The sequence below is a fragment of the Leucopleurus acutus genome, assembly GCF_964270905.1.
Source record: "Leucopleurus acutus genome assembly, chromosome: 15".
In the NCBI taxonomy this organism is placed as follows: Eukaryota; Metazoa; Chordata; class Mammalia; order Artiodactyla; family Delphinidae; genus Leucopleurus; species Leucopleurus acutus.
In genome coordinates this window covers 16,177,750-16,230,276 of record NC_139157.1, presented here as the reverse complement: position 1 = coordinate 16,230,276, position 52,527 = coordinate 16,177,750, and the positions used below count along the sequence as shown (strand labels likewise).

At 49.5% G+C, this 52,527-nt stretch overlaps 1 protein-coding gene across 1 annotated transcript; it reads right to left on the bottom strand.

The window, feature by feature from the left end:
• Positions 1–23,699: 23,699 nt before the first annotated feature.
• On the bottom strand, positions 23,700–48,319 carry ZC3H12D (zinc finger CCCH-type containing 12D; the record flags this gene model as incomplete). The annotated part of the gene is made up of 5 exons (XM_082856127.1): positions 23,700–24,400; positions 25,589–25,695; positions 28,693–28,927; positions 33,653–33,792; positions 48,015–48,319. The coding sequence occupies 5 exons, from the start codon at positions 48,317–48,319 to the stop codon at positions 23,700–23,702; spliced, it is 1,488 nt and encodes a 495-aa protein (XP_082712253.1).
• Between the last annotated feature and the right edge of the window lie 4,208 nt (positions 48,320–52,527).

Here is a 52,527-nt window from a genome sequence, read left to right as displayed (position 1 = left end):
TTCCTGTATACAGTCACCTGAGTAACCAGCCACAGGTCCCTCCAGGGAGAGGCTGGGGGATCATCACAGTACGCACTTGCCACGGTGTCACAGGGTCCTTCTTCCTAAGGACGTGGCCACTCATCAGTTAATGGGTTCTAGTCCTGAAAATAGACTCTGGTCCAGAAACTGAGGAAAGGATCATGACTTTATTTGGGTGAGTTCCCTTGGCTTTCCGCTCTTCCAGTCTTGCCTTTCTCTGGCTGTAGATGTTAAGCAGTGCCCCTGCTGGCTCCCCAACTACTTGACCTCAAGGGTCACCATGCTCTAATGACCATCCCCATGATCCTTGCTGGCCAAGCCCCCTCTCATCTTGCTGTAAAATCATTGTAGCCTCCAGTTCCTCGTAGCTGAGCATTGCCACCCAGCTTTGCTACTTCATGGGGGTGGGAAAGGGATATTAACGAGCCCTGCTCTGTGCCATCCCTTTTACCACCAACCCTGGCTGCAGCAGAAAGCCACAGCCGAGCTTCCTGGTGACGCTGGGTCCCTCTCTCCCATGTGCTCCTGATGGCCCCGTCTGGAACCTCTTTGGGGGTCTTTGGCCTCACATAGAATGAGCTTTCGAGTGTGGCCATTCCCCTCAGTCTCCGTTCCTTCCTTCACCATCTGTTAGGGCAGCTCAGGCCTTTTCACCTCACCCAGTGTTGGCTGCCACACTTCAGGCTTCTAACGGCCACCTCAGCAGGAGTCTGCCCCTCCTCTGGAGGCCTTGCCAGGGTGTTAAACCCCACGTCTGATAAAGTGCCACAAATCGATGCACTCTTGCTTATCCAATCTTATATTCTAGTCTCTTTGAGGGGGCCCCTCAAAATCCAGTCCCAGACAGACTCCCCTGGCTCCTGCCCACACATGCTTGCTGATTCTCCCAACATCTTTGGAATAGAATCATTTTCCTCCCTGATCAGGAACAGTCTATGTCCAGCCAAATTATGCTGGAACTGACCCCTAGTTGTCAGCCTGGCGGCCAGGAGAGGAGATGAGGGCAGCTCCAGAGGGGACTCCTGCCACCCTGCAGGACTGTGGCCTCTGCTGTGTCTTTCCAGCACGGGGAAGGGCCATCTTACTGGGGAGGGGCCGCTTCCACAAGCCCTGAGGGCTTGGGAGAGGGGGGAGCAGGGGGGTCTGCAGAGCCGACATCCTCAGAGGCATCCCTCCAGATGCCCCCATCACATGCTCATGGGTCATGTTTTCCCAGCCAAGGCAAAGACTTAGCAGCCTGACAGACCTGCCCTGACGGAGTATCTAAACATCTCTGAAGTTCTGAGTCCATCAGGTCCTCAGTCCACTCTTCAGCTGTGTCAGTTCTTCTACTGCAGGAGATAAAAGCCTCTTTACCAAGAGGCCTCACGCCCAGGCTTTAACTGCTCATTAAGGGCATAATAATAGTAATAAGTATTTATTATCCCTCTGCGGGGCCTTACGGCAGCTTAGCAGTTACCAAAAGCTCCACTCCTGTAGACATTGTTTTCCCATCTTCACGTTGGAAGGATAATTTCCACCAACGGGACCTTTTTCTTGGACCACCGCTGATGAAATCTTTAGTGACGGGGCTGCCACGGAGTGTCAGGGGCCCACATACCACTCAGCACGGTGCCCTCCTCGCCCTGGGCAGTGAGCCAGGCAGTCCCCAGCCCCATCTCGTTTCCTGGGACCCCTCCCGCCACCACTTGTGTTGCTTCAGCTTCCCACTGAAGTGGGTACCAAGATAGGTTAGATGTGTGAGCTGTGCTGGGGGAAACACCAGGGTAGAGGAGAAAGGAGCGATGCAGCCCTCACCCTGTGTGTGTGTGTGTGTGTGTGTGTGTGTGTGTGTGTGTGTGTGTGTGTGTGTGTGAGAGAGAGAGAGAGAGAGAGAGAGAGAGAGAGAGAGAGTAGGAAGGAGGTTGGAGTGGGGAAGGTGGAGAGCTCGGGCTGCAGGTGACCCTACGGCAGCTGTACCAGGCCAAGAGAGTGCTTGAAGGAATTTGTCCACCAAGGAGCTCAGATCCCTCAGCAAGGCGTCTGAGCGAGCGCTCCTGCCCTGTGCCCCGCCCTGTGTCATTCGCTGGGGCAGCTCGTGGGAAAAGTGGCCTCAGCACAGACGCAGAGGGGGATCCAGAGAGAAAAGCTGGGTCTGTCCGTCAGCCCAGCTGTCAGCCCGCAGAGAGAGCTCGGAGGGCTGCGTCCCCGGGGCTGTCACAGCAAAAGCCCCTCCCCCCACCGTAAGCGCCCAGGATGACAACTCCCAGGGAAGTTCCCACGGCTCCGGGATGGGACCTCCTCCCGGCCAGCGGGGAGCATGGCCATTCCCAAAGGAGCCGGCCGACTGCGGTAAGTCAGAGAAAGACAAGTGCCAGACGATCCCACTTAACGGGTGGAATCTGAAAAAGCCGAACTCAGAAACAGGGTAGAATGTGGTTGCCCAGCCGCGCAGGTGGGAAATGGGGAGATGTCGGTCGAAGGGCGCAAACTTCTAGCTAATAAGACGGATACGTTCTGGGGCTCTGTGCACAGCATGGTGACCGAAGCTTACAATACTGTGTTATATACCTGAAAGGTGCCAAAGGAGAAGAGCCTAAATGTTCTCACCACACACACACACACACACACACACACACACACACACACACACACAGCAAACAGGTGAGATGAGGAGGTGTTAATTAACCCTATTGTGATGCTCACTTCGCAATACACTCAGATCGAATCATCACCTCGTGCACCTTAAACTTACACAATGTTATAGTATCTCAGTAAACCTGGTCGGGGGGGAAACCTGAGCAGGTCAGCAAAGCCACACTTTTCAGGCTCTCTTGGTCCAGTATTAATAATGCAGTACCACGCTTTGGGTTTTCTCTCTTATGAAGGCTCAAGCGCACATGAGATTTAATTACACTCTGAGAAAGGCCTTCGTTAGGCGGAAGGAAGGGAGTCCGGAGATGTTTAACCACACACAGTAGTGGGGGCTCAGACAGCTCTGGTGCGAGCGTTCGTCGTTGTCTGCGTTTTTCTTTTTCTTTTCTTTTTTTTGTTTTTGGCTGCGCCTCCTGGCTTGTGGGATCTTAGTTCCCCAACCAGGGATCAAACCCGGGCCCTTGGCAGTGAAAAGTGCAGAGTCCTAATCACTGGACCGCCAGGGAATTCCCTATATGCATTTTTAAATCTCATGACAGCTTACAGCCTTGATATATATAGAAACTGTATCTTATCCTCCCAAGTCTTGCCCGTTTTTATCCAACAGGGGCTTGAGGAGATGGGGCAGACGTGGCAGGGGTTGAATGAGGGAAGGGAGAGTGGAAAGCACCTGTGCACCCAGCATCTTGTCTTCACGACAATGAGACCACTGGGCTCCCGGGACCCAAGAGGCTGCTGGGAGCACGTTGATCAGGCTCACGGGGCTTCCCTGAAGGGACCCTGAAGCCCTACCTTCTTTTGGGCTTGGAGAGTTTCAGGAGTTGGGAGAGGAGGTCAGCCACGAGTGGAGAAAACTGTGCCTCAGATGCCCTGAGGCAGGAAAGAGCCTGGCACATCTGAGGGACTAAGAAAATTCCAGGCAGCTGGTGTCCAGAGAGATGAAAGGGCATGGCCAGAACGGAGGCCGCAGTGGGTGGTGCAGGTCTGAGGCCACCTTATGAGTCTTCGGCTTTGAGAAGCAGCGGGTTGTTAAGCAGAGCGGATGCCTGATCAGGGCTGCCTTTTCTAGAAGCTTTCGCTCTGGCAGCAAGGGCAGAGAATAGACTGGAGAGGGCAGGAGGCTCCTGTGGGGGCAAAGGTCATGAGCAGGCAACTCACAGAGGAGGAAATGCACAAGGGGAGTGACACTAAGCCTCCCTTGTAAACAGGAAAGTGCAAATCAAAACCGCAGTACAATGTGATTCACACCCATCAAGTCAGCAGCAGTGGAAAAGCTGTCAGTACATTTTTGGTGAGAATGTGGGAAAACAAGCCCTCAAACCTTGCAAGAGGACAATTTAGCAGCATCTAACGAGGTTGCAGATGTGTTCTGTCAGCAATTCTACTTGTAGGGAGGTGTCCTGTGGACACCATCTGCATGTGAGAGAAGGTGAGTGTAAGAACATTGATTAAAACATGGTTTGTAATGCAAAAAGGGCGGGGGGCGGTAACTTAATGTCCACCAATACGGGAACAGATGTGTAAGTTCATACCGTGGAATCCATACAGCAATTAGAATGAACTGCAGCCACACATGCTAACAGAGCTGCATCTCAAAATATAATGTTAAGTGAAAAAACCAAGCTGCAGGCAGAAGGATTATGTGGCATTTGGTATCACTTATATAACACTTTAAATGCATCATACCCTGTATTTGCAGACTTATATGTATGTTGGAAGTATAAAAATAGAAGGGAGGCCACCAGCTGTAGAACACTGGTTACCCCTGGGGAGAGAAGACGGGTGACAGGATTTAGAGTCATAAAGAGAGTTTCAACTATATCTCGTATTCTCATTCTTTTAAAAATGTGATGCATTTAATGGCTAATGTTAGCATTTATCAAGTCTGAGTAGTAGGTTGCATAGTTGTATAACATAACTTTTTTTTTTTTTATTCATTTATTTTTGGCTGCGTTGGGTCTTCATTGCTGCACGCCAGCTTTCTCTAGTTGCAGCCAGCGTGGGCTTCTCTTGTTGCAGAGCATGGGCTCTAGGCCCATGCTTCAGTAGTTGTGGAGTGAGGGCTCAGTAGCTCCGCAGCATGTGGGATCTTGCCGGACCAGGTCTTGAGCCCGTGTTCCCCTGCATTGGCAGGCGGATTCTCAACCACTGCGCCACCAGGGAAGTCCCAACATAACATTTTATATGTTGAAAATTCTTTATTAGGAAAGTTGGGGCGGGGGGAATGATTCAAGTAATCCAGGAGACAATTCACAGGAACAATCACAGTGGAGATGAAGAGAGGGCAGGCAGGAAGCAGAATGGACTGGCTATGTGATAGTATAAAGTGGAGAAGGAAGTTGGCCAAGGATGTCCCCCAGCCTCTGGCAGGGGCAGCCAGGGAGACAGTGGAGAGCACGGAAAGAGGCGGGTGTGCAGGGAGAGCAGATGGCTGAGCAGGGAACACAGATAAAGGGGATTTGGGGGGAGAGTCATGACATCAGATGTGAGCGTGCTGAGTCCCAGGCACCAGTGAGTCTTCCAAACAGAGCCGTCAGGGGGCGGTTGAAGCCCAAGGTGTGTTCTAGGCTGGAAAGGCAGCTACGTGTCAGTGACGATCAAGCCCGGAGTAAGATTGCCAACAGAAGGGCTGTCGAGTGAGAAAAGGACAGTCTGACCAGTACGCCTGCCCATCACGGTCAGGCAGAGCAGGAGAAGGGGGGGTGGTGGTGGTAATGAAGTGCAGGGTCCCCTGCATTACTGATGACGGGGTAGATCTGCACGCCTTCTTGGAAAGCAGTTGGGCAATAGGCGTCAGAGACCTTAAACCATATGTTACTTTGCTGTGCCTAGTAATTCTACTTGGTGTAAATTCTGGAACGGTGAAAGAGCTTCATGCCAAACATATTTATATGCATAATAGCAAAAGAGAGGAGTAAATAATGTGCAATAAATTAAGTAAATTATAGTCTTTCCACTGCAAAAAAATACGTAGTTCTAACAGATGATGTTTACAAAGTTTATAATAAGAGGAAGAAATGCTCATGTTACAATATTATAGGAAAGAACCAGGATTTTAAATTATATCTGGAGAATGATCTCAACTGTACATCTGCAAACAAACAACAGCAACAGAAACTTATATATTAAAAGCATATGAGAAGGAAATACATCAAAATGTTACGTGGTTGATTTGATTTTTTTTTCCTCGTCATTTTTCTGTATCTCCTGTGTCTTCTCTAATGAATACGTATCTCCTTAACGGTGGAATACACATACACATTATTTTCCCAAGAAGAGCTGGTGTTAAGGAGTTGCCCTCAACGTGTGGATGTCTGCATTGTCTGGTAAAGCGGGGTGGAGCACAATCCCCCTGCTTGTGAGAAGGAACACGAAACAGAAGAACCTGCGGTGGTGGCTGCTCTGGCTGTCATGTGACTTTTCACTGCATCATGGTGTGGGTTCAGCTGCCTTTTTATATTTCCCCAGGAAAAGCAATAGTCTTTATCGCATTTCCCAAAGAGCCCATTCAAGGGAATAGAACACAGGAGATAAACCCCGAGCAGCATCACAGGTTGGCCAGCACCGGGCACGCAGCTGGACTTTGTGCAGGACAGCAGCCATGAGCCACGTGTGGCGATTTAAATTTATAATTAAATTAAGCAAATTAAGTAAAATTTAAAGGTCACCTCCTCAGTCACACTAGCCACATTTCAAATGCTCAGTAGCCACACATGGGTGGTAACTACTCTCTTAGAGCAGAACATTTCCATCACTGCAGAAACTTCTACTGGTCCGCACTAATGGAGAAAATGAACGGGCTTTTCCCATATGCAAAGACGGCTCAACATCAATAAATTATCAAAGAAATGCACATTAACAGATGAAAGGGGAAAACTGAATCATCTCAGTAGATGCAAACAAAGTATTCGGGGAATTCAAGATTTATTCATACAAAAATAAATACACCAAGAAGAGACTATGGGAAAATGGAAAGAAAAAAGAATTCATTTATAATAATAATAAAGACTACAAGGTGTCCAGGAATAATTTCAATAACATATGCACCCACACCTTTGCAGAGAAAATTGCAAATTATTACTAAAGGAAATAAAGGACAACTAAATAAATCTAGATATATGCCATGTTCCTAAATGGAAAGACTCAGTATTATAAAGATGTCAATCCTCCATGAACTGATCTATAAATCTATAAATTCAAAGCAATTCTAATAAAATTTCCAGTAAGGATTTTTGTGGGACTTGACAACCTGATCTGAACATTTATCCAGAACAATTAAGGACCAGAGATAGCTAAGACAGTCCTGAAGAAAAAAGAAAAAATGAGAAAAGAGACTTGCCCTACCATTTATTCATTCATTCATTCAACAAATACTTATTGAACACCTACTATGTGCTATAGCTTTAGATGCTGGGAATATGATAGTTAACAAAAAGGTCACTGATCCCTGCCCTTGTAGAGCTTAATAACATTCCAAATGTCAAGACTTGCTCTAAAGCTCTAATGATGGAGATGGTGTGTACGGGCACAGGCGCAGACAAACAGAACAGAGAGCCCAGAAACAGAAACTTGACATGGAATGTGGTTTGATAGAGGAAAAGGACATCCACATGGAGAAGAAAATTCCTCACCACATACAAAAACCAATTATAGGTGGATTAAAGACCTAAAGTGAAATGTAAATTTTTTTAAATTTTAGAAGAAAATGTAGAAAGATATTTTGGTGACCTCAGGGTAGGGAAATATTTCTTATAAGATGTGGAAATGTTGATAAATTTGACTACATAAAAATTTACAACTTTTGTCCGACAGAAGTCCCTAGAGTTGAAATAAGCCACAGATTGGGAGAAGATATTTCCAAAGCATGTAACTGAAAAAGAATAATTATCCAGTATATATAAGAGACTACTACACATTAATAGGAAAAGACAGTACTTTAGAAGATGAGCAAAGAATATGAATAGGCAATTTACAGAAGAGGAAATGCAAAAAGCCAATAAACGCCGAAAGATAGAAGTTAGGAAAATGCAAATTAAAACAACAAAATAACTACACAAATCAGATTGGCAAAGAAAGGAACAAAATTAAAGAAAATAATATGGCCAAAGAAGAAGTCTAGGGCTTCCCTGGTGATGCAGTGGTTAAAACTCTGCCTGCCAATTCAGGGGACATGGGTTCAAGCCCTGGTCCAGGAAGATCCCACATGCCGCGGAGCAACTGAGCCCGTGCGCCACAACTACTGAGCCTGCACTCTAGAGCCCACAAGCCACAACTACTGAGCCCACGCGCTGCAACTACTGAAGCCTGTGCACCTAGATCCCGTGCTCTGCAACAAGAGATGCCACCGCAATGAGAAGCCCATGCACTGCAATGAAGAGTAGCCCCGCTCACCGCAACTAGAGAAAGCTTGCGTGCAGCAACGAAGACCCAATGCAGCCAAAAAGTAATTAATTAATTAAAAAAAAAAAACATGGTTTCATTTAAAAAAAAAAAGTCTACACACCTCTGGTAAGAGTGTAAATTGATTCAACCACACAAGGCACGATAAAGCAAAAGTTGAGAATTGAAATACACGTGCCCACGGCCTTTGCAATTCCACTCTTCGAGGGAGAAGCTGTCTTGCACGTGAGCACAAAGAGACCTGTGTAAGAATAATCATTGCACAGAAAGTAGTTAGTAGTTGCCTGGCTGGCCTGGGACTGGAAATTAATGGTAAATGGGCATGGGGCCTTATTGGGATGATAGTGAAATGTTTTAAACCTGGATTGTGGAAATAGTTGCACAACTTGGTAAATTTACTAGCAGTCATTAAATTGTATACTTAAAGTGGATCAACTATATGGTATGCAAGTTACACTCGAATAAAGTTGTTTTAAAATTGTCCTTGCAGCCTTATCTGCAATGAGTAAAAAATTGAAAACAGCCAATAATTTTACAAATTGATTGCTGTAGAGATTCACTTGAATACAATCAAATGATCCAAGTAAATAAGCCAGAGCTACTTATATCAACATGAATAAACCTACAAAATGAAAAATAATGGCTGAGGTACTAAAAGCAACTTGCAAAACAATACACATAGTGCGAATGGTAACATTTACCTAAAAATTGAAAACACCCAGAACGATACTATATAATCTTTATGAGTACATATAAATACAGTGATGGCATAGAAATACACAGGAATGAAAAACACCAAATTCAAGATAGTATTGTCTCTGGAGAGCCAGCAATGGAGATTCAACTGTATCAGCAATGTTTCATTTCTTTAAAACAAACACTGAAACAAACATGGCAAGCTGTTACAGTTCAATTCAAGTGTTTCTCATAATAGTCTCTGCAATTTTCTGTATATTCAAACTAGTTTACTATGAATTTAAAATTACAATGTAAAAATATATTTTATTTGCCTTTCCTGATGTTCGTGATACCCACAGCTCTTACATCTTCCACTAACAAGGAACTGTAACTGCCAGTGCGCAAGTGTAGTGAGCTTTACCTATATTCTGTAAACACTGTCCACTGTTTACTGGTTACTGGCTTCAGGCCGGGCACTGCTAGATGGTTAAAGCTGGAGCACTGTCAAGCGCCTGGAGTCCAGGTCAATACAAGTTGTGTGCAACAGGGACACCTAATGGTCAGAGAAGGTACTTACCTGCGCTCTTGGGTCTGAAGGACTCGGTAGCAACAGGCCAACGCTACCAGCTGTATTTGGAGGCCTGTTCTTTCGGCAGCTAAGTAAAACAGAACGAAGGATTCCGGGTTGGAGTGGATTACAGTTGGTCAGCTCCCTTCTCAGCCGAAGCAGATGAACATAAACTAATTCGGAGAATTTCGATTGTGCTTTTCCTCTCCTTCCAAGAGCTGAGCCAAGTCATAAGTCCTGAAGAAGCTTTCTACTGGCATCCTTGACAACACCAAGGCAGCGTCTGGAGCCCTTAGAAGATAATGTCTCAAACCCACATGTGAAGTGAGCTTTGAGGGGAAGAAATGTTTCTGTAGTTGGGTAGGAAAGACTGCGTGGGGTAGGGACATGTACTTTTATCCATTTCAAAGCAAGCTGGTTAGTGATGCTGCATAAATGGGAAGTAGTTTTCAAAAATCATGGGAGTGTCAGGGCCAGACAAGACCTTGGAGCTCATGTTACCAACTCCCCACAGACACTGGATGTCTTGAAATGTCTGGGAACGTACATGTGACCAAGAACAGAAGTAACTCAATAACACCAGTATTTCTAGCACTACAAGGAGGACCAGTGACGTGTGTGTTCCCCCAGACAATACACTCGGATGCGCCAGCCTTTCTCCTTCCACAGCCACTTATAAATCCTCTAAGTCTGCACAGTAACAGGCCACAAACAAAACTGACGGCTTATTTGCTTTGACGTTGAAATCATCACCAGCCTGAGCCTTTCAAAATTACTAAAAATCAACATCTTCATTTGAAGGTCATTAAGTAATTAGTGCAGGGAGAGAGCTAAATTCATCAGTATAATAAAGGTTCTCCAGAGAAATAGGACCAGTAAGAGGGAGAGAAAGGGAGAGAGATTTATTATACAGAATCAGCTCCCACGATTATGGAGGTGGACAAGCCCCAAGATCTGTAGGGTGAGGCGGCAAGCTGGAGACACAAAACAGCTGATGAGTTAGTCCCAGTCTGAGTCCACAGGCCTGAGGGGAGTAGTTCCTGTCCAGAGGCCGGTAAGCTTGAAACCCAGGAAGAGCCGATGTTTCAGTCAGAAGGCTGTCCAGCAGGAAGAACTAGGGGGAGGGTCAGCCTTTTCATGCTTTCTAGGCTTTCGCCTGATTAGATGAAACCCACCCTTACCGGGGAGGGCAATCTGCTTTACTCAGCCTCCCATTCAAATATTACTCTCAGCCAGAAGCATCCTCACAGACCCACCCAGAATACTATCTGACCAAACATCTGGGCACCCTGTGGCCCAGTCAAGTTGATACATAAATTAACCATCACAGTCAGTAAGAGTTAATCCCCTGGAGGATGAGGGTAGGAGCTGAGAGAGGCAAGTGCCCACTGCCCCACAGGTGCCCTGGCCAAGGGCCTGATTCCCTACAGCCCAGCTTCTTGTTGTTTTCTGTTCCTGGAAAATGGGTTGCCGGGCTTGTATCAAAACCCTCCTCTTGGGCTTCCCTGGTGGCGCAGTGGTTGAGAGTCCGCCTGCCGATGTGGGGGACACAGGTTCGTGCTCCGGTCCGGGAGGATCCCACATGCCGCGAAGCGGCTGGGCCCGTGAGCCATGGCCGCTGAGCCTGCGCGTCCGGAGCCTGTACTCCGCAACGGGAGAGGCCACAACAGTGAGAGGCCTGCGTACCGCAAAAACAAAACAAAAACAAAAAACCCTCCTCTTTCCCTTCTCCAGGACACATTCCAGTCATTGTGGATATTGGAGCAGAGGAGGGTGAAAGCCAATTCTTGTAGCATTTCTGGAGTCTTTTTACCTGGAAGTTTGCCTCAGGGGTCATGGATTTGTGAGGAGCTGGGGTGACCAGCTGTCTGGTTTGCCCAGGACTGAGGTGTTTCCTGGGGATGTGGGGCTTTCAGTGCTAAAACTGGAGCAGTCCTGGGCAACCTGGATGACTATCACCCAAGGAGCCCTGCCTTGCCTGAGGGGTTTCAAGTGGCTCCAGGTTCTTTGTCTCCTTTGGTTTAGGTACCTTGTCAACCCTGGACCCATAGAAGTGTCCAATGGTCTCGTGGTCAAGCGACTCAGAGCGGGGTCAGCTGCAACTTTGGACCCCAGATGTTTTCTTGGTGGTGCAATAGTGATGGATGTTTTGTGGCGGCTTCAAGTCACTGCTTGATGTGAAGCCCTTGATACTGTGATGGGGCAAAGCCCTGCCCACAGCCCACAGCCAGGCTCAGGTTCTTGCCAGCGGAGTGCCCACTCCCGTATGGGACCGGGCTGTGCCTGTCTCAGCTCCCAGACAGGCTGCCACCACTTGCTTATCTGGGAAGCATGGGGCAGTCGGTTCCTTGCAGATGCAACTTTAACAGAAGCCCTGAGATGTTAGAAGCAGAAGGGACCCAGGATCTCTTATAGCCAAATATTTCTATGTGGTCCCTCCCCCACTGAGAGATGCAGGAAGATTCGGGATGTTACTCAGACCAGCTTTCTTTCTTTTCCTTTTCTTTTCACTTTGTAACAGCTTTAATGAGGTATAATACACAGGCCATACAATTCACCCATTTAAAGTATACAACTCAAGCTTTTTAGTACATTCACAGAGCTGTACAACCAACACCATGATCTAATTTAGAACATTCTCATCATCCTAAAAAGAAAGCCCATACCCTTTAGTTATTATCCCCTTACTTCTCCCAACAGCACCCGTTCCCCAGCCCTAGGCAACCACTAATCTACTTTCCATCTCTATAGAAATATCTTTAGTTACATAACACTTTCATGTGTACTGGAAAAAATGTAGCTAACATATCAACCCAGGACCTCACAGATACTGCTGCTTGGAAAATGCTAGATAAAAATGGGTACATGTACAGACACAAAAATAAACTCCAAATGGATTAAAGACCTAAATGTAAGACCGGATACTATAAAACTCTTACAGGAAAACATAGGCAGAACACTCTTTGACATAAATCGCAGCAAGATCTTTTTCAATCCATCTCCCAGAGTAATGAAAATAAAAACAAAAATAATGGGGCTTCCCTGCTGACTCAGTGGTTAAGAGTCCGCCTGCCAACGCAGGGGACATGGGTTCAAGCCCTGGTCCAGGAAGATCCCACATGCCGCGGAGCAACTGAGCCCGTGCGCCACAACTACTGAGCCTGTGCTCTAGAACCCGCGAGCCACAACTACTGAACCCATGTGCCACAACTACTGAAGTCCAGGAGCCTAGAATTCATGCTCTACAACAAGAGAAGCCACCGCGATGAGAAGCCCGCTCACCGCAACAAAGAGTAGCCCCTGCTCACCACAACTAGAGAAAGCCTGTGCGGCAATGAAGACCCAATGCAGCCAAAAATAAATAAACAAACAAACAAACAAAAATAAACCACTGGGACCGAATTAAACTCAAAAGCTTTTGCACAGCAAAGGAAACTGTAAACACAACGAAAAGACAACCCACAGAATGGGAGAAAATATTTGCAAACAACGCGACTGACAAGGGATTAATCTCCAAAATTTACAGACAGCTCATGCAGCTCAATATCAAAAAAAAAAAAAAATCAAAAAAATGGGCAGAAGACCTAAACAAACATTTCTCCAAAGAAGACATACAGATGGCCAAGAGGCACATGAAAAGATGCTCAACATCACTAATTATCAGAGAAATGCAAATCAAAGCTGCAATGAGATATCACCGCACACCAGTCAGAATGGCCATCATCAAAAAATCCACAAACAGTAAATGCTAGAGAGGGTGTGGAGAAACTGGAACCATCCTCCACTGTTGGTGGGAATGTAAATTGGTACAACCACTGTGAAGAACAGTATGGAAGTTCCTTAAAAAAACAAAAAATGAGCTAACCTATGATCCAGCAATTCCACTCTTGGCATATATCCAGAGAAAAACATTGTTCGAAAGGAGACATGCACCCCAATGTTCATTGCAGCTCTATTTGCAATAGCCAGGACATGGAAGCAACATAAATGTCCATTGACAGAGAAATGGATAAAGAAGATGTGGCACATATATACAATGGAATGTTAGCCATAGAAAGAATGAAGTAATGCCCCTTGCAGCGACATGGATGGACCTGGAGATTATCATACTAAGTGAAGTAAGTCAGACAGGGAAAGACAAATATCATATGATATCTCTTATATTCAGAATCTAAAAAAAAAAGAGAAAAGAAAAAACCAATACAAATGAACTTATTTACAAAACAGAAACAGACTCAGACTTAGAGAATGAACTTGCAGTTACCAGGAGGGAAGCGGCAGGGGGTGGAGAGGGTATAGTATAGATTGGGAGGTCTGGATTGACATATCCACACTGCTATATTTAAAATAAAATGCCTTTCCATGAAAAAGAAAGTATGAGAATAAAAAATAAGAGATTAAAAAATGGGTAGGCAAATGTAAAATAGATAGCTAGTGGGAAGCAGCTGCACAGCACAGGGAGATCAGCTCGGTGCTTTGTGACCACCTAGAGGGGTGGGATAGGGAGGGTGGGAGGGAGGGAGACGCAGAGGGAGGGAATATGGGGCTATATGTGTACATATAGCTGATTCACTTTGTTATACAGCAGAAACTAACACAGCATTGTAAAGCAATTATACTCCAATAAGGATGTTAAAAAAAACAAATGGGTAGGTGTAAAACCAAGTAAGGAGAAATGCCAAGTAAACACTAGTACTGGTGCTCTGGTGAACGGACAGAACTGGGAAGCTGGAATTTTCTCGTGCTTTCTCCTTTGCTGCTGTCACTTTCTCCCTTCCCTGCTCCTCCCATTTTCCAGCTGTTCCTGGAGCACTTATTTAAGAAGCTGCCTGTGCCCCACGTTCCTTGTGTTTCCACCAAATCTCCAGGGCATTTCAGTGCCGGGCCTGAAATGAGAAGGTCTGCCACCTTCAGGAACTTCCCCTCCCCCCCACCAAGGTGTCCACGAAGGGCCAGAGAAAAAGGCCCTGGACAGCAGAGCAGGGACTGGACGGGGGTCAGGAGAGCGGTCCAGCTGCCCAGCCACAAGGGGACCTACCTGGAGGAGTGGGCCCTGGGAACAGCCAGGACAGGGCCCTGTGCTCCACGGAAGGCCCGGCAGCCCTGCAGTCTCTCCACAGACCAGCCCCCACATGCCCCTGAGCCTTAGATGGACCTACCTCATTCAGTGGGGACACACAGGGCAGGGGACCCTCCTGCTGGACTCTGTGCGGGACAGAGAGGCGACGGGGTGAGGCTGGGACCCAGCTCACAAGACTCACAGTGAAGGCCGGTCCGCATCAGACCCTCCAGAATTAGTTCTTTTGGGAACATGTTTCTATGCAGTTTTTGTTTTTCTTCTAAAGAGTTTTACTAAAATATAATTAACATACTACGAACCGCACATATTTAAAGTGTACAATTGATGAATGTTGACATCTGTATACACCCACGAAACCACCACTGCAATCAGGATGATGTATCCACGGCCCCCAGGTTTCCTTGTGCCCCCGGGTAACCCCTTCCTCCTCCTCCTCCCCACTCCCTTATCTCCAGGTAAAGTTGCATCTGCTTTCTGGCACTAGAAATCAGACTACATTTTCTAGCGTTCTACATAAATGCTATCATACATTATGTGCTCTTGTGTGATGGGCTTCTGTCACAGCCTCATCTGAGATCCATTCATGTTGCACGTACCAGGAGTTCATTCCTTTCCCCTGCTTAGTGGCGTTCCATCACACGGTTATGCTACAAATTGTTTATTCAGTCACCTGGTGATGGGCATTCAGGTTGTTTCCAGTGTTTGTCTATGACAAATAGAAGCTGGTATAAAAATGTATGTGGAAGTCTTCATACGGATATACACTTTCATGTCTCTGGGGTAAATACCTAGGAGTGAAGCGGCTGGATCACATAGCAGGTGAGTGTTTAACTTTTTTAAAAACTGCCAAACTGTTTTCCAAAGTGGTTGTACCATTTTATTGATGGTACATTCCACCAACAGTGACGCAGTTCCAGTTCCTCCACTTCCTTGCCAACACTCGACATGGTCTATCTTTTTTATTTTAGTCATTCTAATAGGTGTGTAGCGGTATCCCATTGTGGTTTTAATTTGCATTTTCCTAACGACTAATTATGTTGAGCATATTTTCATGTGCTTATTAGCCATCTATACATCTTCTTTGGTGAAGTGTCTTATTCAGTATCTTTATTGGTCTGTTTGTTTTATTATTGAGTTTCAAGAGTTCTTTATATTGTCTGGACACAAGTTATTTAGCAGGTACATGTTTGGCAAATGTTTCCTCTCAGTCTATGGTTTATCTTTTCATTCTCTTAATAGCATCTTTCGAAGAGCAGTCCAATTTACCAATATTTTCTTTTATGGATCATGCTTTTGTACCTACGAAATCTTTGTCTTAAAGGTCAAAAAGATGTCTATGTGTTTTTGTAGACATGAAACTAGAAGTTTTATAGTCTTAGGTTTTACATGAAGGTCTGCGGCCCATTTTGACTTAATTTTTATATATGGCACGAGTTCAGAAAACGATCTGAGTTTGAGTTTTTGTTTTGATTTGGCTTGTACACGGACATTCAATTGCTCTAACACCATTTGTTTTTTGTTTTTGTTTTTTTTTTGCGGTACACGGGCCTCTCACCGCTGTGGCCTCTCCCACTGCAGGGCACAGGCTCCGGACGCACAGGCTCAGCAAGCCCGCTCCGCGGCACGTGGGATCCTCCCGGACCGGGGCACGAACCCACGTCCCCTGCATCGGCAAGCATACTCCCAACCACTGCGCCACCAGGGAAGCCCCACCATTTGTTTAAAAAACTATCCTTTCTCCACTGAATTGCCTTTGCACCTTTGTCAACAATCAGCTGTCCTAAACAGGGTTTCGTTTTGTTTTGTTTTCCGTTCTGTTCTCTGGAGCTGTTTGGAGCCTCCCTTAAATCGCAGGGGACGGCAGCCCCTGCACCAGGAGCAATTTGGTCTTTGCTACCTGCTGTCCAGCCCTCGTCAAGGCACCCTCCGACCCCAGCTCTCCTCACTCCTTCAGTGAGAACAGCGCAGTTTTCCACATGACCGTCCGTCCCCGTGATGAAAGTGGTCACTGACTTAAGCAAACTGCTGCAGCCATACGGTGGACCCCTAAGAAGCTCCCTCCCGCCTTCCCGAAGCTTCTGTCCACTCCTTATGGCCTCCAGGTCCCCAGAGGTCCCAGCAGACAGCCATGCTTTCTCCTTCGCAAAGAAGAGAACTATGGGTCCCTGCCCGGAAGGGTCCTGGGGCCGAAAGCTCCCCTGGGCCTTGAGCGAGCCTCCCAGGAAGGGAGTCCCTGGGAGTTTCCTTCCAGCTCCATCCTGATGGGAAAGCACCACATCTGGTCCACCAGCCGCAATGGCTCCAGCACAGCCCTCACCTACAGCCCCCAAGAAGGAGGCCCAAGCCACCGGAGTCCATGGGCACCACAGGCCCTGGCTGTGCTCCCAGACTCTGTAATGAGCTGACCCATCAGAATCAATACAAAGTCGTGTGGCTCAGCTCCCAGCGAGGAAAGAGCAGGTGTGGAAGACACGGGGGACGAAGCGGGGCTGCAGGCGGCAGCCGTCCGGTGAGATGCACGCTGGGAATCTCCTCGGGGGCTTCTGGAAAGGGGTTAAAAGCCGGAGACTATGAGTGACGTGGTCCAGCGAGTCCAAAGGACAACTGCCTCTCCATATGAGATATGAGGCTGAGCTCCGACCAGGGTGTGAGCCCTGAGGGCAGGGGCCACGCGGTCAGGTCCCGGGGCGGAAGCACTAGGGAACCCTTCTTGGCACTGCAGCTCCTAAACCACTCTTGGTAAACAAGCAAAGGGAGATTTCCCCAGGGCCCCAGGCAGGGACTTGCCAACAAATCAAAGGTCAGCAGAGCCACAAATCAACTGTATTTGCACCAAATAGTTTGTGAAGAGTTATTTGAAAAATGCCTTGGCCAGAAAAATTCCCTGGAGCTGAATCAACTCAAAGAACAGAAACAGAGAATGGGAAATGTGCATCTTCCTCCTCTCCCAGGCGAGCAGCTGAGCAGTGAGAGCTGCCCCCTCTCCCCCGCAATAGCACGATCCCAGATATAAGTGTTCGTGGCCCAGGGTGCCGAAAGGTCTTCATGCGACCGCCACTGCGGCCGGCAGACATAGAGCTTGGGCGGGGCCTGCCCAGATCCTTCAACCTTCCCGGGATCCAGGGCCTGCACGAGACGCTCTGGCAGTGGAACCAGCATGAGGCTCTGCTCACCTGGACTGTGATGTCACTGACATCAGCCAGGTGTGACCCGGGCCCTAGCCCATGAGGACCCTCTTTCAGTTAAATATGCACGCGTGTATGGAAAGAGATCGGGAAGGATCTACACCTTGGTGTTATCAGATGTCAATTCAAGATGTCTGAATTTCCTGAATCTTTGATAATGAATGTGTACTTTTATTATTTTTTTAAAGGCAGCATTGTTTAGCAAGAAATTGTTTTCTTGTTACCACAGTTATTAGCTATAGAAGATTTAGAAACCTACAGAGACCATAAAGGGGAGAGGGCCACCTGTGATCGTAATCCCCCCACCCGGATATATTCTCTTGAACTTCTAGTAAATTTCCTTTGGTTCTTTCCTATAAATATGCATTTTTTACACAAAAAAGAGAGATCATATGGTACATTCTTTTTATAATCTACTTTTCTACTTCATAATGTATGCTCAACATTTTCTATGTCATCAACATCCTCCTCCGATACCATTTCAGTGGCTTACAGTATTCTATTAAGTGGATGTCCCATGCTTCATTTAATTCGTTCCTTCCACTGAGGTTTTCAATCAACAGACACATCTCTCTAAGCCACTGCAGGCAAATTGTCATAGTGCTGTTCTACAAATAGGCCTACCATATGCAGACATTAGGTAGAATTGCATTTTCCTGCCCCTGGGGAGTTAGGTGTCGTCATATCACTTGTTTTGGCCAATGAAACGAGAGCAGTGATGAGCCTGGGAGGAGCTTTAAGCGTCTGTGCCCATCTGAGAGAGGTCTGTACACGCACAGCCCCAGCCAACCTACAACGGACACAGAGCACAGTGGGGAAACGAGCTCTGGGGTCTTGGCCATTGGGATTAGGGACCGTTTTGTTTCTGTAACGTAACCTCTCTGGCCTCGACTGCCTGGCCTCAGGGCTGATGGAGAGACAAGGTTAAAGACAGAGTCCCAACCCTCCAAGTGCGTGTGGTCTTGTTGGGGACGTCCAGCCTGAATACAAGGAAAAAGTTCAATGATGAGCCGCCAATCACCATTCAGAGCCAGGACGCCGTGGAGCAGACGGGAAACGTCCAGCCCCTGGAAGGACAGCAGGACGCCATCTGAGCAGAAGGTGCTGGGATGGCCGGACAGGCTTTGTGGAGGAAGCATGAAGGCTGGGGAGGTTTGAGGGCAGGGGTGGGGGGCAGGAGGTCAAGGGCGGTGGGAGAGCAAAGGCGTCGTGATCGAGCACAACACAGCGCCCAGAGCACTGCTGAGCAGGTGATTTTGTGTGAAGCAGAGGTTCTGAGCAAATGGGGGCTAAAAACAGAGAAAGAGAAAAGGGCCTGTTTGGGAGAAATCACTGCTGCAAGGAGAGACGTTCCCATTTTTCCTTTGGAGAAAAAATGCCTCCATAACCTGCCTCATCAAGAATGGCATGGGTGAATCTGAACTTCGGAGGTTTAATAGAGCTTGTTGAAGTCAAGCATGCCCTTGATTTGAAGACAAGAGTAAGGTGACTTCAGATAGAGTCAAAACTATTGTGGTTTTCAAATCCTATTTGAGTGATCTCTCCCCACAGCTACAGGTGCTGACCACACTTTCCATCTTATCAGTCAGCCAGTGTCAGTCAGTCAGTCAGCCTGTCAGTGTCTCTCAGTATCAGTCAATCCACCAATCACTGTCTGTCAGTCAGCCAGTCCGCGTCTGTCAGTCAGTCAGCTAGTCAGTAAGTACAGCATTCAGCTGGTTTCTGAGCGCCGTGCCCATTTGCCTCTATCTACCCAGCACCTTTCCTGTTTCTGTCATGGGGATAGGTATGTCATTCCTCCACGAGGACACACAGGTGATGTTGTTTCCCCAGGAATTCAGAACAAAGTAATTCCCCAGCTGGGTCAGGCCCTCAGCCCCTCATTTTCAGCCTGGCTGCCAGCTGCTAGGCTGAGCGGCAGTGATCCCAAGGCTTCCTGAGGGCATCAGCTCAGAAGTGACTGAAAGGGACCCAGGTCACCTTAGACTCTGGGGAGGCACTTCCTCCCCTGCAGGGGTTCTGGAGGCTTCCCACCTAAGTGCTCATGTGGCCGCAGTCCCAGGACTGGCAAGATGAACACAATGATACCTCGGGTGCCGTAGCAGCAGGGCCTCCCAACTTCCTCCCACAGAAAGCTCTGCCGTCTGCTGTCTGTGGATGTGACTAAGGGGAAAGTGAATAAACACAGCAGCTCCTTTCTCGGGTGCAGCCAGTGTTGGGGGTGGAGGAGGGTGGGGACGTCCTAAGTCCTGGTGCACAGGGACCTTCCCCAGTGACAGACCCCCTGTGTTCCCCATTTCTTGCTTGTAGAAAAAGCTTTAGTCTCCTAGGCCTTCCCTGAGTTCCAAAGAACAGGCCCAAGCAGTTAATGATTAGAGAAATAAAAAAGTAGAAACAAAGGAAAAGCAGTGAAGCAAAAAAGTAATAATAACCTAAATAATAGTCCAGCCATAAAAGAATCACAAGACTCCGAGTTTCTCCTTGAGGGAGATAGATAAACTTCTGACTCACATTTTTAGTTGTTTTTACAGAAGCCAGGACCCCACCAAGTGAAAACTGCTGACCACAAACACGTAGACCCTAGACTGGTTGGACCAGAAGGTTGATGATTGAGATTACTGAAACATCACACTGTTACCTCACCACTAACCAATCAAAAAACTGTCCATGTACTGTGCAACCCTCAGCCTTGATGTTGACTTTTAAAACCCTTGCCTGAAAGCCACTGGGGAGTTCAGGTCTTTTGAGCACCAGCTGCCCATTCTTCTTGCCTGGCTCCATGCAATAAATGCTGTACTTTCCTTCCCCACAGCCCAGTGTCAGTAGATTGGCTTTGCTGTGCATGGGGCATTTGTTTTGTCTGCCTGGACACTGTACCTGCTTCTTTGAGGGAACCACTCACCATCCCCAACTCCCCACAAACTACCTGGGTTCAGGTGTGAGCTGATAATCAGTGTGCACCTAAGACCCAGTGAACCAATGGTAGAACCTCACAGCAACTGGTTGGGATGGTCACGTGATCCAAGCCAGGCCAATCAGAATTCTTCCCAGGATTTTTCTGAGGCTGTCTCCTGAGTCCTTTAGCCAGAAGGCTATGTGCCTGTCTGCCAACAGCATGGCTTTCACAGTGCAGGGAAAATCTTAAGGGAGAGAATGATCGCACATATAGAAGAAAACAGATGAGAGAGTCCTGACAGGGTTCGAGCCCCTAAATTCAGTCAACCCCACAGCTGCCCCCATCCTGGCCTTCCGCCATTTGGTTTGTGAGCCTTGCTTGTAAAAAACCACCCTGCCCGACACAAATGAGCATGCCTGCTGCCCTGTTAGACCCCCCCTGCGTACATCCGGTACTCACTTGGAAGTGGCCAATGCAGTGTGCAGTCTGCCAATCCCCCCGACTTCCCCTCTTCAGTCTCCTGCATCAGAGGGGGCACGTAGAGGGCACTCGTTTCAATGCTCAGTTGCCAATGTCGTGAAATTCTTTATCACTTTTGAACAAGGAGCCCTGCTATTTGACTTTACATAGGGCCCCACGAGTTAACTTTGCACAGGGTCCTGGCTCCGTGCGTTCCCTCATGGTGGGATTTGCGATTCCACTTCGTTGCTCCAGTTCCCAGGGCCCCCTCCCCCATCACCCACTCCTTAATAACCCTTCCACTCACCCCCTCCCCTATGCTCTTCTCTCCCACCGGAGGCTTTTTTCCCAGAGGCAGCGAGCCATACCCGTGCCAGCTGGGAGTTGTCTATTTGCTCCCCATCTGAGCTCTGTAAAATCCTGAGAGCAGGGATTCACTTGACCTGGAACAATGCCAACAACAGGAGTGGCTTCTCTTGCTTCTAGCCCTCAACCCCCAACATTCTGCAACTGTGTCTCAAACCACCTTCCAGAGGCCTCTGAGAAAGCTACACCACATAGCAAACAACAGTCCAGCACGGGGAGCCTCAGATCTGAGTGACGGAGGATCTGCCTGTGTCCTCGGGTACAGCCTGCTGAACGTCCAGCAAAGGCACGTCCTTGCCTCGGGCTTCGCTCCTTCTCCTGGAAAAGGTGAATTCCAGCCCTCTCCCCGCCTCTCCCAAGGGGGGAATAACACTGAATAAAGCAGCTATAACCTCAGCCTTCACACCCACAATATTTAACATGAGAAAACCGCCCTGGGGGGGAGAAGCCGACACAAGGGAAACTGACATACAGTTTGACAATGGAGAGTCCAGGTGTGGGTAAAAGTGATTTATTTCTGGAGCACAGTAATAGTTATGCAACTAGGAACATTTCATTCACCCCCATCCCATTCATGTTTTGTGTCACAAAGACATACCAAGACTTTGGAAAGAATTCCAAAGGGGATTACATTGAAATGTGCTGTTTCTTCACTTGTTCTTGTGCTCGTCTTAATCACAGTGCACCAAATAAAATAGCTTTACAGCTTACTCAAACTCAGACTTGTCCTCGAAGGAAGCAGTTTAAACATTTCTAACTGTAAATCAGCAATGCAACGATTCCAAGTCAGGACACAGACCCAAGAGACAAAAGCAGCTCTAACATAAAGCTTGTCTTGTCGAAAGAAAAAAAAGAAACCACACCACCATGAGGGGAATCCAATTTGCCTAGAAAGAGTGGGTCTTCTTCAGGACTGCAGTCCCAAAATATTAAGATACAATTGTGGGTGTTGTCTTTGGGAAAAAAAGAGGTGAGGAAGAGATCTGACCTAAGCCGCACTAAGAATCCGGTTTAAAAAGATGAAAGGGCTCACAGGGGACACAAGGTCTCTGTATCTCCAAAGGAAACATTTACCCCACTGAAGGGGGCAGGAGCAGATTCTCCGGGGGGGCGCACTGGGCTGTGCCAGCCATGCCCATAGGGAGGGCTCGCCAGTCTGCAGGAGGCTTGCCTGGGTTGGGAGCTGGTTTTCCACTGGGAGGTACCTCACACTCTCCTCATGAACAAACCAGCCAAGATCTGTGAGCTGGACTCATAACCCTGAGTGAATGGGTGGACGCCACCCAGAGATGCCACGGCCCCGGAGGACTCAGGGCCCGCGTCCTGGCAGCACTGTCTCATCTCTTGTCCTTTGCAAATGAGTGGGCCCCTTCCCCCCAAAATTCAAAGCAGTAGTTAGCTAGGAGAAACAGCCATGGTTGAAGGTGGCGAGAAACCTCCATGACTGAGGCTCACCCCAGCTCTGACCAACCCCCCAGAGGTTTCTGAGCAAAAGTCCTGACTCACAGGGCTTGGGCTCAGCTGTGAGGGGTAGCTCAGAAGGCTTGGCCAGTATAGGGCCTGGGCTGGAAACTGCCGTGATGGACGGCTGAAAAACAGGGACGCTTAGCCCTGAGGCAAGGGGCGTGTGTGTGTGTGCCGTGTGCCTGTGTGTGTGGTGTGCGTGTGTGAAGGGTGTGAGGGCCCCGGCCAGATGCCCCTGCCACACCCCCACAGACCAGCACAGCCACGTAATCTCAGAGTGACAAGTGGAGCCCACATGTGGAGGCTAGAACTGGGTTCCCCTCAAGAGGTTAGACAGAGCTCATGTGAAAACCTCCTGATGCCAACATCTGCACCAGCCAACTGACTACCTATTTCAAATGTGATCTGATGTAATGAAATTCAAGGCCATTCACCAGTTTTCCACATTTTGCCATGGCTGCCAAGGCCATACAGGCACACCCGTGGCTAACAAAGGAGAGTTTCCCACTTAGCCTGATTATGTGGGGTGTGTCTCTCTTCCGCTCTATTTCGGGTGTCACCCACTAAATTGATCTGGGGACCCACTTGTGGCTCCCAGTTGCAGCTGGACCAAAACAGCCCTGGAGTGTTCTGGACAAACCCTTGGAGCCCTAGTGGGCCTTTGCAGTCTTCAGGCACGAGAAACCACTCCCTCTATGGAAGGCAACCTTATTCTGCAGAACACGGACCTCCAGCAGCAGCCCCTGTGTGGTCAGGGAAGGTCACCAAGTGCCACCGTGGGCACCGCAGAGGGTGAGGAAGCTGGCCTCCTCCAGGGAACGGACCATCTTTAAAGGAAAGGGGGCTCCACAGGGTGGGCCAGCCCAGATGCAGGCTGACCACGGCCACCAGCCCGGTGGGGTCGCAAGGCAAGACTGGGACAGCACATGTGGTGGTCTCGATGAGCTCTCAGGGCTTCCCCACGGGCGCACCGGACCTCTGGAATCTCTGGATAAGGAGGATGAGCCTGGCGATGTCGGAGAGCTCGGGGAACAGGGCCATGACGCTGTCCACCTGGTGGGGCGGGAAGGTGCTGCAGAGCACGGTGCGTGCCCTGGCACGCGAGTCCACCTCGGGGGCGGCAGCCTGGGGCACGGACCCCGAAGCCCCCCCGAGGGCGTCTTCATCCCAGCGCGATCCCGCCCAGGCCGAGCGGCCCGGGAGCCAGCCGGCCCCTGGAGGAAGGGCCCACGGGTCGGCGGGCTGCCGGCGCGCGGGGCGCCGGTCACTCTGCGGGGCGCCGGGGCGGTATCCGCCCCGTAGGCCCGGCGGGCTCCGGGGGCTCTGGAGGCCGGGCGGCACTGGCGGGGACGGTGCGGGCCCGGAGGCCCCCCGGTCGGGACAGGGCGGCCTGGGCGCGCGGCCGCTGCCGGGGCCCCGAGGGGGCGCGCAGAGGGGCCCCGGGTCGTAGCTGAGGACGAGCCGCGAGAAAACGCCTCCGAGAGTCGCCACGTCGGCCGCCCGCGCGCTCCCCCGCTGCGCCTCCTCGCCGCCCGCGCCCCGCCAGGCCAGCGTTTGCGCGCGGAGCTCATCGGCCACAGCCAGCTGCGCGTGGTGCGGCCTCTCCGGGTGGTAGAACTTGCACTTGATGCCGTAGGTGCATTTCTTGCCTGGAAGGGGCGGGGCAGGGGGAGAGGGCTCCTGGTTAGAGACCTTGGGTGGGGAGGCCCGGTGTGGTCCGGGCAGTGCCCGCCCTGTGCGGCCTTTCTCGTTGGAGATTCCTCCGGGAAGGCCCCCGGGCCTGCTGCAGACTTGTCAGGTTTAGGGCGGGAGGAGGTGGGGAGAAGTGCCCTGGGGCGCAGACAGGACGAATGAGGGTGCAGCACCTACTCCTCGTGGTATTTTCCACTGGACACGGTACCCCAGTGTTACCCACCCAGCGCAGGGGGACTGTTGTCTGGAAGTTCCCATGACCAGGGACTGAGACCAAATCTCTGGATCCAATGACCTTCAGCCTCCACTTCCCCAGAGACACTGTGGATCCGGCCAACCTAGTGGCGGGGAGGTTGGGAGTGGGTGCTCATGACATAGGATTGTGCCTCCAGTGCTGACTCAGTTTACCCTATTGTCCACATCCCGTGTGCTAATCATTGCCCTTCCCTTACAGACTGTTTTAACAGAGGTGATCAAATAATTTATCATCCAAACCAGGGCCCTTCTGAGAGTGGAAGGGAACAGGATGGGCCACCTCAACGTGTGTGTGTGTGTGTGTGTGTGTGTGTGTGTGTGTGTGTGTGTGATCACCTTAATTCTAACAAGAAATGACTCTGAGTATCACTTACGGCATCTTAAACTTCTATAGGCACAAAAAACGAGGCGTGGGGACATTAAATAACTTGCCCAAAGCAAGCTAATGAAAGAGCTGGCTAGAAAGCTAGCGTCCCTGGACGGTTCTGGGAGAGAATCCTTAATTCTTAATGGATCGCACCAACCAACGTCCCTAAGGGTAGGTAGGGGTTTAGGTGAGACTGTGGGGCAGGATGTGGGCACAAGGTGCCAGGGGAGGGACTGAGAAAGGAGAGCGTGGGGCGCACACAATCCCTGCTCCCTGGATATGACTTTGCTCTGTGTGTGGCCCCTGCATCCAGCCCTCACAAACCGCATGCAACAGGGGTCCAGGATGGCAGTTCACCATTACAATAACCCTGTCCGGAACCTGCTGTCCAGAGAGGGTAAGTTACCTCCCCAGCATCACACAGCTGATTAAGGGCAGAAGCCGGGCTAGAACCCAGGCAGTGGACCACCCAGCCAGCGCTTCTGACCTGAACAGGGCCCACGAGGCGTGGGGCGCTACCCACCATAGGGGCAGTGTTGCCAGGACGGCTCTGGGGGCTTTGGCTTCCTGCTCAGGAAGTTGCTCAGGGTGGGTCCCCGACGGCCCAGGGGGTCATCAGGAGGCATGAACCTGGAAGACAAGCACAGGGGAGTGACTGCGAGGCCCACAGAGACCCGCCGCGGGCAGCACCAGGGCTCCTGCCGTCCAGGACTCTTTCTCCCACCCAGGGGTTGTCACAGCGTGTTAGAGCAGCACAGCCTTCCTCCACACTGACCCGCACGGAGCACAGCACTGACAGATCCCAGGACAGCAGCCCCTGGGCCTTGTCCAAGTTTTTCTCCTGCTGAGTCAGCAATGCCAGAATCACTTAGCAACTCCTGGAAACATGCAGGCTCCGGGCTTCACACCAGACCTGCTTAATCAGAACCTCAAGTTGTTCAGGAATCTGCATTTTAACAACTTCCCAGATCATTTTTATCCACTAAAGTTGAAGCATAATTGCACTAGGGCCTAGTCTGAAAGCGACTCTAAGCTGCATTCCAATGTCCTCAGCAGAAGGCTGGAGACCTCCGGGGGGCCCGGGGGACTCTCTGGTCCTGGGAGCTCCATTTCTCCCGTGTTGCCCCCACAGCTCTGGGCCTCTCAGGTTGGGGATGAAAATTAACAGAGTTCAAAACGCCAGCTGGTGGGTCAGCGAAGAAACGGATCCGGGGGCCGCCTGCACACCGGTGCGGCGGCACACACAGTCCCAGGGCTCAGCGCAGGCTACCCCCTCCTCTGCAAACCATGGGCGGGGGTCACTTTGTCACTCTGACACCACCCTGCCCCCCGCCTGCCCCTTCCCTTCCCTGGCTTTGGTCTGAGGAGGAAGGGAATGCATCCTCGATGCCCGCAGCTCAAAAGGGAAAACAACTTTCCTCAGAAGGGAAACTCCCTGGTCAGCACGATCCACTTTTCGTACGAACATACTGTCGTTCCCAGGAGGCGCTTCCAGGTCGTGCAGAGGTTCCACTCGAGAGGGAGTGGATTCTGATCGGGGGCTTGTATTTACGGGCTGCTTTCCCCCTTAATGTCAAGGGTCACGCTGGGGTCCCACCGTGCAGACCACATCCCCCAGGCCGGCCCCGAGCTGGGTGATCCCTGGTCCCGGGTAGCCTCCGTGGCTCAGATCCCAGCTACACAGCCGGCTTCTCAGAGTTGGGCCCTGACCAAGAATCCAGGGAGCCACCCAGTGCAGTTATTAAAAGTTCCCAAAGGCGTCACCTCCTGCTCTTTCCCGGGCCTCACAGCCGGGAGCTGGGCCAGGAGGGCCCTATGGACGTGCCCTGGGCACGGGGCGAGCGTCCTTGCCCACAGACAGGCGGCAGGCTCTGCCCTCTGGCAGTCGGGGGACCTTCGGGCAGGCCCTGAGCAGAGGCCAGTGTGTCAAGAGGACTTGGCCTGGACCCCAGGCTGTCACCAGGTCAGAGACGGCCATGATCCATCAGAACTCAGTGAGGATTTTCGGGATCCGATGGTGCCAGCCTTGCCAGCTTCCTCCGGGCCTGAGCCAGAGAGAGGAAGCCTCCAGCCTCCTGAATGTGGAAATGACCGTGGGGGATACTGCGGAGTAGCTGCTGTGACCATCCGCCCTTGGGCGTAGGAGGGTACCTCTGCCTCCTTGGCTGTGGGTACGCCCTGGAGGCACATGTCCTGGCCTGGCCTGAGAATAACCGCTACCACCAGGGGTACATACAGTCCTCTCTGGTCCTCACGACCATCTCAGAGGTAAGTGTGATTAATCCAAGGGCAGATGATTCAAGGTGAAGAACGTTCAGCCCAGGGAGGTTGAGAGCTTTCCTCACCACACACAGCCAGTAAGTGGCAGAACCTCAGTTTGAAACCTCATCTGCTGCTTCCAGAGCCCTAGCCCTTTCCACCACACACACAGCCCTGCAGCTCCAGGTCAGGAGCTGGTCTGCCGTGTGCAGGTGGCCTGATATAGCGGCCACGTGGCCTCTGTCTCCCCATCTTCCCTACCCAAGGGCTACAGCCATTTACACTCACTCACTCAGTAATCTACAACTAGTCACTGGGTGCCTATGATGCACCAGGCTGGCTGGAGCTGTGGCACATAAGACACATACAGTCCCTGCCCTCACGGAGTTGGGGAGCTTGTCCCAAACCACATTCCTACAAGCCAGTGAGACAGCCCAGAATGAGGACCGAGCTACCATGCCTGGAACAGAAATCAGAATGGGAGTGACGTCCCAGCCTGCTGTGCCCTCCCATCTTGTCCCACCCTGTGACCACGCCCACCTTGCCAGGCTCTTCAGCATGCCCCAGGACACCTGCAGTGGACCAGCCATCACATCCTGCCCACCTCAGCCCGGTCTAGGGGCTCACCCAGCACCTGCTAACTGGTCTGTGCTTTGTGGACCAGCCATCACACCCTGCCCACCTCAGCCCCATCTAGGGACTCACCCAGCGCCTGCTAACTGGTCACCCAGCACCTGCTAACTGGTCTGTGCTTTGTGACCCTGACTTCGTCCTCCCTTCACTGTAGCTGGTTGGTCCAGGGGGGACCTGACCCAGGAGAAACACCCTAGGGGACAGATGAACCAACCAGATTCTCTTGAAAGTGTCAACCAAGACGTATTAAGACAGAGACGGTTCCAAGATCTTTACAGCCCCAAAGAAAAGGTGATCGTGCCCACTCCCATCCGTAATTCAAAACTTTGAAAAACAACAGACAGAAGCATAAAAGAAGTGAAAGGGAGTGCAACAAAGTTCAGATTCACCCCATGATGACAGTTCCAGTGCTCTTATTTGAAATGTTAAATTCTTCAAAAATAAAAAAAAAAGAAAGGTCCCCCCAAGGCCATGCGTCAGGCGACTGGGTGCTGGCTCAGCTGGATGTGGGCGTGGGAACAGAAAGGTCACAGGACAGTTGGGACAAGACAGCCCCGTGGGGGAAATCTGGTCACGAAAGAGAGGAGGCAGAGAGGGCCAAAAGAGAGATGTGCGGCGGGGAAGGGGCGCGGGCGGCCCGGGGCAGGGGGTTCTGAGCCCGTGACTAAGCCCCGCGGGGGCCCTTGTCACCGCCCCGCCCCCTACCCGCCCCGGGACCCCACGGGCCACACGCACCGGTCGTTGACGAAGGAGAACATGAGCAGCCTCTGCTCGATGAACCACTTCCACTCGGGGTTCTCGCTCTGCAGGTCGCGGTAGTTGTCGTTGGAGACGATGACCCCGTCCTGCTCGTAGGCCACCTTCACGATGTAGCGGTCGTCGTAGCAGACCACGCGCTTGCCGCTCACCTTGCGGGACGGCGTGTACACCAGCACCGCCTGCCTCTCCAGCTCCTCCAGCACGTGCTGCTCTGGGGGCCGCAGGGCGGGGACCGCATGAGGCGCTTTCTCGGAGGGGCTCTCCACCCCCAGAGCCGTCCTAAACTCCGGAGCGGCTCCGGCAGCTCAGGGCTCCTCTCTGATCAGCTCGCCCCTCCCACCCGTCCCCGCCTCCCTCCCCCTACTCCCCCTTCCCCTAGACCCCTCCCCCTCTCCCCTATGGCCCAGCCTAGCAGGCGAAGAGCAGGGAGGTCTCGAGAGGAATTTGCCAGCAGCCTGAGGTCAAGTGGGCTCTTGGCTTCTGTCCTGCCTGCGTCATGACGGGAGCCCTGAGGATGGTGCCCAGCCAGGGAGACACACTTTGGAAGGAACAGTGAAGCCACAGCTCTTGTCGTTGTGATGGTTACCTGCCCCGTGCCCCTCCCACGGTAGACACAGAGGCCTTCTTCTGGAGAAAGACATCCCTATTTTAACTAGAATCCCGGCACTTAGGAATTACCAGGAGCCCTGCATCCACCTGGAGGAGTGCTGCCGAGGCCCTTAGCGGAGAACCACTGCCCCCTCTCCCATGACACAGGAGTCTGCTGGGACACCTTCAGGACGGAGCAGCCCACAACTGACAGCTCTGAGGGACACAAGAATGTCACGCAGAGAGGCCGGGATTAGGAATCTGCAGCCTACATTCCGCTCTTAGCTCCAGCTCTCGGGTTTTTCACCCCTCTCTGAACATCAGGTTTTGCACTTATGAGGAAGATGACTCCTGCACCTGCCTCACAGCATCTGTGGGGCGACTGGACCAGTGCATGTGGGGCGAGCCCCCAAGAAGCCAGGGAGGAGGGAGTGTGTCCCGGGAGCTGCAGACGTTACAAGGTCTCTTAGCAGGAGCTAAAATCTGCATCTCTGGACGGCCTACTCTTCGATCTTAGTTTTGCCTTCTTGCCTTCGGAGACAAAAGAAATCCCTTCCACACGAAACAGTTACTCCGCATGTGGAAGATTATTAGCATATTCGTCCCCCATGTCTCAGTCCTTTCCTATATGACATGGTTCCCAGACTTTTCAAAAGTGCATAATGCATGTATGGTACAAAGAATAATTTTTTTTCAATGCTGTGTGTGTGGTGATCTTTTTTTTTTTTTTTGCGGTACGCGGGCCTCTCACTGTTGTGGCCTTTCCCGTTGCGGAGCACAGGCTCCGGACGCGCAGGCTCAGCGACCATGGCTCACCGGCCCAGCTGCTCCGCGGCACGTGGGATCCTCCCAGACCGGGGCACGAACCCGCGTCCCCTGCATCGGCAGGCGGACTCTCAACCACTGCACCACCAGGGAAGCCCTGATCATTTTGTAATGTATAAAAATATCGAATTGAGACAGGAAGGAAGGCGGAAGGACACAACTATTGAAAGAATGACACAACCATTAAGAAGAACGGGATGCGACAAAAATTGGTTAGAACCTACTAGGCGCAACATGGCAGAAGATTAGACTTCCCTAGACCTTGAGCCTCATTATACCCTTATTGTAATGCGTTAACTAAATGACACTATGACAGGCACCACGACAGTTTCAAGGCTAGCCATAAAAGGCCAAAAAGTAGGGGTGCCCCACTTCCTAGAAACCCCTGCCCCTTCTCCAAGACAGTTAGAACACTCCTCCCACGCGTTAGCCCAGCCCATAAAAACTAACCACTCCATATCGCAGGGCCGGCTCTCACCCTCTGAGATGGCCCACACTCTGTCTATGGAGTGTGTAGCTCTCTAAATAAACCTGCTTTCACTTTACTATGGTTCACTCTAGAATTCTTTCCTGCCCAAAGCCAAGGACCCTCACTTGGTCGTCTGTCCCAAGGACTCACTCAAGACCTCAGACATGACTATCCTCTTGTGCCCCATTTTTCCTGCAACAGAATCACTATGTTGTACATCTGAAATTAATACAATACTGTAAGTCAATTATACTTCAATTTAAAACTACAATTCATTAGTTAAATGCCATGTGTGCGGTACTCCCTTTGAGAAATAGAACACGGCCTGTGCTTTGAAGTCCCCATTGCCCCTCGAAGTTTGCATCTCCCTCCACTCCCTTTAAGATAACCCAATTTTGAGAACTTTGTGTTTATAATTCCCTTGCTTTTATTTTTTTAAATGCATATATATGTAACCTTCAGAAGGACAATTTCCAATGTGATTATGAGCCTCCAGACTTTACACAAATGGAATCACCTTGCACATATTCTTGGGCGACTTCTTTCCTCATTGAACATTGTGTGCCTGAGGTTTGGCCATGTCATGACTGTCAGTTTTGCACAGAAGTCTCCTGGTACAGAAGGACAAGGGTTCCTCTAGGGTCTGTCTTAAGGAGTGATATTGCTGAGTTGTAGGGAAAGGCACTTTACAAGGTAACACTGCGTTATTTTCCAAAGTAGTTATATCAAGTTACTACCCAACACAGCGTCTAAGGCAACCTTGCCAGCACTTGGCATTTGCAGGTTTTTTAAATTTTTCCCAGTCTGGTGGATGAAACGTAGCCTCTTGCTGTGATTTTATTTTGCATTTCTCTGGTTACTAATACAACTAAGCATCGCTTCATATGTTTATTGGCCGTTTGTGTTTTCTCTTCTGTCAAAGGCCTATTCATGCCTTAGCACATTTTTCTATATATTTGTCCTTTGTCCTGGTCTTATTAGTTTGGATAAGTTCCCTATAGATTCCAACAGGAATCCTTCATCAGGGATATGTGATATATGGCCTCTCCCAGGTTGAGGCTTGTCTTTTCGTTTTCTTGTTTTTGTGGTATTCGCTAATGAACGGAAGCTTTTATTGTAATGTAGGCAAATTTATGACTCTTTCCGCTGTCTCTCTGCATTTGTTGTGGCTTGTTTAAAAATTCTTCCCTACCCCAAAGTGAATTCCCTACTCTTTATCCATTATGTATCGCACAATATATATTTCACAATATTGCACAGCTGTTGAAAGATACCATTCTCCATGTTCAGACCATAAAGAATAATCTGGGACAAGTGGTCCATGATGAACACAAGTGTTCATCCCCCCTCCTTCTCATAATCCCATTGAAAGAGAAGGGAAGCAGTACAGAAGGGGTAGGGAATCCATAAGCACATTAAAAATAGGCTTGGGGACAGCAGTAAACCCAGGATTTTGACAAATTTTAGGAAGACAGAAAGCAGGTAGGATCAGAGACTTCCCTGGCGGTCCAGTGGTTAAGACTCCATGCTTCCAATGCAGGGGGTTTGGGTTTGATCCCTGGTCAGTGAACTAAGATCCCACATGCCACGCGGCAAAAAAAAAAAAAAAAGAAAGAAAGAAAGCAGGTAGGATCATATTGATCCTACAGTACAAAGGGAACCACAGCCCAAATGTGCTTGGAGGCTGAAGAGGAGGTAGAGCCCGTTCCCTGCAAAGTCCCAGCGCTCTCCAGCAGGAGTGGCGAGTCAGCAGAAGTCGGATTATTAACTGAAAGGCTACCATGGGGCAGCTGCATCCACCCTTTCTGGTCCCTATCACTGTATGGAAAGTGAAGATATAAGTAGGAAGGAGGAGGTTCCCATGTGGCCTTTGACCTCCTAAAGTATAACCATCATCCTCGTGGCACTGGAATGTGTGGTGGGCAGAGGCGTCCAGCTGCCTGCCTGCTCTGCGCAGGGTGTGCTGAAGTGAACTCTCCTGCTCAGCACACTCAATGGTCAGTCCTACCTTTTAGGGAAAGATCCAAATACCGGGAGAGGAAGCCCACGGCAACTGCACAGGTATGTATTTAACCAATCTGGTTCTTTTTTCACAAGTAAACACTGACAAGCAAAGGATCACCAGACTTTTGAGAAGAAGATTTAACAGCACAAAGAGAGAGAAAGAGAGAGATGAACAAACAGAACTGACCCCAGAAAAAATAAATAAGATTCATGGAACTTCAGAGAACTTTTTTAAAGTCTGTATTAGTATAGAAATAGTCAAGAAGATACCGTATCTGTAAAACAAGAATAGCGTTTTACTTAAAAAACAGAATCCGAAAGAGAAGAAGCAACTGGTAACCACTGACAGAACTGAAAACAAAACCAGCAACTTTTGGTTAAAAGGCTGGAAGAAGAAGTCAATGAAACCTGCCAGGATCACGAAGAGGTCGGTCCCAACATTGCAGACTTGGCTGACATGATACCAGCAGTGGCTCAGCATGTGACTTCTTATAAGAAAGTCAAACAAACAAAAAACCCTGTTTATTTAAACCACCTGGTCTATTATTTGTAGCTGAAAATATTCCTAGCTGATATAAGAATTAAAAATAAAGAATTCCCTGGGTCTCGTTTTCCTTTGTTTTTTTTTTTAAATGAAGAGATTGAACTAGATATTCAGTTAATAAATATCACTGGACCAAATGGATGCCTCTTTCAGTTCCTGTATTCTACTAGGGGTGGGATGCAGACCCAATCTTTCTGCAGAGTGTTAAAAGTTATAAGATTCTATTATTTTTGGAACTTAATCTTTCACACTAAAAGAGTAAATACTTTGTTCATTTATCTATCAACAACTATTTATTGGGCACCTGCTATATGCCAGCTGTTATGCTAGGTGACAGGGCTCCGGCAGGGCACACTCATGGTCAGTGCTTTCATGGAGCTTATAGTCCAGTGAGGAAGACAGACATCATCAAACAAGCGGTAAGCAGATAACTGACTGTGATTTTCAGGAGTACTGTGGAGGAAAGGTGTATAGTCCCTCTTGAGAATGTACCTGCTCCAGCATACCTCTAATCGGGGTATCAGATCTTGGTGGTTCTTTCCTCCAGGAGGGGACAAAAACTTTGATGTAGGTGTGTCCTCTGTCCCTGAACCAGTCCACAGCCAGCTGGATTCCCCGGCAAGAGAAGGCTTCTTTATTTCCATGACTACAATGAGAAAACAAAGACATCTGCAGAGAAACAGGAAGGGTTCCTCAAGAGTGACTTTTCCTGGGAATAGCCTGGATCATAGTCTCATAATCAAAGAGAATCAGGCAAATCTACATTTTGAAAATAGGTCATTCTTTGCACAAAATATGTCCCTTAATTGGACCCAATTAGCTTGTGATAATATGTAGAGGGTCTCCGGCTCCAAGGGGAGTGCATTCCAAGGATTAATAGACAAGATCCTCTTATTAACTGAAGCTAATATGGATCAAGAGAGGGTTGTCAGGGCTTCCCTGGTGGCGCAGTGGTTGAGAGTCCACCTGCCGATGCAGGGGACACAGGTTCGTGCCCCGGTCCGGGAAGATCCCACATGCCGTGGAGCGGCTGGGTCCGTGAGCCATGGCCGCTGAGCCTGCGGTCTGGAGCCTGTGTTCCACAACAGGGGAGGCCACAACAGTGAGAGGCCCACGTACCGCAAAAAAAAAAAAAAAAAAAAAAAGAGAGGGTTGTCCGTGTGATATTGGTCTTCCCAAGTCCAAGTAAGGATGCCAATGTGCCCCACAAATTCCACTGTAACCATCCATCAATGGAGACAGGAAGGAGAGAGTAGTGTGAGAGGAGACTCAAGACCAGGCAGGGGGACCTCCCTGGTGGTCCAGAGGCTAAGACTCCGTGCTCCCAATGCAGGGGGCCCAGGTTCGATCCCTAGTCAGGGAACTGGATCCCACATGCTGCAACTAAAGATCCCGCATGTCGCAACGAAGATCTCGCGTGCCGCAACTAAGAGCCAGAGCAGCCAAGTACATAAATAGAATAAATTAAAAAAGAAAAAGACCAGGCAGGGTCTTAGGAGCTAGAAGATCTGTCTACTCCTAAGAAGCATGAGAAGCTGTAGAAAGATTTTAGGATTTTAAGACTGGGGGCATATGTGATGTGATGAGATGTGATCTGATGTATGTTTCAAAGAGTTCAACCTGGCAGCACAGAGGACAATAAGTTGGAAGGATCCAGAGTAGGGGGGATACCAGTTAAGAAGCAGTTGTAGTCATCAAAGCAAAACCTAATGGTGACCTGGACCCAGCTGGTGGTGGTGAAGAGTAGGTGAACCTGAGAGACAGTTAGAAGGTAGTATCTCCAGAATGTGGTGATTGACTGGGTACAGGGGTGATAGGGAAAAAGGCACTGAGGAGACCTCTGACTTGTATAAGGGGATGGAGGGCTCCCTGAGACAGATCCTGTTTGGGAGGAAGACAGGATTTAGAGAAAACAATCCTGAGTTTGGTCGTGGACACATGGAGAGTTGGGAGGAGCCTTGGTGACCTCTAAGTGGAAATATTAAATAAACAGCTAGGGTTCAGAAGAGAGGTCTGGGTGATAAAACATGTGAGTCATCTGTTTAAGCACCAGTTGGAGCCACCGCGTGGAGAGAATTTCCTGGACAGAGAGTGAGCATCAGGGGCTGGACCTGGAGGAGCCCTGGAGCCGAGCAGCTGGTTGCAGGTAGAGCAGGACAACCAAGGGAAGAAACAAAGGCATCTCTCAGAAGAGAAGGGGGGTGCTTCCCTGGTGGTGCAGTGGTTGAGAGTCTGCCTGCCGATGCAGGGGACATGGGTTCGTGCCCCGGTCCGGGAGGATCCTGCATGCCGCAGAGCGGCTGGGCCCGTGAGCCATGGCCGCTGAGCCTGCGCATCCAGAGCCTGTGCTCCGCAACGGGAGAGGCCACAACAATGAGATGCCCGCGTACCACAAAAAAAAAAAAAAAAAAGAAGAGAAGGGGGTAAAGCAGAAGAGGCTGCACCGTGGAAGCCTCGGGAGGAAGGCAGCCAAATGCTGCTCTGAGGGGCCAGTGAAGCCTGAAAACACCCCTCAGACTTCATGAGTGGAGGTCAGCGGCATTTTGCTGGAGAGGGAGACAGGTACATAGATTTGAGATACTGAGAATGCAGACTCATTGGGACTCGGCCATGGCCTGGCCTCAAGACTAGCTCACCCCCTGCTCACAACTTCCACCCAGCCACCGGCACTCCCTCAGCCCTTTGTCCTGACCATGCATCTCCCTTCACTCCCATCACAGGGCCTTTGCACCAACTATTTCCACTCCTCTCAGCCCAGCCCATTCCTCCTTCGGCTTCATCGTCACTTCCTCAGGAAAAGCATCCCCTCGCCTCTAAATTCCGTCAGATTCCCCTGTTAGGAGTCCTCACAGCACCATCCTTGTCCTTCCTGGCACCTATCACAGTTGGACATGCACACTCCCCCACAGGATGAATTGTGCCTCCCCCTTTCTAGAGCATAGGTTCCTGTTGCTGCCCGTCGTTCCCAGCACCTAGCATGGTGGTGCCTGATAATTGGTAAGGGCTCAACAAAAACATGCTGAAGAAATGAATGACTGAGAAGAAACAGGTCTTATGAGCAGCGGGAAGAGAAGCAGCCCAGGCACAGGGAAGGGTTGGCTGGAAGGACCCTGGTGCAGGAAAGGCTTGCGTGTCTAGGGACTGAAAAGAGGACAGTGCAGCTGCAACCCGTGGAGCAGGCGAAGGGGAGGTGGGAGGGGCAGGGCTGGGTGCTTAGAGAGCCAAGGGTCCCCATGGCCCTCGCATCCTCTCCACGTCCAGGCAAGGCCAACACATCAGATCTTCACATTTGTGCTTTCTCTTGTGCGTGGCTTCTTCCACTACGTTCTCAGAGAGGATTAGGATAGGTCCAGGTTTATAAAGTAAAAAAGGGAGTCTTAGAAATGCTAATCAGGGGCTTCCCTGGTGGCGCAGTGGCTGAGAGTCCGCCTGCCAATGCAGGGGACACGGGTTCGAGCCCTGGTCTGGGAGGATCCCACATGCCGCGGAGCAACTGGGCCCGTGAGCCATGGCCGCTGAGCCTGCGCGTCCGGAGCCTGTGCTCCGCAACGGGAGAGGCCGCGACAGTGAGAGGCCCGCGCACTGCGATGAAGAGTGGCCCCCGCTTGCCACAACTAGAGAAAGCCTGTGCACAGAAACGAAGACCAACACAGCCATAAATAAATAAAATTAAAAGAAAACATCATGAAGTCTTAGTATATGACACCATATGGTAAGAAGTCATTAATTCTTTAAAAAAAAAAAAAAGAAATGCTAATCAATGGTGTTAGAAGTTGGGCTTTGTGGAGATTCAAGAGAACTCTAGATTCCTGTAGCTCCAGTGACGTATCAGGAACCAGGCCTCACCCCCCTAGATCTGTAGGGTCTTCCAGCTTAGAGAAAATAGCCCTTTGGCCGTTGTCGCTGAGCTGTGAGGCTTATGCAAACAGTAAGGAGAAAATATCAACAGGGGGACTTCCCTGGTGGCACGGTGGTTAAGAATCCGCCTGCCAGGACAGGAATAAAGACACAGTTGTAGAGAATGGATTTGAGGACATGGGGAGGGGGAAGGGAAGCTGGGACAAAGTGAGAGAGTGGCATGGACATATATACACTACCAAATGTAAAACAGATGGCTAGTGGGAAGCAGCTGCACAGCACAGGGAGATCAGCTCAGTGCTTCGTGACCACCTAGAGGGGTGGGATAGAGGGTGGGAGGGAGACGCAAGAGGGAGGAGATATGGGGATATATGTATATGTATAGCTGATTCACTTTGTTATACAGCAGAACCTAACACACCATTGTAAAGCAATTATACTCCAATAAAGATGTTTAAAAAAAAGAGTTTGTAGTAAATGTAATTTCATCATGTAGAATTACATTATCTACTTAATCCATTATTACTGAACATTTACGTTATTCCCAGTCTTTTGCCATCATAAATAATGACATAGTTAACATCTTTGTGCATAAAAGTCTACTTGTATTTCAAAATTATGTCGTGAGGATAGATTCCCTCAAATTAGAATTACTAGGTCAAAGAACATGAGTGCTTTTATTAAGGGTGTTGATACATATTGCTAAATTATCTTACGGAGAGATTGTACCAATTCACATTCCCACCAGAGGTGTATTAGAGTACTGCGTCATTTCAACAGTTTGCTAATTTTATTGGCAAATAATGAAATCTTGCTTTAATTTGCATTTTTTGATTACTGATGAGATTGAACGTTAAAAAAAATATGTTCATTAGCTATTGTTTTTTCTCTGTGAATTTTCTATTCATGTTCTTTGCTTATTTTTCTATTGCATATCTTTGGGGATGTCTGTTTTTTCTTTTACTTGTAAAAACATTTACCTATTAACGATATTAAGCGTTTGTCATATTATTGCCAATGTTTTTTCTAGTTTTGTTGGACATGTAATTTTACAATTCTTGATATGTAGAAGTTTCAGATTTTTACATATTTAAGTGTACCAATCTTTTTCTTTGCAGTTTTTTTTTAACTGAGTTTAGAACATTATTACTGATTCAAGGTTATGATAAATAATCAACTTTGTTTTCTTTAGTTTTATGACTCTTTTTCATACTTATCTTTTTAGTATTTTAGAATTTGTTTTGTGGTAGAATGTAACATGCAGCTCTACGCAATTTTTCTCTTTCAAAGTAGATAGTTGGATGCTGTACACAATTGATTGAATAACCCAATTTCTTTCCCATTGAGAAAGGTGGCCCTTTCTTCATCTTATATTACTTTCTTATGTAGTCAAGGGTCTATTTCTCCAATGGTTTGTGGTTTTTGTTCTCAAGTAATACATTGTTTTAATTATCAGCAATAATACTACTTTTATATCTTCTTTTCCTACAGTTAATACCCCTTATTTTTAATTCAGTATTTTTAGTTAGACTAGGATTTTTTTTAGAAGAGTGTCTAATAAAAATGGTAATAGTAAAAAAAAACCACAAAAAATAAAAGAATCCACCTGCCAATGCAGGTGACACAGGTTAGATCCCTGGCTCAGGAAGATCCCACATGCCGCGGAGCAACTAAGCCCATGTACCACAGCTACTGAGCCTGCACTCTAGAGCCCACAAGCCACAACTACTGAAGCCCACATGCCACAACTACTGAAGCCCGTGCGCCTATAGCCCGTGTTCCGCAACAAGAGAAGCCACCACTGAGAAGCCCGCGCACTGCAACAAAGAGCAGGCCCCACTCTCCGCAACTAGAGAAAGCCCACGTGCAGCAACGAAGACACAACACAAACAAAAACAAACAAATAAATAAATTTATTTTAAAAAAATCAATGGGGCCGTCTGTGGTAAAAAGGAAGAGGAAATGGAAAGCTAGTCCCTTCGGCCCCAGCAGAAGTTGCAAAACAAGGAGAAGGAGGGAGAATGAGGGGCCATTCACAGCGTCCTTACCCTGCCCCCCAGGCCTGCCCCACTCGCTGAGCCATGAGGGGACGGGAGGGCTGGCGACACCGCGATGGATGTGAACAGGAGGCTGAAGGCTTGTCTCTCAGCACAGCCTGGGTCTATCGCAAGCCTCTCAGAGAAATCGTGGTTTCAGTGGGTGCAGCCTCCCGTAGGGCTGCAGAGCTGCCGTGGAGGAAAGTGGCGGATAGGTGAACCAGAAGCGACACCCCTGGATCCCTTGCTTCCCCAGGCCTGGAGGATTTCACACAGCCTGGGAATGGACAGCACTTTAAGCCAGCATGGTTCCCCAAAAGGCCAAATGGGACCGATAACCCTCTCTGTTGACCATTCCGGAAGCCAGGCCAGCCCATTGCTCTGCAGAGGAGCCCGGTGACCGTCCCAGACCGACCCCTCTGCCAGACAACACCAGGTCTCAAAAGCCTCCAGATGCCATTTGGGAGAGGGGCAGGGGAAGGGAGAGGAAACACGAAGCCTGAGTCCTCCAGAAGACAGAAGACACTGAGCTATCACAGACGGGCAAGTGTAAAGTTTGCTCCTTCCCGCTACCTAGAAGGCGGCGAAGAGATTTCATCTATCATAGAAAACAAGGTCTGTGTTCTGTGCACACTGCAGCAGTGATGTGAACATCGGATGATACCCACACTCCCACCCCGCCCCTGAGCACATGTATCTCTTGGCCGCAGCAAAGTGCCCACAGTCCATTCTCAAGAAAACATATCGTTGCCACGATTCTTTTAAAATTTGTTTCTCTGGCATGCCATGTGGCATGCGGGTTGCAGGATCTTAGTTCCCCGACCAGGGATAGAACCCGGGCCCCCTGCATTGTGAGCGTGGAGTCTTAACCACTGGACCACCAGGGGGGTCCCTAAAATTTGTTTCTTGATTGCTCTCTTTTCTGTCTCTACCTATCTGTCTTTAACTGTTCAAAAGCCAACTTTCCATCCCTGATGCCTTTGATGGGTGTGTGACTTGGGACGGGGGTTGGGAGGTATAAATCTCACACCCATCAGAGGTATCAGGCACCCCATCCCTGTGAGTGGGCAATGGGGAGCAGGGTGACGAGTTCCAGCGACTCTGGAGGCAGGTGGAGGGGAGGCAGTTGGAGGTGCAGAGATTCAGGAAGAGAAGAGCTGAGGAATGGGGCCACCATCAGCTTCATGCAGCAGAAACTGGCCCCACGGCCTCTCTGATACAGGACTCCAAGATGGCAGACCCCAAACAAGAGGCTCCAAAGGACAGATATGTACCCCCCAGACCAGTGGAAGATGGAGGGAGTGTACATCTTCCCATCAGTGTGGCCAGTATCTTCCCTCTCTCCCTCAGAGGTACCCTCTCTTCCAGCCTGAATTCCAGGCACAAGGAGGTTGGGGACTGGCCCTGAGAACCCCTAAGTTGGTCTCTCTGGAATGGAGGATTTTTCATTCAGGTCCACCGTTTTGCACACACTCTACCCCAGCCTCATGAGCCTTCTGGTCTCTAGAAATGTGAAGATTATCTATGTTCAGTCCTTGCCACGTCTTTTTTTACCAACCTCAAAACCCCATCATGGCTGCCCTAGTCCTGGCCACAGAAAGCTCTGAGCAATGGCAGGGTTGGTGCCACAAGCAGGGGTCACCTCCTCCCCACGCGGGGCTCTGTTTCTAGGAGACGGCAGAGCTCTCAGTCAGGTAATAAAGCTCAGCGGTCACCCTGGAAGCCCACAGCCCACGTTAGCCAGAGGCACCCCTCCCCCTGGGCCTCTCCTCCACTCGCTCAGCATGCAGCTGTGAACACCTCCGTCAGCAGGGCGCTGTGCTGGGGGCCTGGGGAGCAGTGAACGAGGCAGACCTCACGCCAGCTTCTTGGAGCTCATTCTTAACAGAGTCCTGCGTCTCTGACCACTTTGCACATGTGCCTAATTTAATCATTGCAAGAAGCCCTTGAGGAAGTGACATTGGTCCCATTTCACCCTTGAGGAAACTAAAGCAAAGCCATGTGCTGGCTCGCTGATCTCAGAGCCTAATCTGTTGGGCTGCAAACTCTTCCTTCCCATCTCGATTTATTCCTGCCCCTCTCCAGTCTCTGCTCCTGGGACCCAGACAGCAGCTCCTTCGGAGCAAAACTTACCACCTGCCCACAACACTGTAAATCAACTGTGCTCCAATCAAAACTTTAAAAAATTACCAGCTGTTAAAATGCTCGAGCTGGGGGAGGGACCTTAGCGCTTATTAAAAGCCACTGAGAACCACTTATCAGGCAGAGAGCTGAGCGCCAGGCCTCGGGAAAAGGAAACAGGAGTGGGAGGATTTGAACAAAGGGAGGTGGTAACGGAAGTGGGTAGGTACCTGAGGCAAATCCTGCCTGACAAGTGTGCCTGGGCAGCCACCATCAGCGCGTAGCCATTTACAGTAACTGACAATCTAAGTGAACGCCCCTGTATCATTAACTGTTGCCCAAGAAGTCTCTGCAGAAACCAGCAGACGGTCTTATGAAGAGCAAGGCGGTGGTTTGGGGGTGGGACGAAAGGAAAGACAAGCGGTGATTCCTTTGGGGTGTGAGATGTAAAGGCCCAACACTGATTGACTCTGTTTCTTACTTGGGGTTAAACTGCAAACACTCTGAACCTGGAGTTTCTAGCCCTTCCACCAAGAGATCTCTCCAGCTCAGGTCAGCAGGGAGACAGGGGGTGACCTCTGAGAGAGGGTGCTCCCTCATCTCATAAAAGGAGAAATGGGTGCAGACTTAGGTGGGAACCCAAGGCCAATGTTGGTTGGAGTCCATTCAGGGGCTGAGAGGCAGGTTGGACCCCTAGCCCAGGAGTGTGCCCCCTACACCCACTGAGAGGGGCCTGATGAAAACCTCCCATTGCCAACCTCAGCTCTCTCATCACTGAAGATTTATTTCTCCAGAATACGCCAGATGCTGTTAAGGTTTTTAAGAGTTTAAAAAGGTAAACAGCAAGTCAAACAAAAAACCCTGTACACCCCCAAATGAGGAAACACTCAAATGAAACTCTTGTCAAGGCCAGTAAGAGGATGTGAAATTATCAGCTGTTTTTTCCCCAAGCTGAAAGCCTTCAACTCACTCCTTTCCTAAATTTGCCTACAGAACATACACCACTGGTACTTGTCAGTACGTGTGGGTATTTGTGAGTTTGCCAGGCAAGAAAATGTTGGCCAGAGTCAGCAGCGAGAAGCAACATTCTTCCCAAACACCACGGTGCAGCTGGTCACATGCTTTCAACGAAAGTCACCTTTTTAAAACCTCTGGACATTTTTCTTAAGGCCAAGCGTACAGCGACTCCAGTGCTTGGCTCACAGCTTCCTCTTTCCTGCACATGCCCACATGCACATACACGTACGCACACACCCCTGAAGGTGTAGGGACTGAAAATCCGTCTCTGTGCTGCTGGTCAAGCAGAGCCACCATTCAATGCACGTGTGACCTTCTGAGGGCTCCCAACAGGCTGGCAGCTGCAGGAGGGGCATCCTGGCCCCTGGTGAGGGAGAGGGGTCTGGCGTGTCCTGTCTGCAGCAGGCACGTCTGGAGCTCATCGTGCCTGGGGAGGACTTTGGGCAGCACAGGCAGGCTCTGGCCCCGGAATAAAAGTCTATGGGGTCAGGGTCTCCCACTCTGAAACCAAAGATACATGGAATTAGCAGCCCAAAGATACACAGTGCTGGGGAAATGGAAGAGCACTGAAGCCAGAGCCTGCCACTTACTGCTCTGGGACCTGTGACAAGTTATTTACTCTCTCTGAACCTCTGCAGAAGGAGAGACATTCCTTTATAAGAAAAATGCATCTATTTCTTTCACACATGCATAAAATAATCACCCTGAATCCGAGAATGTTAGAGATAAGAAACTACATAAGATTATTATTACTCAGTCCAACCTCTTACCTCTATAAACAGGGCTCAAAAAAGTCAGGTGACTCTATTTACAATAGCCAGGTCATGGAAGCAACCTAAATGCCCATCGAAAGACGAATGGATAAAGAAGATGTGGTACATATATACAGTGGAATATTACTCAGCCATAAAAAGGAACGAAATTGGGTCATTTGTAGAGACGTGGATGGACCTAGAGACTGTCATACAGAGTGAAGTAAGTCAGGAAGAGAAAAACAAATATCGTATAGTAAAGCATATATGTGGAACCTAGAAAAATGGTTCAGATGAACCGGTTTGTAGGGCAGAAGTAGAGACGCAGAGAACAAACGTATGGACACCAAGGGGGGAAAGCAGGGGGTGGGGTACTGGGATGAACTGGGAGGTTGGGATTGACATGTATACACTAATGTGCATAAAACATATAACTAATAAGAACCTGCTGTATAAAAAATTAAATTAAATTAAAAAAATTTTTTTTAAAAAGGTCAGGTGACGCATGTGGAGGTCACACAGTAGGTAAGCTGAGGAGCTACAGCTGTACCGTCCATTATGCAGACACTCACCACATGTGGCTATTTACACTTCAAGTTAATTCAAAAGAAATAAAATTGGAAATTCAGCTCGTCTGCCACACCAGCCACATTTCCAGTGCTGGGCAGCCCCGTGTAGCAAGCGGCCACCGTATGGACCACCATATGCGGGTAAAGAACTTTCCATCGTCACAGGGAGCTGCGCTATTGGGCAGCCCTAGGCTAGAGGTCACAACTCAGATCTTCGGACTCTTAAGCCCTATGTTCTGTCCCCTGCTCCTGACCTCCCTAGCTTCCTACGTGAAATACAAGGATTTCAGCAAAACTACGGACAAGCATGAGGTCTGCTTCCCAGGTCCCAATCTTACACGCCCACCACTGCAACTTAGAATTCACATTGAAGCTGACCCACCACTTAGGAAATGATAAGTGAAGCCATTGCTCCTGCTTGTAAGAACCAAATAGACTCCTTTTGTTGTTACAGTGAGGAGATGGGAGGTTTTTGGAATTGGGTGGTATGGTCCTTTCGAAATGACTTGAACAAGATGTGTGCTCTGAACAAATACATTCCCACTTATTTTAAAAAGCACTTGGCCAGTGACCCTCACTGCCGATCTCCAGAGAGCAGCCACCCCAGGCCTACTGGGTTCAGCCACTACAAATAGACTTGGGCTACACATTCTGAGGCTCTGGGGAGAGGAGCCCATGGAAACTCCTAGAGTGATGGTATGGTCAGAGCACAAGGCTGGAGGCCAGGGTCTGATGGAGCCAGTGTTGATCTTGGCCAAGCCCTTCTAGGCCCTTCCTGTGCTTTTTCCTCTCTCGACTCAGATGGTCAGAGGCAAGGACAGATGACCCCCTCTCACATTCTCTGTGCTAATGGAGAGGCTTAGCGCCCTGCCGTAAAGCATGACATTATCTAGAACTGCTCATTCTACATCAGTGTTTCTTTACATTTCGGGGATCACAGACCTTCTAAGTAGCTATTGGAAGCTGTGGATCTTCTCCCAAGGGAACCAATATATGTATACAGATTCTACTTTTTGTAAATCATTTCAGGCCACTGCTGGCTTTGAAGATGGAAGGGGCTATAAGCCAAGGAATGCAGGTGGCCTCCAGAAGCCAGAAAAGGCAAGAAAACATATCACCCCCTAGAGCTTCCAGAAAGGAACACAGCTCTGCCGACACCTTGATTTCAACCCAGGGAGACCCAGGCCAGACTTCTGACCTCCAGAACTACGAGACAATACCTTTGTGCTGTTTTAAGTCACTACATTTGTGTGGTAATTTTGATATAGCAGCAATAGAAACTAATACAGATTTTTTTGGTCTTTAAAGATCCACTGTAACACAACTTCCCAAAGATAATGAGAAAAAAAAACATGGCTGAAAAGTCAGGCTCTTGTTCTCTGTGAGCAAAGGCAGACACTGTCCCAGGCTCCAGGGGACAAAGCCACAGTCAGCAAATCGGCAACAGGCACCCTATAGGATGCTGCTGCCAACAGAAGACACGCTTCTCACCTGCTCAGGGCAGAAAGGACATGCATCCCAACCTGTCTTTTAGGCTCCTCCCCACTCCTTCCAGGACCAGACAGCACATGAAGCAGCAGCATCTTCAAAAACAGAGAATGGCAATGCCTGCGATACTACAAAACTTCAGCGAAGGAGAATTTTCAGAAACCATGTGTCTGAGGTTAACTGAGTTTTGAGGTCAGCAGATAATGAGTAGACACCATGCTGGGTTTCAGTAATCTGGCCCCTCTAAAGACACGCCCCACACTGGGAGCTGTCCTTTACAAACGAGGATCCGGCCGAGCCTGAGGTCAGGGGTCCTCCTGAAACTCTGGTTGGAGGACACGGGAGGTGTTATTGTAGGAGAAGGAGCGGGTGTGGATCTGAACATCGGACCCCAGCTCTCTCCCAGACGTGCCTTTGAACAAATTAAGTCCCACCATCAGGGAGCTGTGAAATTTCTCTTTTTGTTCCTAACTAAGGGGATGCAGGGGGGCAGGGGAGGGGATGTTTGTGTATACGTGCATATATGTACGTACACACCCTGAGAACACACACAAATACATGTGTTCTAGGTATCTGAGGTTGTTTTTAGGCAGCACAAGTCTGAAAGAATTCATGTTCTGACACACACATGTTCATAATAAGCCTGAGAGATGGTTTCCATTTGTAAGCCACAGACTAATTACAATCGTAGGAGGTGAGGGCGGGGTGGGACTAAATGGATTTACCCAGAACACGTCTAGGTCATGTGCAAATAGAGGACGTGGTTTAAATGTGAATTCCAAGCAGCAACAGAGACTTTCCTCAAAAGAAAACCCTCCACCATCACTCTATTGTAGCCATTCCTAAAAAACGTCTGGTCCCTAGGGCCTCCGTGGTGGTCCAGCGGCTAAGACTCTGCGCTCCTAGTGCAGGGGGCCTGCTTTCGATCCCTAGTTGGGGAACGAGATCCCACATGCCACAACTGGGAGTTGGCATGCCGCAACTAAGAAGATCCCACACGCCAGAACACACATGGCAACGAAGATCCTGCGTGCCGCAGCTGAGACCTAGTGCAGCCAAATAAATAAATAAATAGTAAAAAAAAAAAAAAAAAGTCTGGTCCCCAAAGAGAGAATGCTTTCCTGTAGCATCTGAAGTAGTTGTTTTACCCTGCAGCCATTCTGCTCTTTTGATCTGGAATCGGAGAGCTCATATAATCTTAGGACTGGAAAGGTCTTCGATTTAAACAATATCATCTTACTTTAAATACAAGCCAGGGACTTCCTTGGCGGTCCAGTGGTTAAGATTTTGCCTTCCAATGCAGGGGGTGCGGGTTCGATCCCTGGTAGGGGAGCTAAGATCTCACATGCCTCACAGCCAAGAAACCAAAACGGAAGCACTATTGTAACAAATTCAATAAAGACTTTAACAGTGGTCCATATCGAAAAAATCTTTACATGTAACCCATGTCTTTCTACTGATGTCTAGAGGAAGAGATGCCTCATCCAGACCAGGCAGAGGCCAGGCCCCTCTCAGAACCCAGCAGACTTTCTTCCTAGGATGCTCAGAACCTACTGGATTCTTAAAAATCCCTTTAACTCCCCCAGAGATCTTGAATTAAGCAGGATTTCAGAGTCTCACCTATCTGGTGCCTCCACAGAGCATGCGTGAGAGACCGAAGGACCAGCTCCTAGGCCCCAGGGAAAAGGCAGGGCTCCATTGCCTATTGACATAATCAAGCCCAGGGAGACTTGGCTGGCTAAAACTGAATGAACTTGTCCTACCCACCAAGCAGGGCATATTGGAACTACCCCCAAGCCTGGGCCAACTTGAGTTAACCTTTCCACACTTCTGTCCTGCAGCGCCCAATCCAAAGTGAGCCCAGGGACTTCCCTGGTGGCGCAGTGATTAAGACACACACACCCCCAGTGCAAGGGGGCCAGGTTCGATCCCTGGTCAGGGAACTATAGATCCCACATGCATGCCGCAACTAAGGAGCCTACCTGCTGCAACTAAGACCTGGCGCAACCAAATAATATATATATATTTTAATTTAAAAACAAACAAACAAAAAAGCGAGCCCAAATTTTCAGGGAAGACCACTCGGTCTGTCAGCCAAAGAATACCCTGTTGACACGTTCAGCGCCGATAACACTGCTCTTCTCCATCCACGTGGCTCAGCTTTGGGAAAGGGACGAGCATCTATTTGTAGTTGTGAGTGACCGACTTCCTACAGCTCTGCCCTTTGCGGGGCTGCAGCCCAGCCAAACAGTAAAATAATGCGCTTGTGTGGGCAAAGCCTCCTCCGTGCCCAGCGCGGAGTGTGGGTGAGGCTGCAGAGCTTCTCCCTCAGCTGAACTTGGCCTCTCCAGGAAAGATGAGTTGGGGCGCGAAGCGCTCATCACCGAAACACACAGGATGCCAATACACCAGTATAACACTGCCTCTAGAGCTCAGGGGCCACAAGCACACCTCCCGCACCCAGCTAGGGAGCCACTCCACCACCAGGGCCGCCACCAGCACGGCTCACAACCCCCAGCAGAGGGCTTCCAGCACGGTTCAAGTATTACGTTTTCCCATCTGCTTCTCATAATCTTGAGGGGAGTAGAAGAGTTCTCTCTTGACCTGTGTCACAGAGGAGGAAGCTTGAGATACCCCAGCTTTCCCAGAGTCACACAGCTGGTCAGGGACAGACACCAGACAGGGAGCCATGCTCACCAAGGCCCAGCTCTAGGCTCTTCCCCGATTATTCCTGAGTTAGTACGATAAAAGCTGCCGTTTGTTGAACACTTACTTTGTGTCAGCACTGCCCTAGGCATTTCTGTGCAGCTCCAGTTCTTACAATTACCTTCTACGGAGCTTGTAGACCAACGTTACAGGTGGAGGAAGTGAGGCTCAGAGGGGTTAACTGACTTATTGAAGGCCACACAGCTACTGAGGGATGGAATGGGGATTCCAAGCCCCATCCATGGGCTCCAAAGCTCCTCGGACAGACCCACCGAGAAGGGCAGTTCTCCCCACCCGCGGTTAGGGGACGAAGAAAGCTACCTCATTGCCACGTTGCTGCCGTCGATCACTATGGGTCGCAAGGAACTGGCTGGGCCTCCTCTGTCCTCTTCTGGGTCCGCCCTCAGCCCGCGCTGGGCAGAGTCGGGGTTCCCACAGGAGCCCCTGGGAACGAGCAGGGGCGCGGCGCTGCCCTCGTGGGCACTGGGCCGGCTGCCCGTCTGGATCAGCTCCTGCAGCACGTCGTTGACCAGGGCATCCTCGCCCAGCTTGCCCAGCACCCTGACCACATCCTCCCGGCCGTAGCCCAGCTTCTGGAAGAACTCCATCTTTCTCGAGCGCTCCATGCTGTGCCAGCTGGGCCCCCGTGAGGGTCCTGCCGCCGGCCTCCTCCTGGCAGAGCCCTACCGGCATGAGCTAGAGAGAAAAGGCATCCATCAGGTGTTTCCTGGGCAGAGGAGGTGAATTATGGGTGCTCTCTCCCCCCACTTATCTGTCAGGAAGTCACGTCGGGGCCTGGTCCCCTGAGGAGTTTCAGTGGCTCAGTGCGCTTGAAGAGCCGCGATGCAACCACGGTGCCTGGACTAGTGGCTCTCCTAGGCCTTCACCCCACTCCCGGTCCCGCAAGGGGGCCAGAGGGACCCGGAGCCGCTGAGCAGGCCACCCAGCCCTGGGGACATTTGTGCACAGGCCAAAGAAATGTTTTTGAGGCTCTGCTATGGCTGAATTGTTTCCCCCGCCAAAGTCATATGTGGAAGCCCAGCCCCCAGCCCCCCAGTATGTGACTTTCTGGAGATAGGGTCTTTAAAGAGGTGATTGAGGTAAAAGGAGGTCAGTGGAGTGGGCCCTAATGCAATAAGACTGGTGTCCACATAAGAAGAGGAGATCCGGACACAGTTGGGTACAGAGGGAAGGCCATGCGAAAGCACAGGGGAAAAAGGCCATCTACCAGCTGAGGAGAGAGGCCTCAGAGGAAACCAGCCCCACCGACACTGTGATCTCAGGCTTCTGGCCACCTGAACTGTGAGGAGGTGATGATAATAATAATAGTAATAATAATTATAATAATAAATTAAAATTTTAAAAATAAATCTATAAAGTCATCCCTTGGTATTGGGGGCAGGGGGCAGGCTCCAGGACCCCTGCAGATACCAAACTCTGGGGTTGCTCAAGTCCCTTATATAAAATGCCTTAGTATCTGCATACAACCTAAGCATATGCACCGGCATAGTTTAAAGCCCCTCTAGATTACTTATAATACCTAATACAATGTAATGCCACGTAAAGAGTTGCCAGGGCGTGGGAAATTTAAGTTTTGCTTGAATGGCCCAGGTCTCAGGCTTTGGGAACTCTTTGAGTTTGGTTAGCTGTTCAGGGGGAACGGGGGTTAGCCAAGACAGAGGAAGCAGCAGCAGGTACAGATTCCCCCTTCCTCCGTGGGTCAGTCTTGCCCCTCGGCCAGGCCCCACCAAGCCAGGAAGGAGGACAGGTGGCGGGACAGCTTCTCCAGGACCAGAGCAGGTGAGGGGCTCAGCCTTCCAGGGCCTGGGTCTGGGAAATTTCTGGGATTTTTTTTCGAATGTTTTGAATCCACAATTGGTTGAATTCGAGGATATGGAGGGCCGATTGTATACATATTATACGTGCATAAAATAAATACCAAGTCTGTGGTATTTTGTCATGGCAGGCCTGGCAAACTAATACAGCTCCGCGGCTTAAATAGGGGAAAACGCCCCTTGGTGAACTCTATTCCCAGAAACACAACGCTCTGACCTAAATTCAGCTCTGTGCACTGGTACGCTTTCCCTAGCAATGAACTCAGATCGTACGGAACCTCTAAAATAGAAGGGCCTAACCCAAATTTGATCCTTTCCACTCAGCCATCGCTGCCTGGCCTGCACCTTTGGGGTAGTGTTGGGCAGTGGGCTGCAGCCTGACAGACGTTTACAAGAAAAAGATGAGTGAGCCAAAGGGGACACTCTGGACAGACTGGGTCTCTCTGTCTTTTCTCTCTTTTCTACTCGCAGAGAACTACATCTTTCAAAAAGCCTTTTAAAATATAGAAATAACCACGAAAATACATTGAGTGTGAAAAATTGAAGCAATGTAGAAGTATAGCAAATAAAAAGATATAAAGTCTCTTCATACATACCCCAAATCCCACTTGCCTCTCCTGTCTCCTTCTAGAGTTTTTTCTATGCATTTACTTGCATATCTAATAGATACACACATATACTGTTTAAAGGAGGTGATTTTCACATAAATAGCATCATTCTGGACTTATTGTTTAGCAACGTACTTTTCTTACTAAAAAGGCATTTTGGAAAGCTTTCCCTGCCGGTTTACCTGTTCTGCTGCCCACCGTAACCCCAGCATTTAGAACAGTGCCTGGCACAGCTGAATCTCAATGCGTATTTGTTGAATGAATGAATGAATGGTGTTTATCCATATGCCAAATGACGGAAATTTAGATGGTCTTCGATCTTTCCCTGTTACACTTCATGCTCAGCGCACATTCACACACGTCTATCATTTCACCTCATCCTCTCCTCAGTATTACAGGTTCTTTATCCTCAGTTCCCAGTCTCTTGTTGGAATCCTCTGCAACATTCTCTCTTCTGGGTTCCCAGCATGGCCGCCCCCTCTCCTGCAGGGTATCTCCCGGTAGTGCTGGAACCCAAGCAGGACTCACAATGCCTGGGGCTGGCAGGTCAAGGGCACTTGTAAGCCAACCTCCTGGATGGAGAGGTCTCTCCTGCAGCCTCCACGTGTCAGCTCCCACCCACCTGGCCCACTGACTGCTGCAACACCAAAACTGCCCCCAAGGTCACCATGACATCCTAACTGCCAAATCCAACAGCACCTTCACACGCCTCGCCTTAGGCAAACTCTGCGACTTTTGACTCTGTGGACCACTCCCTTCCTTGTGATTTTTAAACCCAAAAATTTTGGACCATCTCCTTCTTGAAACTCTCTTCTCCCTTAGGTTGTACAACTTGGCCTGGGTCTCCTCCTAAGTCTTTCCAGCTCTTTCCTTAGCCTCTGCTCCCCTGTTCAATGTCAGGGCCCTGCCCAGGCCATCTTCCCTCCCCCTCATGCCCTCCACCAGCCCCTAGATCAATGAGCGCACAATGGCGCTTCTGGCTCAGACCTCTTGCTACGCACCAGGCACACGTGGCTGCAGATCTAGGAGATAAATGCCCTGCAGGCTATGCGATAAAGTGCTGTGGGAACTCACAATGCTGTCACGCACCAGGCATTTGCTGAGCCCACTTCAGTGGTTCTCAAAGTGGGGTCCAGGGGGAGCCCAAGACCCTTTCAGGGAGTCTTTAAGGTAAAAACTATTTCCATAATAATGCTTAGGTGTAATTCGGGTTTTTTTCACTCTCATCCTCTCATGAGCGTACCATGAAGTAGCCCAGAGGGTACATGTTGTTGTGATATTGTGACAGCTTGAATGTGGAAGCAGATATGAGAAGCAAGGGGTCTTCTATTAAATTGGCTATTAAAGAGATTTGCAAAAAATGTAAATCAGTGCCAGTCTTCTTACAAATCTGGGGGGCTTTGGAAAATAGAGTTCTTTTTCATAAAATATATCATTTATATTAATATAATTGGTTTATTCTGATTTTAAAATAAATGAATATTTTTAAATTTCATAGTTTTAGTTTCTAATAAGGTACATATGCATAGATAGCTAGAACCAACATAAGCAAAATTTCTTTGGGGTCCTTAATAGTGGATGTCAAACCCTTCAGCATGAGAGGCAAGGCCCCTCACAACGGCTGCAACCCCTTCTCCAGTCTCGATGGCCACATACCTCTAGTTCAGTCTCACCTTTTCCCTGACCAGTGGCCAGTCCTTTTCTCTGAGGAAGGTTGTTCCCTTGGGCCGGGGTCCAGCTTTGGCCCAATGTCCACAGCGGAAGGGGACACTCACCCGCCCGGCAGGCCAGCCTCACACCAGGGATTGTTCACTGTCCCTGAAAGACCCTGGTCTCTCAGGCCTGGAGGCCTCCCCTCGGGCCCTTCCCACTGCGGAGCGCCTGCCCCTCCTCCACCAGACCGAACCCCACTGTCACCTCCTCTGAGAAACCTTCCCAGTCCTGGCGGCCCCAGTCGCTCCCACCTCCACCCCTCCCTGCTTACGCCTGCTCTGTAGCACTTATTTGGGTTTGGAAGAGAGAGAGAAGGGAGGCTTGAGAGGACGGGTGGAAGAAAGAAAAGAGGGAGGGAACACAAACGAGAGAAAAGGAAAGAGAAGAAAGACAGTACAGGCAACACGAACGTAAAAGTCTGTATTCACGTTGTTCTTCGTTTCCACGTCGCTTTCTTGTAGAGACTCTTACTTGAACTTCCCATCATCCCTGGTGGTTAGACAGGGTAGATAAAAGTACTCCCTTCTCACAGATGAAGAAACTGAGGTTCAGAGTGGTACAGAGTAAAGGCTATACAGCTACTAAATGGCAGAGATTGACCATAAGTAGATGCCCAAAATAATGGGTTGCTTTGAGTTGTGTTCAGGACGGAGGCAACACCTTGCCATCACAGAAATG